We start from the raw sequence: 72089 nt of genomic DNA, 5'->3' as shown, positions 1-72089 counted from the left end.
GGTTTAAAAAAAGATTACTGCTACATGTTAATTTTTAATATCGTATATGTTTTTAGCATGAGGAGTTGATGTTGCAGACAGAAGTTCTAAACTCCTGCTCCCACAGCTCGGTGCGCTGCTAGCCCTCCTGGCAGTGGCAGATCTGCTGCCAATCGATGAGCTGTCAGCTCAGCTATCAGCTAGCCAAACTGAGCTAGCGGCTATCGGTGTGCTAACGCTCAACCTGCACAAATACCCCAGCCTCTCACCACCTCAACTAGACTATGTTTATCAAATATACACTCGGCAGCAGAAATGTCACATTAGTCCAATAAATAAGAAAATATGACGAACGCTAGCTCAGATTCTAATCCAAGGCCCTCCGTGGCCCGCTACATAGCTAACAAACCTAATAACGGATCAAAACAGATTACTGTAAAATATTTTTCACATAATTTTCCAAATTCGACTTCCTCTAACATTCCTACTTATGCATCACCGGATAATGATTTGCAACAAATGGGTTTAAAGAGCGTTTATGTAAATTGTTAACGTCCCATTGGATGAGTTAGCTCGCTGTGAGGGATATTGGATAACTCCATTATCGGACATGTTGCATAAACTGTCATCCAAGTGTGTGGCATCGACTGTCACAAATGAAACTACATAATAGGTTATGAAGACCCAAATACGGAGATTTAATGATATATAAGATATTAGAGCTAAAAAAAAAAGACGTTGAATAGCGGCTAATGCAAAAACTGCATCCAGCATAACAGAACCGAGTCAGCGTAAGATGGACTCACTTTTCCAAACAGCCCTACATCGTCGTGTCAGTGTGCGTGTGCGTGTGAACAGGACAAAGTAAGTGATTCAATGAGTGCAGGTAAGACGGGTTTAAATGGAAAGATCAAGGGGACGTGTCCGATAATGGACACCTAGCCCTTAGCTGCCTGGTCTCAGCAGACAAAGACAACAGTTAGCCTGCTGAGCTAACTCTGGAACAGCTAGCAGGCAAGCCCGCCTTTCACCGACCACCGAGAGGCCCCGGTAAGCACTGCCGTCGCTCACCCGTTCAAATCCCGGTAAAGCTCGTGTTGATGTCACTGAGGGCTCGGACCATCCCAGGGTAACGAGGCGAGGACGAGCTCCGAAGCGGCGGACAGGTCAGGCGACCGGCCAACGTGCTCCCCCCTCAGCGGAGCCGAGCGCAGCCATCACACGGTCACATCCCGCAGAGGACGGCAAACAGCGAGCGGGCCGCGGACTCAGTGCCCGGGGCTGGGAGGAGACACTGACGATCCCGGGAGTGCCATGGCAGGATGGGACCGTCCCCGAGTCTCCGTGCCAGCAGGATTCCTGCTCTCACAAGAAGGATGCAGACAGACAAACAGCACCGCGGGGCTAATGGCTGTTAGGGTCGAAGCAGCCAAACTGCGGAGCCGGGAGCCACTGGACCGGACTGGGCTCTGCTGGACTGGAGTGGAACTGGAGTCTTTTTGTTAAAATCAGATTAAACACCCACCAGATAAAACTTTGGAGCAAAGCCTTGAACAAATGTAGTTGTTTTGGAAAAATGCATACCAAATATGCTTTGCTTTGGCATATTAGCATTTATAAATTTTGTGTTTTTATATGATAACTTTATTATTAACAATAATATACAATATTTTTTTAATTATGTAATTAATTTTGTGGTGAGAGGTCATTTATGGTTGTGAAAAGATTGACAAAATATTTCTGCTGAAACAATTAAAAAACAAACAAACAAATGTTGAGTTGTTTCTTACAGAAGTGTAGAGCAATGCTTTATCGTCCGTACAAGTACAGTTTATTGTTTGTGCAATATAATGATATTGTTTGTACAATACAAGATCATGTTTGTACAATATAATGATATTGTTTGTACAGTATAATTATATATATATATAATGTGTTTTAACAATATACTATATTGTTTGTGCAATATACAGTAGGTATTATGTTTGTACAATATAATATCATGTTTGTACATTATAATTACATTGTTCATACAATATAGTGATCCAAAATTAATTTTACCCTGTGGCAGCTCTATGCTTCTGTAGTTTGTACTTCTGGCAAAGCAAAAGAGACACATTTTAGTTTCATTATTAAATCTGTGTAATAAATACATATTAAGGGTAATTATCCTTTTGAGTTTTGAGATACATGAACTTATATTTGAAAGGACGTGGAAAAATACAGAAGTTGTTTTCCTTTTGGTCAAAAGACCCAGGTTAACCTAACATGCACTATGGGATGAAGCTAGCACAGGGAGAACATGCAAACTCTGGATAAAAAAGTCTTTTCCCAGGACATTTCACCACTAAAAGAAAAGTCTGCACAATGTGAAATATATAAGTGAACAGGAGTTGTCATCTTTAATGAATATAGGACATTTGGCATGTTACAAGAAAGTGACAGTGAGGCCCCGTCCCCTCACAGTGGAGAGCAATGTGTAGTATATAATGGTAATAAAACTCATGACGATTAAATTGAGTGATGTGGAAATCAGCTAGTGTCCCATGTTAACAGGTAGCTGAAAGCAGATTGTGCTTTAAAGTCTGTCATTAGTTAAGAGAGGCACCAATTTGACCAAAACACCAGTGAACCTCTGACCCTAAGGTACACGTTTATCTCTCCAACAATGCAAAACATAATTCAAATACCTGGCTGACACCATCATTCATCAATAAGTATGCAAATGATTTCATTACAGTCACACACTCAGATTTCCTCCTGTTAAAATTTAGCTCTATTTTTACTGATGAGGCATAATTTAAAGGTAACAAGCCACGCTGGATTTTTTTTTTTTCATTTTTTTTTGTATCATTGTCCATAGAAAATTTGTGGGGGATTTATACACAATACACACCATGAAAAGTTTTCTTTAATTTTTTTTTTTATTAGCTAAAAATGATGTGGTAGTTCCCAGGGGTGTCCCGATCCAATATTGATATCGGATATCGGTCCGATACCAGCCAGAAGACGAATATCGGATTTTATCGGACTGCATCTAAATTCTCCGATATATATTATATTACATTTATTGAATTGTAGAATACTGTAGATATTATGTTGAAGATTAAAATGTACTGTATGTAACCAATTAGTTAATAATAAATGGGTCAGTTTTTCTCATACCTACTGTTGCTGACTAATGTTTTCTGTTTGTGTAACATGACTTGATCAAGCCTTTTCTAACATTCCACACTACAAAATAAGTAATAAAACTATGTATGATTTGAGCTGATATTGTATCAGATCGATATCGGTATCGACCAATAGTCAAGGCTGCAATATCGGTAATGTATCGGAAGCAAAAAAGTTGTATCGGGACATCCCTAGTAGTTACCATGATTTTTGAAAGAGAATATATTATTTTCTTTATCTTTATTTTTTTGTTTATTTTTACTCACAATAAACAACTTACAATGAGAATATATCAAATAACATACAATTAACAACATAACCATTTTTTTTATTTAGTTCAATTTTATGGACAAATTGCAATACTGTAGTTTGCAAATCAGGGAAAACATCATAAAGGGAACAAAGAACAAAGTCAAGGAAAACACAGTAGTCAAGAATAAAGCAAATACAGTGCGTGGCACTTGGAGGTACAAGAAACAATTCTTCATGCAAATGCAGAGTTTTTTTTCACCTTTTTTGTTTTTCAAAAACTTAAGACTATTCATATAATAACTAAACTCGATTAATTAAATATTAAATATGACATAGATATCAATTAATATATTATAATATTGACATTAGGAAATAAAAAAAATAATTGAACGTTATTCACAGTACACTCATTTTTCTCTATAACATTACAGAAGTTAGTCCATCAAACATGACATCATGAGCAACAGCAATAAAGAAAGGAAAAAATACAAATAAAGAGACATTGTATAAGATAGATCAGTCTAGGTTAAAGAGGTTATAAAGCAGTCAGAATTCTAATCTTTAAATAAATAATTTATTAAATTGGATGTGTGGATAGATTTCTTATTATCGGTCAATTTGATGGATTCTATGTGTGTGGGTTAGTTTTTTGGGGGCGAATTTAGATTTAAGGATGTGGAATTTACCAACCAAAATCATCAGATTAAATTGTTTTTTTATTTAATTTAATTTTTTTTTTTTTTTTTTAGAAAGAAACCAACAAACAAACACAACGTCATCAATCTTTGTTGATGACGTCACGGAGTTGGGGGCGGGCAGCGCGGGATAAACGTGAGGCCGCGAGATTTGAGAGCTTTGCTTTACCTAAACCTGTGCAGTTTCATTTCATCAACGGCTCCATAGATCATTGATTTTTTGCTCTAAATGTCGGAGCTCTGTCTGGTCCTTCGGTGCCAGATCAGATGCTAGTGAGCCTGAGCGGGTAGGTTTGAGTGTCGGAACGATGTGCTTCCTCAACTAACCATGCACAACGTTAGGAGCTAACGTTGTGCATGTGTATGCTAACAACTCAACACACACACACTCATTAACTGCATGTTGTACCTATATATCAAACTTTTGTCTCTGTAGTAAGATATTTCTAAACAAACTGAACGCATCCAGGGTAGTTATCTTCCTCTGTGGCTACTTTATTTGCTCGGAGGCCTCGCCAGTCCTCGGTCTCTCGTACAGCGGCTTAACCAACAGGCTCTCCCTTTCAGCGGCTGTGCCCTACTGCTTGGATGCATATCAGTATTTCCCGATTAAATAATACGTTTATTCCTAATGCACTGTAAATGTTGGCAGCTTTTAATGCCAAAATAGCAGCATTTTAGTTAAATTGATAAATTCCTAGGATTTTTCTTAAGTGTTTTCTCGTCCGATCAGTGTAGATCCGTGGTTCCCAAACAGGGGTACGTGTACCCATAGGGTTACACGAGCACATTGCAGGATGTACTCTGAAAGATTGAACAATTAATTTATAAATAATCGGAAAATGTTCCTGATTACTTTTCAAACATTTTTTGGGTCAAATTAATAGCACTATTGCTCAATAAATTACAATATTTTCTTATAATTTATTGAAACATGATTATTTCATGCATTTTGTCACACTATTTATAAGACAATAATTTGCTGCATTTTACCAAAGAGACAGTATTAATATTTAATCTGTTTATTGTAATCACAAAAGTTGTAGTTCACTCATTGTTTTGAATTTGATTAAGCCTTAAGGAACCAATGTTCAAGATACATTTAGGGGTTTAGGAGAGCCCACTGTTCCACAAATGAAATGGTATGAAATTATATAGAGGGTACTTGTTATGATATAAAGAGGGGGTGCAAATGATTTGACAAAAATGGAAAGGGGGTACACGGGACAAAAAAAAAATTGGGAACCACTGATGTAGATGTTGGGCAGATGTGTGTAGATGTTTCTCACCATTAAAACATCTCTCATCCCTATGATAAAGTTTTGTGAGTTGCCAACTTTTCTTTATCAGCAGTTGTGCACTCATGACTTGATAACCTGTACTTTAATATTCACATAAGATTCAACAAACTAGTTGTCATGTGTCTTCCTCCAACAAAATATATGGTTGTTAAAATTATTATTTTTTAATTATGAGACCAGTAATCTACATTCAAACTTTTAAATATTTTAGCTAGTGTTACAAAAAGGCTAAATGATAAAATACTGTTTGAAGTCGTTATCACTTACTTTCCTCTGCATTTAACAAGACATAGTTTTATACCTGTAATTTCTCCCGACTGTACAAAACTGATTCATTTATCTAAAATGGTTAAACTTGTAAATATTTCTAGCTTTTGTAAGGTCAAAAAGGTTTGAAGCTGCTTTGATGACGTGAGTCTTGTCAGAGTAGAGATTGATGAGCTGGCTTTCACTGTGCTTCATGTCTCTGTAGATGGAGTCCATGGAAGTAGACCTTCCAGTAGAGCTGCAGGTTGCAGGCGGTGAACAGCCTGGCGTCAACGCAGCGGAACAGTTTGTTATCTCAGACTCTGGCAGCAGCACTGAGATAGACGAGGATGAGGATGATGGTGACATCGAAGGCCGTGTGCTTTCAAGGCTTCTCCCAACCTGGGCGTTCAGTCAGAGGGTGGCCACGGTGACATCCTCAGCTTCCCAGGGGGCACCACTACGACGGAGACTCAGGTGCAAACAATAGATCCTTGCATGTTAATCAGGTTTATCTATACTAGTACAGTGCACGTCGGAAGTATGTATTCATATAAAGCTTAAGTAGAGTTGTCAATTATGGGCAAATGAGTGTGTTTGAAGGTTAGCTGTACGAAGAGGTGTACATACTCTGTACTCTGTAGTGTTATAAAGGGGTATAATTGCGGGTGCAAAGTAAAATAGTGTGTGCGATTTCCCTGGTGTAATTCTATGGGACATGCGTATGATAAATTGATGAATAAAGTTTGCACCAATGTTTGCTGGACTTAAACAAAAAGGTAATGAATGTCATCCCCTGTCCTTAGACCCTCCATCGGCAAGGAAAAACTCAAAAAACCCAGTGGGAAAATTAATTACACACAAACATGTCATGTACATCCAAGGTGCGCATTATGTTATAAACACATGGTGAAAATATCAGCGTTTATAATGTCGTGTTTGCAGAGAAATGTGCATGTTTACACGGACTTAGCAGGCATGTGTCCAAAGTACAGAGCCAGAGAATATCTGGATGCCCCTCCCCCATCTCATGTCCGATCTAACCAGCGTTCAAAATATAATTAAAATAAATGTTTTGCCATGTAATCACCAAATACAGTAAGTCCAAAAATAATGGATGCACACACTCGGGCTATGTGCAAGCTGGTAAAAAAGTTTCAGGATTTTTTAAATATTTGGAAATAAGAGTGAGCAGGGAGTAAGCAAGGAATCTCTGTCTGTGTCCCCCTCAAATATCTCTGCGAATCAGGCTCAGACTTTCAACATGGCTGCAGCATGGTTCAAAAGTATGCAATGTCGGATTTGTTTGAACTGCAATGATACCATTCATAAAGAATTTCATAAAATCGCAGGTAGTCGTGGTAACTCAGGATAAGTTGAAAGCTGCGTTGAATCTACACAAGTGACTGCACAAAGGGCCTTTAAAAAAATGACTAAAGTGGGTCTAATATCCTAAAAAAAAACCTCTTAAATATTGACCAGCAGGTGTCCTCAGTGAGAAACATTTGTAACTAAGATGAGTAATAATAATAATATAAATAAGCTTATAGCCTTTATTACAGTGCTAAATATTATGCTCTGCACATTTCATTTGGTCAACTAGCTACAAGTTTGTTTGTTTATATTGCCAGATTTCATCCCATTTGAGATGTTAGCTTTCTTCGTTGCAAATTTTTTGTACTAAAACTGTCATCTTAATATTTTTTCTCAAAATAGTGATTCACAATATAGATCTTGATGGGCAGAGGCTCTGTGTCGGGGTAGCAGAGCTGAGGCGGGGGCTCGAGGAATGGTGCTTCAGAGCCGCCCTGTGGCGTCCCAACCAGCAGAACACCAACACTCTGCTGGAGCGGCTTCACTTTTTGCTCACTTTGAGTGAACCATGTGTGTTTGTGTGTTTAATTCAGAATTAAATTTGCATTAGGAATTAAGTGTTTACAAGGTCAGTTTAATGAGGATTTAACTTTTATTCTGAATTAAAGAGGAACTAAATCTTTCCTCTTTTTTATAGCAAGACATATTTCCTATGGGCACTGCGCTAGTTGTATAAAATATTTATGAACTGGTTAGTATGTATTTTGTATAATTAATGAGGATTTTTCATCAGTTGCAGGAAAGATACACTGCCTATGGTTGACATGTACTGTGTGCATCATTTTGAGTTAGTTTGTTGCTGTGAGTTTTTCTCTGAGAGATAAAGAAGCTAATGCTCCCTCTGCAGACAGGGCCTCAGGGTGCACTACCCCAGCCAGACTGCAGCGTCCTTCAGAGGCTTCCCAGACTTTTTGCTTCGGGTTCCTGCTGCCAACGTGGATGCAACCGAGTCAGGCAGCGCCACAGACATCAGCGAGTCTGAGAACGAGGCAGTAGGGGACGAAGGAAACATGTCTGCTGCTGCTGCTGCTGATTCTGCTGCTTCTGCAGATCCCGTTCAGCCTGCTGTGGTTTCTGTCCAACAGGAGGAACCACAGCACATCAATCCCACCGGTGAGTCTGTCGTTTCACATTGCTATGGTCAGGTGTGTTGTTACCCGGTGTATTCTGAATTTGATTTCATCATCTTTTGTTTTTTAGACGCCCCGTCAGCCAGCGTCTCTGATACGATCAATACAGCCACTGAGAATGTCCAGGTGACTGTCACACAATCTGTCATGTCATTTTGGAAATGTATCATATCTTTCAATATTCTTTAATTTTTGGTCCTTGATCCCACTCGATGTAATTTGTACTCACTGTTTCGCTCTCTCAAGGGGCTTTTCCTCCTTTTTTGAAGTTCAATTTTTTTCTCCAGTGCTTTGTTTTAAGCACCGACTCCGTTGCATGTTTACCTTGATGATCTCATATTAGGTTTATCTTTTGTTAAACAAAGCTTTGATGCTACAATGGATGTAAATTTTCTGTTAGGCTGTTGTTACATCAAACGCTTTAATATTTCCACACTATATACTGCGCATGGAAGTTATATAGTAATTTAACAGGATAATAATTGTGTCTGTGTATGTAAAAATAAATTTTTATTTAAGAGGAGTGAAAAAAGTTTTCTTTTATCATGTTTAAATGTCTAAAACCATGGCTCTTTAGAGTTGGGTTGACTGGTGTGATCTCTGCTTCCAGTCGTCATTGTCCGCCTCTCAGAAATCTAACGGCGAGGAGACGGAGGGCGATATCTGCACCATCTGCTTCGAGGCGTGGACGACAGCAGGAGAGCACAGGCTGTCTGCGCTGCGATGCGGACATCTTTTTGGCTACACGTGTATCCAGCGCTGGCTGAAATCTCAACGGCCCAATGCCAAATGTCCACAGGTCAGCAGGGTCGCCTTTTAGGGCCTATACTACGTAGCTAGATAATTATATCCTGGATTTATCCTCATTAGCAGGCTTCAGAAGCCAGTAAAGAAGCTGTCCTACGAATCTCGATTACAACTCGCTAAGTTAAGAGAGTTGATTTCAGCCTGACTACGTGCGCACTGTTGTGAAAGATGAGGAGATTACGGCGTCAGACCAATCACAGAGAAACTGTGGCGCAATTTACGTCACAATTGAGGAATAATTTTTTAAAAATATGAAGAATTAAAATCCATAATTCAGATCATTTCCTGTTGGATGTCATCGGTAAATGAAAGGATTGCATTGATGTATGAATATTCTCTTTTTCACAATGATCTTCCTTTTATAGGACATGTCGTTTTCTAAGAGAACTGATTGGTCTAGAGGCAGGACTTAAGTACTCGCTCAGTTTCTATCCGGAACAAAACTTGGTCCCGACCAGGTTTGGTTTTCAGCCCAAGTTACCATGGTGATTTAGCCCTGTAAGATGTTAGCCAGCTTTGTAGTCAAGCACACACTGATTAAATCCCGGAAGTGAGCACGATAAGAGGAAATCTAGTTTCGTAATATAGGCCTTAAGGGAAAACGCTCACGTGTTGAAAGAAGTATTTACATGTTTTTCTCTCTCACTGTGTTTGTTTGTTAGTGCAACAAGAAAGCCAAGCACTCTGATATCGTCTTGCTGTATGCTCCGAAGTTAAGAGCCCTGGACAACACAGAGCAGGAGAGCTTGAAAAGGTGAGTGTTCTGTCTGCCAACATGTCAGCCTCTAATACAGAGGTGGACAATTTTTACCACAGCGGGGCCACAAAAATGTGGTTTTCTGATCTGAGGGCCACAATTATCAACATTCATGTGAGCATTTAGAATAATGACCAATCTGAGCATTAATGCAGGAAAGAACAGTGAGTTTTTGTTCATGTGTTTTTGATCATTCTATGTATTTATAGTGAGGTAGAAGTAAGACTCTTTCATAGGTTAAGAGAATTGCTGAATTTACTCACAAAATACAGTGAATACGATTGTTTTTTATTCAAACGTGTGTGTGTGTGTGTGTGTTTGTGTGTGCAGATTTTTGGAGCAGGAGCAGTGTTTGAGGAGGAAAGCAGAGCTGGAGATGGCTCAGTGCAAACTGAAGCTCCAAGTCATTACCAGCCAATATGGACAAGCACAGAAAGAGCTCCAGGTATCACTGACTGCTTTTCTTTTTTCTCAGCCAATTTATTCCCACTCATATCAATAATTATCTTTGTTTATCATTTTCTATGAAAAGTCCAGAGGGCAGCACAGATGTGCAGGCAGGCTTTTCACTGAAAAGCTGTCAATGGTTTATTTTTTATGTATGATTTATGTGTCTGTATTTTGGCAGAGTTTAATATTTTGACAGTCATGCACGGTGCACCCAATGGAATACTTCCAACCAGTCCATTTTTTTAACAACTTGTGGAGTTTCATATTCCTTCCAAAACCATTATTTTAATGGCGTCTTTTAATGTGACAGAAACTCAAGATGTTTTCTTTCCTCTGGGAGTCTTTGTGTAAACGGTAAATGTGCTGCATTGTTCTGATACTGTGAAGGAACTCATGCCATCGACCAGTCCTTCATGTTTGTGTTAGCTTAGCACATAGCAACGCAAGCTGACCATGGCCAAAGTGGGAAGGGGTAAGGGGACGCGCTATGTTATTTAATTGACTGATATGATATCTCACTTGTTAAATCAAAGATTGCCAAAATATTTGATATCTCCTGAATGTAAAAGTTTTGCTAATTTTTTATTATGCAATGATTTATCCTTTCATTAGTTAGTCTAATGTTGCCTGTGCCACTACTCACTACTTAACTCAAGCCAATTTTTCATTTGCAAAAAGAGCAGTGAGAATTATTACTTTCTCAGCTCCAAGAAGTTCCTCATTACCCCTGTTTCGCCAACTTTGCATACAGTTTATCAAATCGACAAACTTCAAATTGCTCAATTCGTACATGGTTCGTTCAATAAAATACTCCCACCATTTTTTAACAATTATTTTACAGCTAATAATGAAATGCATGCATACCCTACCCAAACAACTCTCAAACCTTGGCCCCTCCATCACGTACCACTGCTTCTCTGTTTAGCATTACATCCAGAGGTTCCAGAATATGGAATTCACTTCCTCCTCATCTGATCAAACTTTCCCTGTGCTCATCCATTTCAATGTTTTACTGTCTTGACGTTCGTTTCATTTATCTTGACTTTATCGTTTATTTTTTCTCTTTAGTTAAAGTTTAAATGTGAAATTGGGAGCACTCTTCTTCAAGCCCCTTGATGGTTTTTTGAGTTTTCTCTAGCATGCCTTTAAAGTGTGTTGGTTTTTGTTCATGTCTTTCCACTGTTGATATTATGTTTTGTAGTATTTTTTTAACCTTGCCCAATAAAAAAAAGAAAATCATCCTATCAGGCCTCTTAAAAAAAAATAACAAATATGCCATTATCTGCTGAGTGCTTATCATGCAATAGTCCTCGGGGAAAATCCCAATAGCATTGTATGGACATGCTGTGATTGTGTCACGGCTTTAACTTTTCCTATGGTTTTGTAGGAACTGAAAGCTTTGATGGCGCAGAGCGGTAAGAGCTCCACCCCCTGCTCGTCCACGTCCTCCTCTCTGCTCAGCGGTCTGTCTCAGCGGGCGGACGGTCTCAAGTCGGCCAACTACAACTTCTCCAAAGCAGTGCTGGTGTCTCAGGCTGGAGGATGTAGGGTCATGTCTTACTGTGAGCCGCTCAGCTGCCTGCTGGCCTCGCAGCCGTCGGCTCACGCCACACTTTTACCCGGTGAGAAAAACTCTCTAGATCTATTCAGTGGTTGGTTAATCAATTAACCAACTTAAATTTAAGTGTTCTAAAACCAAGAAGGTAATGAAGTGCTACACAGCAATAATGAAAAATAAACAGTTAAGGCACTGACGTATCCCTAAACCACTGAAGAATTGCAATGATGTTGTTTATTTTCTGTTTGTTTATTGGGGCCCGCGCACAACGGTGTGTAGGACCCTGTTGTAATTCACCTCGTTTTATTATTTTTCTTCTAGAGGAAATTATTGCATTTCTTAGGGCCTAAACACGTTCAAAAACTTGTAAAAATTTGTACACATATCTGGACTGGCGAAAATTTTGATATTTTGGGGGAATTGCAAATGTGAATGGCAAAATGACTCAATAGCGCCCCCTTGAAAATTGTATTGGCTCCCAGCTTGGATTGATGACATCATCACTGTAGAGAGCGATGATGTCAAAATTGTTCAGTGTACTGAAAAACTTACTTCAGTACACTGAGGATTTGCCTGATCTGGGTAAGTAACTGTTATGTCTTTCTACCACAACAGGGTTCTGACCAGGAATTTTTCACAGCATAGGGGATCCCCCCCTCGAAGCATATGGTAGTTATTAAGAGTTTGCCAAAAAAAATTAGTTATGGTTTAACCCATGATAGCCCTCATTCATAGTCATAGCGCCACCTATTGGTAAAAGGTAATCATAGACATTATATTTGCACAGAGCACTGCAGGAAAATTTGTGATATAATCCTTCAAAATGGTCAGCTATGTCTCAACACCTCGACGTGCACCACGTCTCGACATGCGTGTGGTTTCGAGGTTACTTTATTATATAACTATGTATGCATATATGTTTTGTTTATACTGTGTACATATTTAAAAACTTGAGACTGTAAGTTGTAATGTCATATATTTGTACTGTTACCAATATTTTTTTAATTACAAAAACAAATATATATAGTCTGAATACACATGTAGAAGATATCATTTCTAATAAATCATATATCCAATAAAGTGCCTGTTCCCAAATGAGGAAATGAAATAAAAAATGCTACAGTGCTGTCTTGTTTTTAAAGCCTTAATAAATAACCTAATCAGATTAAAAATTCATAAAGACAGAATTTATTGCCTCAAAAACATTTTCCAACATCCATAGGATTTTTTGTTGTTGAGCATGTTTTGTTAATACATTTTTTCTCCACCCTCTATGGAAAATATTAACTAATAGTGTTGTTTTGTTTGTTTAAGTGTGACCTGCTTATAGATAAAAGCACTTTATTAGAATATCATTAGCCCTAAAAAAGTAAACAAAGCAGCTTTAAAACCACTTTCTTTGTATGGAAGCACTTACCGGTAATTTCAGTACTTTTTTATTACTTCATTTTTGTAAATGTGTATCGTCAGCACTCTGCTGCGTATATATATATATATATATATAGATATGCTTTTTTTTGTTTTTTTATAAATAAAATAAGTTTTCATCTTTCCATCTTTCTTGTGGCTCTGACACTGAAAACAAGTCTGTGACCCACTTGTTGAAAGCCTTTGCTGTAAAATGAAGTTGCTGATGTGTTGGAGAGGCCTAGTTAACTCTGGTGTTTCCTGGTTTCAGGTTATGGGGTGAAGAAGGTGAGCATGATGAACATGAAGGCCAACGAGTACGTTCCCATCCACAGTAAACAGATCCGAGGTCTGTCGTTTAACAGACAGAACGACAGCCTGCTGCTGTCCGCTGCCCTCGACAACACCATCAAACTCACCAGGTACAAAGCACGTTACCAGTGACGCCTTGTTCAGACTTAGACTGACAATAACACCTGGTTTGTGTGTGTTACAGTCTGCTGACCAACACTGTGGTTCAGACTTATAACGCAGGAAAGCCAGTGTGGAGCTGCTGCTGGTGTTTAGATAACACCAACTACATCTACGCTGGTCTGAACAATGGATCCGTCTATGTTTATGACACGAGAGACACAAGCACTCACGTCAAGGAGCTTGAGCCGCTGCGTCCCAGGTCACACACACTCTAAACAGAAAGGATTTTAGGTACAGTTTAGAACAGTACAAGGAATTTAACCCATGCATTCGACATGGTATTTTGAAACAAAGTTAATGCTTTAAGTTCTTACATATGAAGACTTTTACATTGGGTAGATAGATACTTGATAGTTTAAAACTCAGACTAAGTATGAAAAGTTTCTTAAGAAAAGTACTTTGAAATCTGTTTTCTCTGCAACATTAAGGCTTGTGGGAACTTTTGCCATCGATGGTCACATGTATGTAAAAACTTTTCTTTAATAATTTCTAGCAATAATTAACAAACAAAATGTCATTTTCACTGTCATCAAAAGTATACTGCATTTTTAAATATATATTTATTAAAAAAAAAAACAGAACATTTATACATTTATGAAAAAATAAAAATAAAGGACATGCATAGATGGAAATTGTGAATAAAGTGTAGTGCCTTTTTGTCACATCTTTTGATGAACTACTTATTCTATTTTCAGAGTACATTTTATTCATTTTTTACAAGTTATCTCTAATGTTATTTTTTCATCATCTAAAGTTTGCTCTACTGTTCTCAACCAAATATTTATTTTGGGTGAGATTTGTTGTTTCCATCTATGTACATTGAGTAGCAGCAGAAGGAAAAAAAAACAGCTGGATGTCTTCTCAACTATGATCAAAGTGGGTTCCCCCCCCCAAAAAAAAATATTAGATTGTGTGTAACTTATGACCAAATTTGGTATTGTGTTAATTTTTCAGTAATGCCTGGGATATATTGAATATAACTACCACCCTTGTTCTCCTAGCACTATTGTGTATCATTCAGGAGAACTTCAAGGACATGGTATGTATTCATGTGGTGTTTCTCGGCTACAGGTGCCCGGTAGCGTCGCTCTGCTACATCCCCCGATCAACGTCCAGCTCCTTCCCGTGTGGCGGTCTGATCGCTGGCACTCTGGACAGCGGCACTTTTTGGGAGCAAGAGAACGAGGCCGCCTACAAGCCTCACATCCTGCCACTGGAGAACGGCTGCATCGACATCCAGGTGGAGACGGAGAGCCGCCACTGTCTGGTGACTTACAGACCCGGTGAGACTCATCTGCAAAAATCCTCCGTGTTTTAGGGAGTAATAACGCACACCTGCACCAGCACAACAGACAGTGTTTGAAATGTCACACTGGCGTACTAAATAATAATGAATATGTAGTGCATTCACATTAGATAGTATGAAAAGATTGAGTATGTGAGAAATACCCAGATGTATACAATATTGGGACATTTCCTAAGTATGCATGATAGGAACACTCGTCATACTCAACCGGCCCATGATGCATTGCGAGCAGAATGTAAAATCCTCCTGGGACCCGCTTCAAGCTAAAAGTCAAACATCTCCATTTCAAAATAAGAGCATCTCTTCTCTTCCATTAGTTTTTAACACTTTTGTAAATAGGGCTCTTGTTTTGAAGTTAACCAGAAGTTTTGTCAGTAGCACAATGGAGGGTCTACTTGGTCACTTTCTCACTTAAAATGCTTTCAGAACTTTCAAAGGTGGAGAATCAACGGTGATATTTAGCCTCAGTGTGCTTTAGGTCGAAATGCGTCTTGGGAAACTATGCTTTAGTGGGCACAAACTCATTTAGTTTGTAGTGCATAGTACTGAGTATGCCATTTTGAACACAGACTTTGTATTAAGTATGTTGATGGAGCTCCAGCGAAAGCAGGTCTAGTTCTACACTTATTTCCTAAGTGTTAATAAATATTCACATCTTATGCGGAAATAATTGGAAACAAAGAAATTGTTGGATCCAAACCCAGATAATTAAATTTTTATTTCTATAGAGCCAAATGTAACACATTCCTCTTCTAGCACAAATCATATAAAAATCTACAGCATGTTTATTCTTTTTTTTTTTTTTTTTTATTAAAACAGTAAAAAATATGTCTAATTGCAAATGCATAAAAAGAAATTCAAAGAGCCAAAGTTTCTACTGTATATAAAGAATATCTTTATTGACGTCTGTCTTCCAGGACGTTCCAAACCAATGCAACGCTGCGTATTGATGGCACTCAGTCGAACTCCGCTCAATGACTCACACGATCTGCCCGAGTGCTCCTGTTCACCGGTCCAGACGTTCAACGCCGGCTCCTCCTGCAAACTGCTGACCAAGAACGCCGTTTTCAGGTGTCCGGATGGAGAGCGGACGCTTGTGTGTGCAGGAGAAGAGGCCACCAACTGCACTTTGGTCAGTCCTTCCTACAGTTACAGCACATTAAACGGGCTCCATTCATATTTGTAAAAAACAGATCAGGCGGGATTCTTATGAAAGCTCATCAGAGGCGGGTAGACACATTTACAACCTTACAGCTGTTCTGAGAAGTAGTGAAAACAGTGACTCCTAAAACAAGTATTTTGATACAAAATAAGCAATAAAAAATATGTATATATTGATATAGGCGATATTGTAATTTTCTCTATCACTAAAATATAAAAATCGATATTATTTTTTAGGCTTTGTGTGCCTATGGCGCCGACTGCTGGCCATCGTGTGTACAAACAGGTAGTTGAGATATGAAATATGTGTAGTGTGATGTAGGGATGCACTGAAATGAAAGTTCTTGGTCGAAACCGAAATAAAAATATTATGCAAATTATTAGGCCCATTGCATTTATGGCTCTGAATACATACCAACCTCACTAAAACAATTGTATAATATTATATTAATGCTTCAAAAATAATATTGTACAGACTTATCACTGACTGGGCTTCTGAAAAAGAGTCAGAATAAATATGTTTTCTCATTAAAACACAAATCAGCTTCTTAGCTTTATTTATTGTCCAAGCATGTTATTGTTTTACAGAGCATGTGGGTGTGCTTCGATTGCAGTGTGGATCATTTCCTGTTCATGATGTGAATCCCATCCAAATAATGATCTTTATACAAGTACAGTTGTGATAAAGTCCAGAGGATCTCTGAGAAACATGCACTGACAGACTCTGAAACCAGATGCTAATAGCTGTGCTAACGGTCCGTGTTAACAGACAGCGACGCATAACTACAGTGTTGGCGAGACACAGGGACATAAATCACACTCGCGTGCTCCGTCAACTCTGCTCAGAAAACACTTTAGTGCTCAGATATATTGATGCGTCATCAAAACACCCTGTTTCGGTCGACTTTTTCCAGTGCGGAAAGGGTTTTGGCTGAAAACCTAAAATCCACTTTTGGGCCGGAATTTTGGTGCATCACGATTGTGATTTGTTCTATTTAATGGATATTGTGTATTTAATTAAAAAGCCAACTAAAATAACCTAAATAAATGTTATATTAACCAGAATATTTCTTTCCTCCGGGCACTTCAGCTTCCTCCCACAATCCAAAAACATGACTGTTTGGTGGATTGAAGTCTCTTGATTGCCCATAGGAGTGAATGTGAGTGGTTGTTTGTGTCTGTGTTGCCCTGCGATGGACTGGCACCCTGTCCAGGGTGTACCCCCACCTAGCGCCCAGTGTGAGCCAGAGATAGGCACTGGCAGACCTCCTCGACCCTGAAAACAGGAATAAGCGAGTTTGAAAATGGATGGATTTGCATTTCCTGCAGAAAATGCAAGTGAGGAATCAGGTGCGTTGCTTAGCGTTAGCCTAGCAATAGCATTAACTTAGCATTAGCCTAGCATTAGCACTAACTTAGTATTAGCACTAGCCTAGCATTAGCATCTGCCTAGCAATAGCATTAACCGAGCATTAGCTAAGCATTAACCTAGCAATAGCTGAACATTAGCAAAAAGGTTGAAATGTGTTGAATGTCGTAACTGAACATGTTAAATGTCGAATGGTGAAAATCATTTGAAGAATGTCTGTGGACGAAGGGCTTGAAAGTTGAAAAAGCTGAAATTTCCAATTGAAATAAATGGGAAAGAAAAACTGTAACAAGTCAAAAAGTTTAAAAGTTACAAATTATAAAAGCAATTTATTTGTCAAAATCAGACAAACGGTGTAGGAGGAGTTAACGCAGATGGAAGAAAAAACGGATAACAATAGTGAGGATGTTGTTTTTACACTGAGTATATACAGTATATATACTCAGTGCTAGCAAACCTTTCCCTCCCTGCTACATCTGTCCCAAGCAAGCTTTAAATATTCCTATTGAGTTGAAAAGGTTATACCCAGAGTTAGTATAGTGCTTTGAGATGATTATTGTTGTAATTTGTGCTATATATAATAATAACGTTGAATTGAAGTATGACCAGCATTATAGTCCAATAAAAGCATGGTTATACTGTAATTTATTTGTCTTTATCTGCTCTTTAAACTATTGTATCATTATGGTGGGCCCACCCCTTCTGGTAACGAGACTTCAGGTGTCATCAATGATGTTGAACATCAGTATGAACCGTTTTTTGTAATATTCTACCCTGGTCATGATGGTCGTCTTTCTCTGCAGGTTTGGGATGCAAGCAGCGGTTTTTTGCTGCAGAAGCTCCCGGCCGACCTCCCAGTGCTGGACATCAGTCCTTTCTCAGTGAACGGGGAGCACTTCCTAGCCTCGCTGACGGAGAAGATGCTAAAGCTGTACAGGTGGCAGTGAACGCTAACGCACCCAGCTCAGTGTGTGGAACATGCTGCTGGACTTTTACCTCAACGTTAACACACAACTGAACCATTAAGGTTTTACATTCTCACCAATTTAAAAACTTGAATTAACACTGGAAGACTTTCACAAGCGTTCAGTGGATCAGTGACTTTTCCATCTTCATCTTCCAAACTAACAGATGTAAACGGGTGCTGCCTTTCACCGACTTTAGTTCATGTTCCTGTGTGTGAGGATCCAAGGGTCAATCTGTGTTTTTACATCCATTCGACAAATAAACCAGTTTTATTAGTTTGGTGTTGTTACTTTACAATCGGTGAGTCATGTTGAAAATGAGTTCCTCAGCAGTGAACAGGTTTTTCTGAGTAGGGTTTACATGTTTACAATTCTTGTTAAAATTCCTATTTTTACACCTTGTGGAATGGACTCTAAACTCTAAGGTTTTAGTATAAAATGATTTAAATCATGAACTTGTAACTTGCAAACCATGATCCCCATCTCAGCCTTCAAAGAAACATAGCCAACAAATCTTCCTTCTTCCCTTTCTCCAAATATGAAGCTAATTGTAACTTTTAACTGCAACAACACAATGACTAAACAGCTGATGGATCACTACTAAAGGTCTTAAATCATAAAAACAGTTAAGAATATTTTGGCATTTAAAGGGAATGTCAGGATAGGAAGTCAGACTAAAAAAAAAAAAATAGAAGTTGATCGACACAACATTCTTTTATACTAAACCACTAACAAATCTAGATCCTTCCTTTTGACCTTTGAAAATTGAGTAGGTTTGTTTTGGAAGGAGAAGCACAAACTGTTTAAGATATTAAGTATTAAAGTTAAATATTGGCCAGAGATTGTCAAATATGTTCTATGTTTAACTAAAGCAGACACACCACCCCACTTGCTTAGATAAATGTAGAGATCTTTTCATTTTAAAAGTAAATAAAGCCTGACACACACACTGTTGGTTTCTACAGTAATAAGTGCTCTTCATGTTGGGAATGGACTCTTGTAATTATTTCTAACAAATATAATTCTTTGCTCAATTTTTTTTCTGAGTGTTTTATATACATATTTATCACCAGTGATAAATTATTTAATTTCCATCAGTGAAAAATCTACATATATTTTGTTACTGCATTCTGTGTCAAAGGTAATAAATTCTGCATGTTTTAATAATTTAGTACTGGCTGTGAAAACATGGCCTACTTTCAGGATTGATACCGATATTTTCTGTTTAAACAAAAAAGAAATGAATATTAGTGTCAAAATAAGGTTGTGGAGTCTTTAAACTCCAGCATAGAGGATTTTTATTGCAACTTCGACATGTGTAGATAATCAATGCGGGGCTGTAGTGTAGGCGGGACATTGTTACACAGCCCGACCGTGGCTCAGGTGGTAGAGGGTCGTCTTCTGATCGAGAGGTTGGGGGTTCGATCCCAGTACCTGACTATGTGTCGAAGTGTCCTTGGGCAAGACACTGAACCCTAAGTTGCTCCCAGTGGTCGACTAGCGCCTTGCATGGCAGTCCTGTCCCACTGGTGTGTGAATGTGAGAGTGATTGGGTGAATGAGCTGATATGTAAAGCGCTTTGAGACTGCTTCAGTGTGGGGATAAAGCGCTATATAAAATCAAGTCCATTCCTTATTGGTCAATCCTAAATCTACTTAATCTTACTTTCTTTAGTGGGATTTACTCTCAGTAATTACAAACAGGTACTTGTCAGTTTAAGGATACAGGATTTAAGATATGATTTTCTGTGTACACAGTGAGTCCTACAGATATGCTTTAGTGTTTGTTTTATCTTTGTTCCAAATATGACTAAAATAATATCCTTATAGCAATATGATGTTGGTTTAATAATAATTACTTTAGGAAATGTCATGCTGCAGACTGGTTTGGACACTCTGTTTGTCACGTCAGGTCGAGAGAGACTCTAGAGCAGTAGTTCATAAATGACATGTCTTCAGCTCCTCTCACAGACCACTGTAATTAAACTGACACTCAAACCACTAAACTTCAATCCCAGAAACTGAGATTTCAGTTCTATCCAGACCAGCCCACGACATTATCAGCGACACCACGTTGAAGCTGTTATTAAGTCAGGGATGCTCAACATGTGGTTCTTTATGTCTTCATTTCAATTATTATTCCCCAAGAAAACCCTAAAAGGGGGAACATTTAACCCCTTTTTCACATTTCTTTTGACCAATTTTTGCTCCTCTTCAAAAAGTTTTGACAATTCTTTCAAACTTTACCTACCTTTTGCCAATAAATATCCCTTTTTTCCCCCCAATTTTTTGTTCATTTTTGTAAGTTCTGTTCGACACTTTCATCCAATTTTTGTCCTTTATTTAATTTTTTGGCCACTTTTCATCCAAATAAGCTAACTTTTGCCCAATAAATACTACTTGTTTCCTTTTTACCCTACATTTTGCCTCTTTTTGTTCCACATTTTGGCTCTTTTCACTATTTTTTACCACATTTTGCTCATTTAAGCTATCATTTGCCATTAAATACCACCTGGTTCCTCTTTATTTGCCCATTTTTGGGCCACTCTTGACTGCTTTTGGCTCATTTTAGTCACTTTCCACTCTTTCCTACATTTTTTTTTTGCCACTTTTGGACCATTTTTGGTCACTTGTTAATATGTCTGCCTCAACTCGCTTGTCGGACAGACAGGCCCACTTCGGGTCAACGGCCCACCGGGACGATACCCGGTATGCCATATCGCCAGTCCACCCATGTCTCCAGCTGTCAGTGGGCATTAAGTAGGAGTGCACCCTGGACGAGGCACCAGTTCATCACAGTGCAGCACACACAACCACTGACACTCCTACGGGCAATTTAAAGACTCACTGCAGTCACAACAGTCATGTTTTTGGATTGTGAATGCACTAAAGTATTTGTCAAAACCGGTTGTCATTGTTTTGTTGATGGTGTGGGTGACTGCAGCTGCTGAATGTAACTAATGAATGTAATCTAATCTGTCATCTGATTAACTTTTCAAGGCAATTGCGGCAACACTGCACAGTTACAAAAGTCACTTTTTAAAAAATGTTTTTATGTTACAGCCAGCCAGCCAATCATGCTGGATCCTGGTTGATAAGCATGTAATCAGAGTTTTAAACACCACATTTTGAAAGTCCTGTACTGGGTGTACCCGCCTTACGCCCAATGCTGACTGAAGATGGGCACTAGCAGACCCTGAGTGCAACTCTGATTGCAGGAAGAAGTCGGTACAGAAAATTAAAGAGATGGACGATATCTTGTGCAACAAGATTTCACAAAATTAAAACATCACAACAACATATATTGTCGATGGTACAAGTGGTATCGCGATATTTTGCTACATCTGTCCCAAGTGAGCTTGGGCAGTGAAGACTGTTCTAGTTCGATGTAAAAACTTGTTTTACAAAGTTCATGCACAGACATGAACATTTTTTTTAAGAAAGTGTCTATTTGTATGGTTGCCGTACGGACAACCCCCGGTGCTATTGGTACGGTTACCGAAGTACATGTATATAGCGTCTTAGGGTTAGTTTATAAACCTATACCATAACAATTTTTAGGGTAAGGTTTAGTCTTAGTCACATGACCTAAACTGGCCAATGACTGACCTATCACGTGACCTAAACTGACCAAATATGTCGGTATATTGATACGGTAACCGTACGGATAGCCACTGCCTTTTTTTAAAAGAATGTCATGATGATGATGATTTGGTTTTAATTGGTTTTTGCATCTTAAATAGGAAAAAAATGTCTTATTTATTGTTATAGTTATTGTTCATTCACTTGAGTTGAAAAGGTTATACCCAGATAAGTATGTAAGTATGCCCAAATTTAGTCAAATAAAAGCATACTTCAAAGAGCATTTCTTCTGGTATTTTTTTCCTTTCCAAAAATATCGTCCCGTACTGTTATTAAGCCCAGTATCGTAAGCCCAGTATCGTATATGACATCTCATGAATGAGACCATGTTACAGAGGGGGAGTCCTCCACGCCCCTCTGCGCTTGCCTTAGGACAGTTTCCCTCCCATTGCTATTATGATAGCTGTGTTCATCACCATGGCAACTGTTGTGATGGTGGTGAATATTATTTTATGGAGACGGTGTCTGTCCCTCGACCCATATTTCACAATGATTTTAACATAAAATCAAATAAAAGAGCTATCAATTATAAAAATCTGAAAAAAATTAAAATCTCAAATCTAGAAACACCAAAACATAAAACCATTAGATGTGCTCTATTAAATATTAGATCATTGAGATCCAAATCTCTACTAGTAAATGACCTTATCTCAGAAAATAACTTTGATTTATTCTGTTTAACTGAAACATGGCTGTATCAAGATGAATATGTTAGTTTAAATGAAGCCACTCCTCCCAGTCATTTAAATACTCATATGCCACGAGACATAGGCCGTAGAGGTGGTGTAGCAGCTATTTATCATTCCTCTCTCCTAATCTATCCTAAACCAAAGGCCAGTTACACTTCCTTTGAAAGCCTGGTTCTAAATTTATCTCATACCGAATCAAAAACCTGCCAGCCAGTCTTATTTGTGATAATTTACCGTCCTCCAGGCCCTTATTCTGAATTTCTATCAGAATTCTCTGAGTTTATATCAAACTTAGTCCTCAGTTCTGATAAAATACTGATAGTAGGAGATTTTAATATCCATGTTGACAAAGATAGTGATAGCATGAGCTCAGCCTTTATGTCCCTAATAGACTCAGTTGGCTTTTTTCAAACTATTAATGAAGCTACTCATCGTTTAAATCATACTCTTGATCTTGTTCCAACATATGGCCTTGATATTAATGAACTAAAAGTCTACCCTGAAAATCCTCTGCTATCAGATCACTTTTTAATATCTTTTAACATTATCCTAGAGGATCTCGCATTGTGCAATAAAATAGTTACGAGTAGAAATCTGTCCAATAGTGCTGTGGCTAAATTTAAAGAGGCCATTCCTGCTGCCTTAAACTCAGTGCACCATCCAATAAATAACTATGATATTAATTATAACCCCTCTCAACTGGATCTGCTTGTCGATAGCTCTGCTAGTCTACTAAAATCCACCTTGGACTCAATTGCCCCATTGAGGGAAAAAACTATTAAACGTCAGAGGAAAGCTCCGTGGTTTAGCTCTGAAACTCACACACTCAAACAAACAACCCGTAAATTAGAGAGAATGTGGCGCTCCAATAAAACAGAGGAGTCACGAATACTCTGGCAAGAAAGCCATAGTAAATACATGACAGCCTTACGACATAGTCGATCTACATACTATTCCTCACTAATTGAAGAAAATAAAAATAATCCGAGGTACCTTTTCAGCACTGTAGCCAGGCTAACACAAAGTCAGAGCTCTATTGAGCCCATGATTCCTCTAGCCCTCAGCTGTGAGGACTTTATGACATTTTTTAACGATAAAATTCATAAGATTAGAGATAAAATTAGCCACTCCCTGCCTTCACCTGGGCCTGCTGTACCATTAAATGTAAATAGGCCTAACCTAAACTGTTTCACACATATAGGACTTCAGGAACTTAACTCTATTATTTCATCCTCCAAACCATCGACCTGCCTTTCAGATCCGATCCCAACTAAGCTATTTAAAGAAGTTGTTCCCCTGGTCTGCCCATCTTTGTTGGAGACAATAAATATATCCCTATCAATAGGCTACGTGCCACAGTCCTTTAAAGTAGCTGTAATCAAACCCCTTCTCAAAAAACCTACTCTTGATTCCAGCACTTTAGCAAACTACAGGCCTATATCTAATCTTCCTTTTATTTCAAAGATTCTTGAGAAAGTTGTGGCGGCTCAGCTCTGTGAATTTCTTCAAAACAACAGCCTGTTCGAGGACTTCCAGTCAGGTTTTAGAGCTCAACACAGCACAGAGACTGCTTTAGTTAAAGTAACTAATGATCTACTCTGGGCTTCAGATGAAGGACGACTCTCAGTGCTGGTTTTATTAGATCTTAGTGCAGCTTTTGACACTATAGATCACTATATTCTACTAGAGAGATTAGAGAAACTACTTGGAATCACAGAGACTGCCCTAAACTGGTTTAAGTCCTACCTATCTGATAGGTACCAGTTTGTACACGTGAATAATAAGTCTTCTGTGTACACTAAAGTAAGCTACGGGGTTCCTCAGGGCTCTGTGCTAGGTCCAATCCTCTTCTGTATCTATATGCTCCCCCTTGGTAATGTTATGAGAAAATACTCTGTTAACTTTCACTGCTATGCTGATGATACCCAACTGTATGTATCAATGAAGCCAGGTGAGACAAATCAGCTATCTAAACTTGAGGCCTGTCTAAAAGACATTAGGGCCTGGATGGACCAAAATTTTCTTCTTCTCAACTCAGACAAGACTGAGGTCATTGTACTGGGCCCACGACACCTTAGAGAAACCTATGCTAGCCTAACTGCCCTAGATGGCATTACTCTGGCACAAAGCACAACTGTTAGAAACCTTGGGGTTCTATTTGATCAGGATTTATCCTTCAACTCTCACATGAAACAAACTTCAAGAACTGCCTTCTTTCATCTCCGTAACATTGCTAAAATCAGATCTATCCTGTCTCAGGGCGACACCGAAAAGCTAGTCCATGCTTTTGTTACCTCTAGACTGGATTATTGTAATTCTCTTTTTGCAGGCTGCCCGAGCAAGTCGCTTAAGACACTTCAGCAGGTTCAAAATGCTGCAGCACGTGTACTGACTAAAACTAGGAGAAGAGATCACATTACTCCTGTATTAGCCTCTCTGCATTGGCTTCCCATAAAATATAGAATAGAATTCAAGAATTCAAGTCCTGGTCCCTGGGGTTGCTCCTGGGGCCCGGGGTGCTTGACCGGCTGGCCGGGCCGGTCCTGGCGGGGGTCTTCTGGGGCGGGTGGCGCGTGCCGCGCCCTTGCATACCTTCTGGTGCGGCCCCTGCTTGGGCAATCCCCCGTGAGGCAGGGTGTCGGGGCCAGATTAGGGGGCCACATCCCGGCGGGGCGGTCTGGCTTGGCCTCTGGAGGGGGCCCTGGCTTTAAAGAACTGAAGCTCGTGGCGCGGGCGGCATCAGCATCTGGGGCGCCCGGGGGGGCTAGGTTGGGGTGCCTGGGGACCGGCGGGGGGACCCCCAGCGGCCCCCTGGTGCCTTATGCGGCTTGGGGGGTGGTCGTTCGCCCTGGGCGGGCTGCTCCTGGTGCTGCATCCGTTCCGGGTCCTCCTGGCCTGGGGTCGGGTCCCTGCTGGCTCTGGGCTCACCGGCGGGTGCCCGCCGGCTGCCCGTTCGGCGTGGCTCTGGTCGTCTGCTGGGCGTGGGCTTTGGCTCCTCCGCTGGGGTCTCTGGCGGGGGGCTCTCTGGGCCCTCCCCTCGGGGGGCTGGGCGCGGGGGTGTGGGTGGTGGTGGGGTGGTGGGGGGCTGGGGGGCCTGGGGGTTGGGGGTTGGAGTCGGTGGTGTGGTGCGCTGGGTCCTTGGCTCCTTGGGGGCTTTTTGGGTGTGTATGGGGGGGGCAATGGCAGCCTCTCGGCTTGGGACCTTGGGGGCGTTCGGGGGGCTGCTTGGCCGTGGGGTGGTCGCCGGGGGCCCCTAGATCTCTCGCTCTTTCTGCTGGCCCGACTGCTTCTTCGGGCCCGGGGGCGGCTCATGGGTTTTGCAGTAGCGGCTCTTGGAATCACATTTGTCATGGACGCACTGGCCTCGGGCTGTGGGATAACACTCATACTGGGCTCAACCATAGACACGTTGTTCCCAAATACCTGTTTTATGTAACTTCCACTCACTTCCTCCTCTGCTCACAGCCACCACCATTATTCCTAAGCCGCACACTGGTCACCAGACTGGCTTGATAACACAACAATAAGCACAATATACACAACCACAATTTCACATCACATCACTTGAAACTTATTGACTATTCCCCACCCATTCGTTTTCCTATCTTGTATCCCTCCTCCCTGTTAATTCCCCCCCCACCCCCCTCACCCTGGTGTAACACTGCCCTCTCTTTTTTACATCCTCCCTTTAATAAAGTATTTACCCTTCCCTAGGGAGAGCTGGTGATGGTCACAATTATGCAATGAAATAAATTCATTTATTTAATTGCAATAATAAAATATGCATTGCTGTTAAAAGATTGCACTTCTTGTAGTGTTAATCTTCAACAGCATGTGCAGACAAGGTAAAAAAAAAAAAAAAAAAAAAAAGAATAGAATTCAAGATTCTTCTTCTCACTTATAAAGCCCTAAATGGACAGGCACCAGCCTATCTCAAGGAGCTTGTAGTGCCATACAATCCCCCCAGAACACTATGCTCTCAAAATGCTGGACTACTCGTTGTTCCATTTGTCTCTAAAAGTAGTATAGGAGGAAGAGCTTTCAGTTATCAGGCCCCACTTCTCTGGAACCATCTACCAACCACGATTCGGGGGGCAGACACCCTCTCTACCTTTAAGGTTAGGCTCAAAACATTCCTCTTTGGTAAAGCTTTTAGTTAGGAACCAGCTCATAGTTCATAATTAAGATGCAATAGGCATAGACTGCCGGGGGGTGGGGGGGGGGTCTGGCATGCTCGGTTGGAGAGAGGTTGGAGAGGGCGTTAAGAGAGAGGTCATTTAGGCTAGAGAGGGACCGGAGAGGGTCCCATTCCTCTCTCAAACACTCCCTCTATGTCTGCTTCTTCCCTTGTGTGTTTGCTCCTGTACTCCTTCTGGCTTTTGTCTTGCAGGTCCGTGGGATCCTCAGTGTGGAGTTACAGAGTCTCAGTCTCAGCGGCTCTGTCTCCACCCTCTCCTCTGCACACACCCAACACAGCATAACGTGGATGGCTGTTCATCATAGGAATGGGATCCACACAAGGTTCCTGCTGCTTAACAGAAGGTTTTCCTTGCCGCCATGATGAATTCATGTTGGGTGTGGGATACATATGTATGTGTATATACGTATATATGCATATGTGTGTATCCATAAAATGAAGAGTCCGTCCTTAAGACTGCTCTACTGTAAAGTGCCTTGAGATACCATTGGTTATGATTTGGCGCTATACAAATAAAGATTGATTGATTGATATATCGTCCTGTCCCGTAAACTTTTAATTGTGTCCCTCCCATCCCTACAGAAAATAAATATTTGGGAGGGAATCTCATCAGCCACAATACTAGATGCAAGTATAATTTATAAATACAAAAATGTTGAACCTTTTTTTCCTTCTATTTTCTGCAAAAAATACACGTTTTGAGTACTGAAATGCTGATAAAAGGCTATGCAAGACAACAAAGGATGGGAAACCCTGCCTTTGAAATCTGAATACAACTTTATGGGTACTCGTGAGACGTTCACTAGTAATCAGAAACTCCACCTACAGTTACCATATTTCCGACGGTCAGTGAAGGTGGCGGCAGGCTGACTGGCTCGGTGAAGATGGCGGACTGTATACGTGTTCCTGTACTCCTGCTATTGCTCGGCATCTTTCTGTGCCCGATTTTAACAGAAAACGTCCCCCTCGCTAAGCAAGCTGCCAATGTGGACAACTTACAGAATCCACCCGGAGGAGCGGGGCCGCCGGCGGGGAAGCCAGCAGCCGTGGACAGGAACCCGGGCGCCGGGGCCTCGCTGCCTCGGCGGCGCTCTACCGTCTGGAAGCTGGCTGAGGAGTCTGTGTGTCGGGATGACTTGACCCGACTCTGCCCCAGACACACCTGGAACAACAACCTGGCCGTGCTGGAATGTCTGCAGGATAAGAAAGAGGTAAGGAGAGATGGCGGGCTGTGGCTGGGTGTGCCAGTCTGCTAATGTTAGCTGCTGTCAGTGCTAACCAGCTGCTAGCATCCACAGCCTGAAAACGTCACGCGGATTTCTGGGACGAAAATCAAACCATTTCAGAGCTGTAGCTTTATTTTAATTACGCCAACTGCTACTTGAAGACATCGCTAAACATGTGTACAATGTTTTATTTACTTCGAGATATCTATTTTAAAGCGAATGTGTACTAAAGATGGAGAAAAAGATACTTTACTCATCCCAAAGGGATACCGTGATTACAGCTGCACCATGTGACAGTCAATGAGAAAGGAGGATTGTCGAGAAAACAGTCACAATAATCTATACAGATAATGCATAATAATGTAAATACAGTGTTAGTGTAAATCTGTGTGGGAAGTAGAACTGTAGAATAGTGTGTGCGCGCGTTCGATACGTTTTTATCAGCTTTTAAAATGGCATTATTCCTATTTATTATTATTTAAAGCATATGTAAAAATTGCTATTTAAATGGGTTTTTCTAGCAATAGTCAAGATTTTCTAATAAGAAAGTCAACTAAAGATGAGAAAAGTGAATAGAAATAAAGATATTTAAAGATGTAAGTGAATACAACACACGCCTACAACACAAGGACTAGTAAAGTATTAAACTAAAACTGTCAGAGGGCACAAAAAAAGTATAAAACCTGATCAGATTTAGAAATAGAAATCAAGTTATTTTCAATGTTAAGATCAAAAATATAATTATATAGCACAGTCTTTTTCATTTAAATTTTGTGTCGGATATTGGTCCAATGTCAGCCAGAAAACAAATATTGGACTTCATCGGACTGCATCTAAAATCTCAGATATATATTATATTATGTTTATTCAATTGTAGAATACTGCAGATATTACGTTGAAGGTTAAAATGTAGGCTGTTGCTATTGGTCCGAACCCGGACCTCAGACAATCCTTACTATAGTTCCGGCGCTTCCTGCATGCGCAGTTTGCCGAATGTGTTAGTTCCTTTGTCATGTACTGAGTTCACATTGTACTGAGATTGTATATGCATATGTGTACTACCGAAAAATGAATTTTTGCTAAACGTTTTTGTTTATTTTTGTTTTCAAAGTGAACAGACACGTGTTTTATTTGTTAATTGGATTATGTTAGGGTTAGGTGATAATCTCAGTATGGAGGTAAACTCAGACCATGACCCCTTCACTGCTGGACTCGTGGCCTTCTAGCTATAGTTTCGTCAGTTTTATTTTAGCCCTAACCCTAACTCTATCCCTAAACCTAACCCAGGAAATACCCTAAAATATTTCTTTTTTTTCGTATATGTATTTTTAAAAGTGGAATTTGCCGTGTTAAATATGTTAAAATGAAAGAAGAAAAAAAAGTCAGAAGTGGGATTCGAACCCACGTCAGTGGAAATAAATGTTCTTAAGTCTAGCACCTTAGAACTGCGCATGCGCACAGGAAGTGCCGGAACAATAGTCAGATTTGTCTGAGGTCCAAGTCTGGAACTATAGACACTTTGTAAAATGTATGTAACCAATTGGTGAATAATAAATGCGTCAAGTTTTCTCATACTTACTGTTGCTGACTATTGTTCTGTTTGAGAAACATCACTTGATCGAGCCTTTTCTAACATTCCACACTACAAAATAAGTAATAAAAGTATGTATGATTAGTGCTGAAATCGTATCAGATCAACATCGGTATCGGCCAATACTAAAGGCTACAATATCGGTATTGTATCGAAATGGAAAAGTTGTATCGGGACACCCCTATTTAAAATAAATTAAATGAAATTAGTAAATGTTTTCTATTCACGCACAGACTGTAATGATTGATAAATAATGGGAAATAATTCCCAGGCAGGATATAAGTTGTTTTGTAAACAAAGGACTGGGCTACAAAACTGGGGATGGCATTTAACATTTATCTTGTTGGTTTATCTTTATTTTAGTTCAACCATGGCAATCAAAGTTCCTTTTTACTGTCTGGTATCTGCCCTTAAATGACTTGTGCTGTACAATGCTTACTAACACAATGGATAACAAGTCTGTTTCTATCATATTTGGTAAAAAAAAACAAAACAAAAACAACTGTTTTTATTACACTACTTTTAAACAAACTATATGTGAACAGTTTACAGTGCAAAATTAAGCTTTAAATAAGAATTATAATAAAAATTAAAAAAATGTACCCAGTGTACTAAAGGCTAAGTGAATGAATACACTACTACAGAGTGCAGAGCACGTATTATATATGCAAGTATTGCAGATTATCAGGTTTATTTAATCATGGATACCAAAATCATGATGATGATTAACATTTGATTAATTGTGCAGCCCTATTTTCAGGTAATGCTTATTTTCTCCTGTAGGAAAACTACAACACTTTGTTTACTTTTGGACCGTGTCTATCACGTCTCACAGTGAAATCAGTGTTAAACGGCAACGTGGTGGGAGTGAGGCAGACCGAACAATGCCATCAACTGTGATCATGTGCTTCACACAATCAGGAAACACGATTCTTGTAAACATTAAGCTGTCCGTTCTCGTCTGAATACTGCTTTGAGAAGGTTACGTAATTAATGGAGATTGTCTGCGTTGTCCTCATGATTAATTCATTCAACACCTGATTTTTTTTGACAAGCTATATGAGGTTTAAGATGTCAGCCTAGGGTGCCTGATGACAATCTCCTGTCCAACCCTTTGTTTGGTATCTAGATCTATTTTTATGATGATATGAAATGTTAGTTGTTCTCCGTCATTCCAGTCAGTAAATGCAACCTGACCTGTTTTAGAATTTTTGACATGAACTGATGTCCTGAGGTCATTGTCATGATAAAAGGAGAAGTCAAACTGATTTACAACAGCAATAAATCATCCACAATAAATAAATAAGGATATATGTTAATAACTAGGGGTGTTGAAAAAAAAAATCGATTCGGCAATATATTGCAATGTTACGTCGCACGATTCTTGGATCGATTCTAAATGCATCCATATCATTTTTTATTTTTAACCTTTATGTAACCAGGAAAAATATTTTCCTCAGTTAAGTTGCACTAAAGTCAAAGTTGGTTTAAAAGCCACAGGCAGATTGTATGTTATTGTTTTTATGTTAAGTTGTTGGCACATGGCATGTTAAAGCCAATGTTTTGAGTGTAAAATATGCCAATAAAATATATTTCATACATAATGTTCTCATGAAGGTATATACATTTACAGATTAGTTGGTTCTTAAGTCATATTAAAAACAAATCACAATAATTGCCTTATACTTTAATATCGGGATAAATCGTTTCGTATCGGGATACGAATTGTATCGCCAGATGCCAGGCAATACACACCCCTATTTATAACTAGATATGTCACGTATTCATTGTCTTTACTTTGTATACTCTGGTGACTCATCATCAGTCATCCATTGTTCTTGAATAAAGAGAGAGGAAGATAGTTATGTGTGTAATATCACTTTGTTTTCTGTTGACAAAGGCTTTGTTAGTCTTGTCAGGGGAAAAACCCACTTAATATAATAAACCCACTAAACATCATAGACTGCAAAAAGCACAAATAAGTGACCCTTTCTAAATAAATGAAAATGTGTAACTTTCACAAGGTAATAATATTAATTTTGACTTTACTGGTTATTAAACTTCCCCACGTTGTACCCAAGATGCTTTATAGGGTTAATGGTAGGGCTGGGAAAAATAAACAATGCATCATCATTCAGACATAGTAATTGATAATCAATGCAAACATTTCCAATAATCGTTTATATAAATGGTAAGTTACACAATATACTGTTACACAACATTTTAATGATTTACTGATATTTTAAAAGCACTATCGTACTGCAGCTGCTGATTTAAATTTTAGTTTATTACATATATAATCTATCATTTAGAACAGACCTTTTTATTTATTGTATTTGTTAGAACTACAATCAGGAATATACTGCTACTTTGGCAGTTCAGTTTACACACGTCCTCTGATGTTTGATAAAAGGTAAATTTGTCTCCTGTGTCTAAATTAAATTTCTATGTTTTTAAAAATAGCAATTTATCACTGGTCACGGTGAGAAACATAAAAATGCTGTGAAAAAGTGCATAATCGAATCAGTATCTGTATTTAAATCAAATCGTGAGGTGTCCAAAGTTTCCTATATGTGTGCCACTGGCATGTTACATTTTTTATTTGTACTCTGCTGAGATGCTATGGGAAGAGTTTATAATTGTAATATATGTTATAGAATATGTAGTTATCATATTTGGTTGCACTTTTGCTTAAACCTGGGTTAAAGCTTGAAATTGTTAAATAACAGAGCCTCATTTACTTTTTATTTTGGGATTTTTCTATGCATTTTAACTCTTGAGGACAATCACAGCAATACAGTTTCACTTTTGACAATATATCTGATGTCTGCAGTAATTTTTAAGTGCATTTAAAAAAGAAAAAAATTGAAAATCAAATCTAAACTCGAATTTATCTTTCAAAGATATCGTAGATTTTTTTTTTTTTTAAGGCAAAATTGCTCAGCCCTAATACACCATCAGCTAAACCTATCTTTGTACCAGTGCTTTTTAGATTTTAATGCAGTCATAAAATTCTGAACCGCTTGTTCATCCCAACACATTGAATAAATAAATATGTGAATGTTTCATAACAAGCTTTCCCACATTTACCCTTTTTGAAAAAATGAAATCTAGGTGTATACTGCCACAAAACAGGCTCAGATGCCCAAACCAAAAATACTTAAACCTATAATTTAATCGATTAGGAAGCCTAACAAGGTAACCAATAGGTAGGAAGTACATTGGATGGTAGATATTGGTTTTTAATGTATTTTACAGCTGATTTAGAACCCGTTATCAAAAGAGATGCTATCACAGAATGAAGGTTAACTTTTATTAAGTTATTTATTTCAGGCTCATTAATTGTGATTAATTGTAAGTGAACTTTGTAATTGAGAACGCAAGTGTAATTGACTATCTGAGAATAAAAAATATTGTAATTTAATTGTAATTGGAAACAATGCTGGTCACTGTAATCGTAATTGAATTGCAATTGAACATGGGTAATTGAAAACATAATTGTAACTGAAAAATGTAATTGACCCCGGACGGACATTTATCGACTGTTAAGTTCGTCGGCAACTACTTCTATTATCGATTTTTGTCGACTAAACTTTGTGTGGTTTAACGACAATGATTAATCAATGCTTATCAATTCCACAGTATCAATCACAGTTTCAGAACTGAACATGTCTTTTTGATGAAAGGGGAAACATTTTTAAGCTAAATTCCAAGTCCAGTTGCTTCAACATTTAAGAAACCTGAATAAACCAATTTGGATGACCAAGAACGTTCACAGACAAAAACAAGTTGGATTTAAGTCAACTTTGAAGGTTAAATCGACTGCAATTAACAGGCTGTAGCCATAATACAGTATCAGGTCAGCCAGCCCTCACTTTAATCAGCGTTTAGGAAAAACCACAAGAAATGAAGTTACAGTGATGTGTTGCTTTCATCAATCTCCTTCACAAAGGCGCAAAATATTTAAAAAATAGACGTTCAGTCACTTCACACCACAACAAAAAACCTGACATTTAGAGAATATTTTGATGTTATTTAGGTTCTTTATGGCACTGCTTTTTATAACTTAAATTCTGTCTGCTCCTGATCAATCGAAGCGTCCTGACTAAAACAGAAACATTTTACCCAAGTAAGTGTAATTTGAGTTTTTGTGAACTGAAATATTGGATAGAGCTCGACTTAGCAGATTGAGTATAAGATGCTACCGTATTTACGTGAGTTGATGCTACATGCAGCTTATTACAGTGTATTAATTTCCCCCTGAGATAATAATTCTTTTGTTTTTTAACTTGTTTTTAATTAATTGAATTTAATTTGTTTCACTAATTTTCTTTATTTTTTTTTTCTTTTGTTGGCCTTCATTTCTTAGCCTTGTGTTTTCCCGACGGTGACGTTTACATAAGCTGTTTGCGTTTGAGATCCTAATAGGTGATCAGCTGCTTCTTAAATGATCAACCAGGAGCTGTAAGTGTGGCCATGTGGCAGCTGATTGCACTCCATTGTTTAAGCTCCTTAGCTGCTGAAAGGTCGTATTGCAGCTCAGACGGTTGTTGGTTTGTGTCTTCATTCAAGATGTTACAACACGACAAATTCTTTGTTTTGTTTTTTCCCTGCCTCGCTGCTTCTGTAAGGCGACTCTTACTCCCACATTGTTCACTCGGCTGATGCATTTACAAACATTTACAGACGGGGAAGAAAACCACATAGTATGGTCACAAACAAAGAAACCATTTATGACTTACAATAATGGATCAAGCTGATTATTTAGAATGTTTAGAGATATTGTGTATTGCAAAACACTGGAGGTAGTGTTTTATATGAAGTAGGGATGTCCCGATACAACTTTTTCATTTCCAATACAATATTAATATTGCAGCCTTGAGTATTGGCCAATATCGAACCGATACGATATCAGCACATATCATACATACTTTTATTACTTATTTTGTATTGTGGAATTTTAGAAAAGGCTTGATCAAGTGACGTTACTCAAACAGAGAACAATAGTCAGCAACAAAAGGGATGAGAAAAACTGTCCCATTTATTAACTAATTGGTTACATACATTTTAACCTCAACATAATATCTACAGTATTCTACAAATGAATAAAATAAATATAATGTATATCGGAGATTTTAGATGCAGTCCAATAAAATCCGATATATGTTTTCTGGCTGATATCGAACCAATAACCGATATCAATATTGGATCGGGACACCCCAAATATGAAGAGTAAAACTATTACTATAGTCTGTTTGTATTGATAAAACGTGTCATTCAAAAAGTTTAAAGCTTTATCTTCATCATTCATCAGGATTCTCACCAGGAATTTTTCACAGTGTAGGGGATCGCGTGGCGTGTGAGTGTTGTAGGGGCATCCGGTGGCAACCCCGTCCCTCCGAAAATTTTTTAAATTTATAACTGAGGGCCAAATTTTGTGAAGTAAAGCTAGATGTTTTTTTTTTTAATCTTTGTTACTGCTATACTTTAAAGCCAAAAGTTTTTTGTTGAATTGGTAAAGGGTCATGATGAATGGAGTTAAAGTTACTCATGCTTGATATAGCTCCTACACAAATACATACATACAAGAAATAACATTTTATTCAGAAGACTGATTCAAAGACGAGCTTTTCAAATTTAAATGAGGTATTATGTGGGACCCGCACTCCGCAGTAACATCGGGACTGTTATGGACAATAATTATGAGTTACAAAGCAGAGGATGCACAAAGGCAACATCTGGGGCAGCCAAGTAGCCTAGGTCCTCAGGTGAAGACGGGAGCATCCGTCAAAATCGTGTTGTATTAAAATGGCGGTGTGGCTGACGTACGTGTTTCTCGGTTTTGCAGAGTTTAAACAACCAAGACACGCTTGGAAATCCCTTTTGTGTCCGTGTGCATCAATTATTACGACGGTGCCGATAAAAAAGGAAAAAACAACAGAAAAGCCCCCTTCGCTGTTTCAACCAGCGTAGGGGGCGACATCACACCCTAGCGGGTCAAAATCACACCATAGGGGGTCCCTATTCTCAGCAGTGCTGGCCAGAACCCAGCTCATTATGTGAGAAAACTGACTTAACCAAACTAAATTATTCATTCATTCAAATTAGGCCTTGTTGGAGGTTCCTGGACTATTTTAAAATGCCGATCAGAGCAGCACTTGGATCAACCATCTTATTACAGTGCCATGCATTCATTTCATTCTCTTCCCTGTAAAGTTTACTTATCGGAAGCTTTCAGTTGAGTTGTGTTTTTAGTTTGTGTTGAGGATCCCTGTAAAGATGAAAGAACGCTTTTTGGTTGATTTAATCGGTCCTGGTGTGTCAATGTGCCATAGTTGGCTTTGGATTGTGTACTTTAGCAGGTTGATAAACTAGGAAAGTGTGACATCTAACATAAAGTTAAGGAGTATGCGTATAAATCAAATTTTTATTTTATGATGTGATCTGTTGTCGGTGTTTGTATCGGCTGTTTTCACTGACAGGCCATATAAAAAAACCTAATCAGAGCATTTCTACTTGAGTAATCAGTGCAGTCCTTTGCAGTGTTTGGACGCTGAATTGTGACACCACTTGCAGCCAAGCAGAAGACACTAGACAGCCTCTGTATCTAAAAGCCAACAGAAGCCATATTATGCTGCTGTGTGTGGTTAGAAAAAGACCCACTATGCAACCGTCACTGATACAGTTCTGCTGTTCAGAGGCAAAACAATGGAACCTTTCTTTAGATGGTCTTCTAGAGCTTTTCATGTAGACCTATGTAAACACATGCGCACAATGAATTAGCTGCCTATCTTGCCAAAAGGTGCATTTAAAAACAATGTACGCATAGGACAGTGTTTTGTACTTTAGCTTCCTCACTTTAAAGAGATAATGGTTCTGGCATTAAAGGGAATTCCTTTATATTGTAAACTTCAAACTGGAAAATTTAGTTATTTCATCATCAGAGTTTTTCATTAAATCCAGACAATGATTTTAACAATCAACCATTTTTTCAAGTTCTTTCAGTAAGTGCAAAGAAAAAAATCACGAGCCCTAAAATTTCTACGGTGACGGAATCGCGGACGGACTTGACCAATTAAAATGGAATCCACTGTTAAACGAGGAAATTGTCAGAATGTGGATGAAACGCCGTCACCGTGAGCAAATTTTTTTCTTTGAGGAAATGTTACAAAGGACCCTTCATTAGGTGCATCACCCGCGACCCTCCCCTCATATTCTTGATCAAAACTTAATCAATAAACCTGCTCAGATTCAGTAAAGCATTGATCCCTGAGGGGAAATTGGGTGACATTTATGCTGCTATCAGCAGAATAATCCATGCCAGTATAACTTATATATACTTTTTAATTGTAACTTACTCATTATTTGAAATTTCCTTTTTATTTTTGACATACATTTTTTCATAATTATGGTTTTCTTTTTTATTAGTTTTTATTTTGTTTCCTAACAAGAGATAAAGAATACAATTTTCTGAAAAAATGTATTAATATATTTTTTTAAAAACTGAATTTCCCCTCGGGAATTAATAAAGAATAATCAATCAATTAAAAACAATTAATGTGGAAAACACGGAATTTGTAAAAAAAAAAAAAAAAAAAAAAAAAAAAACAGAATTTTGACCCTAAAAATGTAATTGCTCATATTACACAATAAATGTGTCATGTATCAGTTTGGCGTTTGTATCATATTTATATCCACATACGAAAGTGGCCTGGGTCAGATTTGAAAAAATTGTAATTGTAATGTACTGTTCACATAGACATGAAAAAATGGAATTGACCTGCAGTGTCAACATAGCCTTTGATGTAGCTTGTCGACGGGGGTGTGTGCTAAACTCAGCAAACTAGTTTAGAGTTTTCAGTTTGGACAAAGAAATTCATTGTTTGAAAATGTTTTCCAAAGCCAACTATAGTAGGTGTGGACCTGTAACCTGTTATATTAATATGCAGGTTAATTTCACACAGCTGTCACGCGGACTTTAATTCAGCGGTTCCCAAACAGGGAACAGGCTTTTTGGACAAATTAACAGCACTGTTGCTCAACAAAATACTGTATTTTCTTATAATTTTTTGAAACAGGATTATTTTATGCTTTTTGCCACACAATATGTATATGACAATATGAGACAATAATTAGCTACATTTTACAAAGCAGACTGTATTTACTCACTATTGAAGTAATCACATAAAAGTTGTAGTTTAACTAAAATCCACTCATTGTTTTGAATTTGTTTGATTAAGCCTTAGGGAACCAATATTTGAGACACATTTAGGGGTTTAGGGGAGCCCGCTATTCCACAAATGAAAAATCAAATGAAATTATTGAATGGGTACTTATGATATGAATGGGGTAGACATGATTTGACAAAAATGCAAAGTTGGTATACAGAACAAAAAAGATTGGGAACCACTGCTCTAACGTAAAATAATCCTATATAATCAATACAAAATCCATACTAGCATATTGGTAACAACTTTGAAAACAGTGATTGTATCATGGTTTTGAGTCACGGATCGGATAATTTTTTTAATAACTTTGCTCTCCATTTATTTTGTAGTACACTTAGTGCAACATTTTTTTTGCTCATTAAATTCAAACAACATTTACTTGAGGTGTCAATCCAATTCTTAAATACAATTTTGAATTGTATAAAAACAAATGAAAGGCATTATAAGGCAAAAAAAATGACACCTTTTTTTTTTTTTAAACATGGAGAGTGAATTAAATACTAGCGTATGTCCACATCATTAAAAAACAATGAAAGAAGGAAAAGAAAGCAAATCTGAGTTTATAATTTCAAATTCTTACAATAGTCAAGGATGGCCATCCGGACGAGAGCCGATATTTTTTTAATAAGAGGCTTAAAATACATGGATGGACGGAGGCATAAACATGACGACATTCACATGGACTTATTACGTGCGCACACTCACATAGCTGTGTTTGTCTGTGTGTGTCTGTCTCTCTTCAACTTTCACGCAATCACACACAGATACACGACCAGGAGCACGATCCACACATACACGGGTACTATGGGGGGTGGATCACTTCTAAATTCATGCGCACCAGTCTAACGCACGCATACCTGCCTGCCTAACTTTCACTAAACTTACCCAGTTTAAGTAGTTAGGTGTAGTGGCAGGTGTGGCATGAGTGAAGCTATAGCGATCAGGTGCGCTTCACTATGTAGCACCATCTGCGTGACATGTAAACACTTAGAAAAAAATTGTTAGGTGTGCAGACGTGTGCAGGTCGGTAAGTGTGTGTGAGTGTTGAGTGTTGTATCATGTCCAATCACAGCAACATCTGACTCAGAGCATAACACTACAGTTACTTCAACTCTATGGACGGGTGTCGTGACACAGACTGTAACCAGACTAAATGGTGGTCCGTTATACATAACCCATAATATATAACCCTAACCCTCAACACACACACCTGCACACGTGTAATAATTTTTTCTGTGTTTACATGTCACGTAGACGGTGATCGATAGTGAAGGTCACCTGATCGCTATAGCTTCACTCACGCCACACCTTCGTCTACGTGTGACTGATATATTTATGTCAAATTAACCTGATCGTTGGCAATATTTACATTTAAAATACAGACTCTGCACTCTGTAATAGTGTATTTAATCAGTTTGTTTATTTTAAATTCTTTTTTAAATTATAATTACATTTTAAAGCTTAATTTTGCACTGTTAACAGTACACATAATTTAGTAAGTTTAAAAGTAGTGGCCTGCACAGCCTTCCTGGTTTTGGGGACTATTAGTTTTACACTATTACTGTGTTTGTGGAGCTTTACTTTAAAATGTAGTCGAACATATAAAGATATTACAAGGCTTCTCTTTCTTTCATGCATCTCTGGTGCTGGGTGAAGGCGTTTTAGTGTTGGAAGCATGTCCACCCACCTCGTACCCCCTAAGTTTCTCCTTTTGCTGCTGCCCCTGTTCTTTTGGAGGCAGATGCAACATCTGCTTCTGGATCTCAGACCATGTATGTGTCTCTCTGGCCAGCCCACTGTTAGTCCTGGTAGTGGTTGTGGTTTTGCATACGTGGTGCACATTTCTCTGTTGTTAGGGAGGAGGCCCAGGAAAGTCGTTACTCATGCTTTTTGAGCCTCAGTCTTTCAAAACTTAGTGTGTATTGTCCTTAAAAGTAAACACATTGTCAGATTGAATCTTTAACTTTTTCTGTTTTTCAAATTGGAGCAAAAATGATTCTTTCACCCTTGACTAGGGCGGGGCAAAAAATTGATCGATTTATCACATTTTTAGATAAAAACAATTTTTATTTTGTAAATTTGAGTTAAAAAAAAAAGTTTTTTTTTTTTTTTTTAAATTTTTGAATTAAAGTTTTTTCTGACTTTTTTTGCGTTCCGTCCTTGTGGGTTACCGTAGCGCGATATGAGCCAGCCCCCTTTTTGTTTAACCTTTGAGTAGGCTATATGTGTGCCACAGGCATGTTTAATTTTTTTATTCACGCTATGCTGAGATGCTAAGGGAAGAGTTAATTTTTTTTTTATTGTAATGTTATGTTATAAAATATGTAGTTATCTGATTTCTTAATCAGAAAATTTAAGCTACTGTGAAGTTGCTGTTTCACCTTTGCTTAAACCTGGGTTGAAGCTTGAAATTGTTGAATGACAGAGCCTCATTTCCTTTTTATTTTGGGATTGTTCTATGCTTTTTAACTCTTGAGGACAATCACAGCAATAAAGTTGCACTTTTGACAATACGTCTGATGTTTGCAGTAATTTTTAAGTGCATTGAAAAAATAAAAAAAATTCAAAAATCAAATCGAAATTGGAATTTTTCCTAAAAAAATGAGATATTTTAAGCAAAATTGCCCATCCCAACTCCTGACATTAATAACTTTGTTTCCAGAGCAATACTAATTGCAAACATATTGTCATCTTCTACCAAGACATGTGCTCAATAAAAGGTCAAGCAGCAATATTTATCCGTACATGACGTACTCATTTTAAGTGGTCTTCCTTGTTCAGCTGGAAGCCATGTGTGGAGCTGTAGTAATATCTAATATGGCTGTTTCAAAGTCCTATTTCTCATTTCCTAGTAAGTGCAAAGTCAAAATGTGTTCACCCCGACTGTAATATTACTGGTCTTCCTAGCAATACCGTCATCATGTCTAGTAGGGATTGACCGATATGAATTTTTTTTTTTAGGATCGATACCGATACCATTTTGTTTTTTCCCATCAGCCTTTGCCAATGACCGATACGGACTGCCGATTTTCTTAAGCCGATATTTGGAGCCGATACTACTTTTGGTCCCTCAAATTACATCATAAAAATTACACAATGATGATAACAAATGGTGCGAGTTTTTAAAAAAGCAACATTTATTGAAATGAACAAAGGTGAGGTAAAACGACAAGTAAAAAATATTTAACAAATATAAAAACAGGTGATGTAGAACAAGAACAAGTAAATATTTCTGCTCTCTGTAAATATTGATGATCAGCGAATGCAGAAGTCCGCATCGGCCAATGCCGATACTAGGCTTTGGTGTCATAAAATAGCAACGTATCGGTTTCAATACCGGTTTATAAAAAGAATGCAATGCACTTATATAGGTGATAAGGATTAATTATCAAATATAATTTATTTAATGCCTAAACATGATTCTATCTGAATACTCTGATCTGAACCCATGTTATGCAAATCTCACAAAAACAGACAGAGCAAACGGTGGAAACAATCTCGTGCGGGCATTTAGGAATCAATCGAAATTAATCGAAATTCCTGAACCAGTTGTTGGTGCCAAACCCTATCCCAGACCAACCGGTAGTTGATATTCTGAAAACTTGATCAACAGGTTTATGACTTCAGTGTAACCTTTGTTTATCTGATTTTGTTTCAGGACTCTGAGATTGCTGCTGATTGCAACCATGTAAGTTCTTTTAGCCTGAATGACATTTGTGGATTAATGTCATCCATACACCTTCAGCCTTCACCTCATTATTTACTCTCTCTCTTCCTGGCAGCTACTGTGGAACTACAAGCGGAACCTAACCACTGATCCCAAATTTGAGTCTGTAGCAGTGGATGTGTGCAAGACCACCATCTCTGAGGTTAGTCTGCAGTGTAGTTGGGCTCAATTACATTTTTCTGTTACAATTACATTTTTAATTACCAGTGACCAGCCTTTTTTCCAATTAGAAATGAATTACGATAATTTTTTATCCTCAAAGTCAATTATAATTGCATTCCTAATGACTAAATCTTAATTACAATTAATCATAATTACTGAGCCTGAAATGAATAACCTAATAAAAATGAACCTTCCTCTTGTGTTAGCTTTCTGTTAGCATCTCCTATGATAATCAGCTATAAAATACACTTAAAACAAATATCTATCATGTAATTTCTCTCCTATCTATTGGTTACCTTGTTAGGCTTCCTAATAAAAAAAAAATATAGTTTTTAATATTTTTGGTGTGGACATCTGAGCTTTTTCTGTCAGTATACCTCTCAATTTATTTATTTTTTTAATGGTAATAGTATGTGGGAAAGCTTGATATGATAATACAGTTCCCCAGTTTTGCATCAGTTATATTTGACATTTTTTTATAGAATTTTCTTGGCAACACCAATTACAAAGTCAATTATCTAAACTCAATTACCATTTAAATACGATTACTCCAGCAACAGATTTAAAAATTACAATTACTATTATAATTGACCCCAACCCTGGTCTGCAGTGTAATTGTTCATCTTTGACAAATTAAAAAAATGGGTATAGTACAGAACTCACTCACACGTGCTGTCTCTTAGGGGAGAAAAAGCCAAAAGTTGAACATATTGTGCAGTTGTTTGTTATATTTGTTGATGAAAAATGCCTCACAGGCATCAGCAAATTTAACTAAGAATTGTCTTTCTGATAAGACTTTATTGAGGTAAAAATATCGAGATTTATATCGTATATCGCCATTTTGAGCCTTTTAACTGTCAGGATGAGAAGTGCAATTAGCTTAGCATGTAGCTTCGCTGGCTGTGCAGGGTCTCATCGGCTTGAGAAAACTAAGAAATTGTTGTTACATATTTTATAAGTACTTTCTGTTGAAAGGCTGCTTCCTTTTTCAGATTAAAGAGTGTGCAGCAGAAGAGCTGGGGAAAGGCTTCCTGGTTTCTTGTCTTGTGGATCATCGCAGCAACATCACAGACTACCAGTGCAACCAGTACATTACCAAAATGACCAGCATCATCTTCAGCGACTACCGGCTGATCTGTGGCTTTATGGACAAATGTCTCGACGATGTCAATATTCTGCACTGTGGCAGCATCAGCACCGGAGAGAAAGTGAGTAAGAGTGCTCATATACAGAGGTGTAGCAAGTACTGATATACTCAATGAGAAGTATTGTTACTTCATTGAAATTGTACTAAACTACAAGTAAGTCAATCATAAAATACTCAAGTGCATGTAAAAATTCGGTCAATTAGGTAGTAATTTTCACCCCCCCATGTTTATTTATGGTAATAAACATTGCCACGGTTCCCTTGCATACAGTAAACATCCCATGTATAAACTTGAATGAATGAATTAATGCTATACAAAATGGAGTTCCTGGCTTTGGATATGAATGAAAACCTTCCACTAATGTAAGTGACTGTAATAAGTGTGAGAACATCTAACCTGTGTCATGTTCGTTCTGTCATTACCCTTTGACTTATGAAAATGTTACACATGCTGCACTTTATTATTTATTTATTTAGCTTTTGTCCTGTCAGCTGTTGTAAGTTATTTTAGAATAATATTTTTACATTTATATATTCACAAAGCTGCTGCATTTGGACAGTTTTTTTTGTTTTTGCTCTACACAGAAACTTAAAACTTGAGACACTTTATTGGTGGTTTAAGATGTTTTGCTAGTTTGTCCAGTATATTATTATTATATCGTCTACCTCCAAACCCTGTGATTTTCTTTATTTGTAAAACCAAAACACTGCTGTGCACTTTAAAGAGCTCCAAACAGGTCTGCATTGGAACCTGTTGGACACGTTTATTTAGTTTTTAAAATGTGAAACATGAAAGACTAAAGGAACTGATATAACTTAGTATTTTGGACAGCAATGTTCTAAACTTTTAATTTATATTTGAGATAACTACCTCATGTGCAGTTAAAACAACACGTTTGTATTGTTTCATAGGTATTGTTCAATGTTTTACAATGAAATACATTTGGAACATTCAAGGTGTTTCTCAATTATGAAAAAAAATCGGGATCGGCCAAAATCGGTATTTCTTTTAAAAAAAACTTGGTGATCAGCCAGAAAATTACAATGGTGCACCCCTAATTTTTTTGGATAGGTGATATCGCTGTCACTTTTTGCCCCGCCCCTTCTATGAGGGAGAAGTTTCCTCCTCTCACAGCCCTCTGTGAGCATTGATTGACAGCTCCATGTGGAACTGTGCATTGCTGTAGGGGCGGGGCTGCTGTGACTGGGCGTGTCTTAACTACTCAATTAATTTCCCCTTAGTGGCAGGTCAGCAAAAACCTGGGGGTGTACTTACACTTTAAAATACCTTTTTTTAATCAAGATGTGAAACAATGAATGAGGCAGTAAACACATGATTCTCTTTTTTTCTCTATCTGTGACTTTTTACAACCAACAACAGTCTTTATGTTCAGCTCAGTTCATGTAAATCCTTTTCGCTTTGTCTGTTTTCTCCATCTTCAGTAGTTTCTAAGTCATTGTCTTTGTTGTAATTGATGAAATATTCTCTTCCTTGGTTCTTCCCTCCTTAGATGTTTAGAAAACTGAGAGGTTAAGGAATAAATTAAAAATTAACGCTAACAATCTTATTAGAGCAACAAAGAGCTAGCAGTCCATTACAATTGACATAAATCAAAAGGCTGAGAGGCTTGGAGTAGCTGAAAGAAGTTAATATAGAGATCAAAAACTAATGTCTGCTCCTGGAGTTTTTATTCGGCTGGCTCTCAGTAGGATATGTACAGTATAAATGTCACAGGATAAAGGGCACTGTAGTGAAGGAGCTGCTGAACATGAAACATTGTGTGGACAGAAATGTCTTTCAAGCAGCACGGAGCACAGAAAAGCTGTCAGTTACTGAGTTTGGATTAAGACTGCTTTTCTGTAAAGAATAAAACCCTGACAGCTGTTCCCTTTTTCTTGTCTTAGCTCCTAGGTCTTAGCTCCTAGCCCTAATCCTACATCCTAGCTTCTAGTCCTAGCTCCTAACCCTAACCCTAGCTCCTAGCTGTAGCTCCTAGTCCTAACTCCTAGTCCTAACTCCTAGTCCTAACTCCTAGTCCTAACTCCTAGTCCTAACTCCTAGTCCTAACTCCTAGTCCTAACTCCTAGTCCTAGCTCCTAGTCCTAGCTCCTAGTCCTAGCTCCTAGTCCTAGCTCCTAGTCCTAGCTCCTAGTCCTAGCTCCTAGTCCTAGCTCCTAGCTCCTAGCTCTAGCTCTAGCTCCTAACTCCTAGCTCCTAGCCCTTTCTTTTGCTCCACTGCATCATCAGGTGGACAGCAAATATGAAACGGGGCTTGTCACACCAGAGTGATGTACAATACAGTGTCATTTTTGTGATGTTTGAATGTCACAAAGGTTCATATTTTCCTGTTATGGTTGTGATTTTGAAGGTTTGACAGCTCAGTAGGAGACTTAAACAATGGCTTGTTTACTCTGTAATTTTTGGAATTTCAAACCTAGTAGGAATGCAGACATCAGCAGGACACGTGGCACATTTTTGTTTTAACAACCAGAAACCCAACGTGTCTAGAAGCTGTTGATGAGTAAACGTCAAACAGTGAATACGCCTTATTGTGGGTATACAAGCCACACTGAACTACACTAGTAGTGTGTTAACAGTGACATATACTGTAAGTCACACCCTCAATCAAAAAAGTTGTGACTTACATGCTGAAAAATATGGTACCCTGAACAGGATTGAGTCATTAGTGGCATTTTTAAGAGTGTTCTGACCCGGTGTCAGTGTTTTGCTTTAAAAAGACTCTCCCTGTAACATCAGGCATTTTCTTACCACTACAACTGTTTCTGCAGGACGTCCACTCACAAGGTGAAGTCATCGCTTGCCTGGAAAAAGCTTTAGTGCGGGAGGCTGAAGAGCAGCCAGGAGCCCCCGCCATCAAGGACGAGTGCAAGAAGGCCATCATGAGGGTGGCAGAGCTGTCCTCCGACGACTTCCACCTCGACCGATATCTGTATTTCTCCTGCAGAGACGACCGAGAGCGCTTCTGCGAAAATGTGAGTAACTTCCAGTTCAGGGGCCTCGTTTATTAAAACCTTGCGTGGGCAACTTGTACCGAAAACGTTAATGTTCATAATACGGGATATTTGGACCACACCGAGCCACTATTCAGTAAATCAACATTACTTACATTAGCAGAATTTGTTGCTTTTCAAACAAGTAAAATTGCATTTAAAGCACAACAAAAACTTCTTCCATAAATTATTCAGAAGCTTTTTATTGAAAAAGATGAGACTTACAACTTAGGAGACAAAATAAACTTTCGGTCACTACACACAGACAACCAAAAAAAAGAGCTTTTGTGTGTCAGTAAGTGGTACCAGGTTGTGGAACATTTTGTGTTGAACTAAAAAAAAAAAAAAAAAAAAAAAATCGCAATTTTAACTAGGGGTGTCCCGATCCTCGATATATATTATAATTATTGAATTGTAGAATACTGTAGATATTACGTTGAAGGGTAAAATTTATGTAACCGTTGGTTAATAAATTAATAAATAACAAATAGGTCAGTTTTTCTCATACCTACTGTTGCTGACTATTGTTCTCTGTTTCAGTAACATCACTCGATCAAGCCTTTTCTAAAATTCCGCACTACAAAATAAGTAATAAAAGTATGTATGATTAGTGCTGATATCATATCGGTATCGGCCAATACTCAAGGCTGCAATATCGGTATTGTATCTGAAGTAAATAGCTGTGTATATACTTGTGTATGTGTGGACAGATGAATGTATAGTGGATTGCATTAATTGTATAATAGATATATATCAATTGTGTGTGTATTTATATACTGTTAATGTATAAATTATTTATAATGTAGATTGTAAGAAGATTACATGTATAGTACTAGATATTACAAGGTGTAGGATCATAAGTGTATACTTCCTCCTACTCTCTGTCTAACATGTACAGGCTTCATGAGCAGGATTTTGTAACCATTAGTTTCTTAAATTATTATTTTTATTATTATTTTTTTTTAGGGATGTAACGATTAATTGTAAGGCAGTTAAAAATCGATTCATAGGTATCAAGGTTCACATCGATGCTGTGAAAATTAAATCGCAGTCCTTTTTCTAATCAGCAAAGGGCGCTATCCAGAAGTGTTGGCGGCGAGCGAAATCTGCTACTACTTTCTTTCTGGCCGCCTTCTACTCTTAAACATATTCATAAATGAGTCCTTACCCCTTTAGCACTGAAAAAATATCTGTAATATTACGCGAATATCTGTAAAAGTCACATTTTTCTATTAGCTCTGTCTGCTAGCATAGCATCTCTTCTTCACTGCAAGATATCTGCATGCCAACCGACCACTGGTTTACCAGCGCCCTCTGCTGGTTCAAACAAATATCTGACCTAAATACAGAAAAATGACTGTTTTTTTTAAAGTCCAATTGTTAAGGCCCAAAATACATTTTCAGTTGCACCTTTAAAAAGAAAAAGAACTATTATGCAGTTTTGTATTGTTTAATATCGAACCAGAATTTAAATAATAAGCTTCTTCATTTGTATTATTCCTTTATTTATTTAATTCAAGATTTATTTTTAGTTAAATTGCATTGTTTTGAAAAGTTTATCAAAAAATAGTGTAGTGTTTTCCCAAAAAAAAATAAAGGAATATTTTTGAGTCATTTATATACAGTCCCATTTTGTAAAATAAATCGTCAGAGAATCGTATCGTGAATCGAATCGTATCAGGAGTTGAGTGAATCGTTACATTCCTAATTCTTTTCATTGTGGTTGATACTCTGCTGTTGTGTTCATGTTTGAAATAAAATTAAATCAATTAATCCTTAAGCCTAAACTTTAACTCAGGGGTGCCCAAATTCTTTTCATTGTAAGGCCAAAAATGAATCGTGGTGGAGGGCCGCGGGCCAAAACTAATCATTCATGTTGCCGCGCATGAAATTAATTATGCCAATAATATCACTGTGCTAAATAAACACTTACAGTTGGTTTGAAATTAAAGAACAATTTTTTTTGTGTGTTTTATGGCATAAAATTATGAAACATCTAAATGTCTTCAAAGACATTAGTTGTCATTTAGATGACATGCAATATAAATTCAACATACCCCGCCTATACGATCAAAACACTACATTTTCCGCTGCATTGAAACAATATTTTAAAACTCAAGAAAAATAATGTTATTGAACATCAGCTTTCAATTTATTTATTTTTTGTAGAAATCACTGTACTATATTACAATAATTTTGGTTGAAATACTAACTATAGAGAGCAGAACATGCTCCAACGTGACTGAAAAAGATTAGGAAAAGCCTAAAGTGTAAACAGGTTCCTAACAAGCGCAAATGAATTAGAATCCATCAACACTAGACACATTAAAACAGGCTACAATTGCTACTGACTCAAATAGCTCATGGGCTGATATTTTGTGTGTGCGCGCCACTCTATGGGAGGCAGTGCAACAAAAAATACACCCGGACTGCTGAAAAACGGAGAAAATATTTTTTAAAAAAAACATTTCAAATATAAGCAACCAATCACTCCAAATTGGACGTCCCTCCTCTAACTGCTCTACTGACCATATCCTTAAGCAATAGTAGAAAGAAAGAAATTGTCAAATAGATGAGGATGTCTAGGCAACGGTTATAAAAAAGGCTCTTCAAATTTTTAGCTGTAACAATGAAAAGGAGGCACAATTAAAAATTTTACTTAAACTTTAATTTCATACCTCTTTTGAGGAGCAGGCTTTATATCTATTATCTGGAAGTCTGAATTTGACAGATCACGATGTATGTGTTTAAATTCATAAATCTGCGACATACTGGTTTTTTGTAATCTGAAAATAATTGGTTATTGCTTTTTTAGTACCAAAGGTATACTGTAGTTTCACATGATGTAAACAGAGTAACTCCCCATAAAGAGTTTGCTGCTTTATTATCTGTTAATTTAGGAAATGGATTATGTGGGGAAAAAATGAAATTGTGTGTTCATTTGTGTGTTTTCTGGTTTGTGTCTTTCCAGATGTTGGCTGGAGAAGGACGAGTTTACAAATGTCTCTTTAATCATAAGTTTGAAGATGCCATGTCTGAGCGGGTAATGGTTTTTATTTGTTAGGTAATAAAGATTTTGATCACATGATGAAGGCGTGCTTGTTAAACTCCCAGTACTGTAACAGATTAGATGATGTCACATGATGAAACACATGACTTGGTGCTAATGGTGGCTGTTCATCCCTAGTGTCGCGAGGCACTCACCACCAGACAGAAGCTGATCGCCCAGGACTACAAAGTCAGCTATTCACTCACCAAAGCCTGTAAGTCAGACCTGAGGAAATACCACTGCACAGTGGAAAGCATGCCCCGAGCCCGGGAAGCTCGACTGTCGTACCTGCTGCTGTGTCTGGAGTCTGCCGTACATCGAGGTGAGCAGCTCACACGTTATTATCTATACGCCTTAAAATTAAACCTTTTCATTCAGAGTTTTTAGTAAAATTACAATAATGTAATAAACGTATTCCTTTACACATGCATGCACACATACTTAACAGCAGGGTTGGGGTCAACTGCATTTTTCAGTTACAATTATGTTTTCAATTACCCATGTTCAATTACAACTCAATTACGATTGCAGTGACCAGCATTTTTTTCAATTACAATTAAATTAAAAATGTTTTTTTTCCTTCAAAGTTTATTATAATTATGTTCTCAATTACTAAATTTAAATGACATTTAATCACAATTTCTGAGCCTGAAATAAATAACGTACTAAAAGTTAACCTTCCTTTTGTGTTAGCTTTCTGTTTAGAGAAGTTAGTTTCTCTTTGTGTTTGTAAATCACACTGTTTCTTGCTTCTCATGTTTATCTTATGCTTCTCCTGCTTTCTCTCAGGTCGAGTAGTCAGCGGGGAGTGTCAAGGTGAGATGATGGACTACAGGCACATGCTGATGGAGGATTTCTCCCTCAGTCCAGAGATCGTGTTGCACTGTCGAAGTGAGATCGAGGGTCACTGCTCCGGTCTACACCGCAAAGGACGCACGCTGCACTGCCTCATGAAAGTCGGCCGAGGAGACATGGGAGCCATCGAGCCAAAGTGCCAGAAAGCGGTGGGTTATAAATGACTGTGTTATTAAACACATGCTCGTCAGTGACACAGAATGGTTATTGGCTGTGTTTTCATTAACCTTGGAAATGGGAAAAATCTAAATGTGCAATAAAAACAGGTTATGGAAACACCTGAATTTCAAAAAACACTCATATCTCTAAAAAGTTTTTACGCTTTAAGGGTCACATGCTATTTTTCACCCATCTTCATTTGTTCTAAAAACTCTAAAAACATAATATTTGAGGTTCATTTTCCCAAACTCGCCTGTTTTCCTCTGAAAAGTCACTTTCTGAGCAACTCTACACAAACAAACTGATTTGTGGCCTACTTATGCATATTAATGAGTGGGCGTGTCTATAGATAGGACACTGCCTTCCTCCTCCCCACACGGTGACGTAGGGCCAGAGGACCGCCCTCCTCCCACCCACTCTGTAGCCGAGCTCATGCTGCTTTATAAACATGAGACGGAGCGTGGGGGCGGGGCGTTCACTGGTACATACATAGACTGTAGAATATACATACATAGCACTGTGCGAAGGACTCTGAAATGCTCACCTTCGTGGGCGCGTCTGTTTACATGTCAATCACGGCAGAGAGCTTCCTGGAGGCGCGGCTTCTCCAGCTCAGTGCCGCGTCAAATTTGTCATCAAAGTGGGAATGTGTTGTCAAATTGTAGCGAGGTGTTTGGGCTCACCCTGCAGCAAGAAAGGAGCAAATCACCCTCTAACTAACGATTGAGGGAATCAATGAAAAAAACACTTTGGAGATGTGTATGAAGCCCTAATAGCACTTCATCATGTTTAAAGCACAGAAAAGTTGATTTAGCATAAAATGGGCCCTTTAATGAGGAGGAATTTCAGACATTTTGATATTGAAATGTGTTGTAAAAGTGCTATGGATGGCACATGGCACGCTACGTGTAAACAAAAAGGGGAGACCCGGACATTTCTGAGCAATTAACTTTAAAATTATTACTGCCACATTAGACGTGAAAGTTACGAGGCTCTTGCCCAAAACAATCTTCAATGGTAACACGTTTAAAGCACAATTCTACTTTATCAACATTTAGAAATATCACTTTTATTTTGTGAAAATCTGTAATGGAAACCCAGCTATTGTCTGTCACTTTTACCATAGATCCATTCCTGTCAAAGTGAAATGACTAAATGATGGGGAGACCATGTGACCATCAATGGAAAGTGTGAAATCCTGAGCAGAGTGGAGGAGGGATTTTAGGAGCAAAGATCATCATTTCTGTTTTATTGCTGTTTAGTTTGAGAAATATTTAGGTCATCCATGATTTTATTTCAGAGAGGCAGTTTGTTAGGGTGGAGACAGTGCCAGGGGTGATTGTTTTTGTAGAAAGGTAGAGTTTTGTGTCATTGGCGTAGCAGTGACATTTTAATCCATGTCCACGAATTAAATCCCCAAGGGGAAGGATCAAATTTCATAACTTCAAAACTGTCCCCACCCCCCCACATAAGCAAGCTTGTGATCAGACCTTTATTAGTTAAGTTGTCTTTCAGTTAAACCTCATCTTGCTGCTGCTTATCCTCTACATTGTTTGTTGTGTGTCCTCAGCTCCAGACACTCATCCAGGAAGCTGATCCAGGAGCTGACTATCGTATTGACCGGGCGCTGAATGAAGCCTGCGAGTCGGTCATCCAGACGGCATGCAAACACATCCGCAACGGAGATCCTATGTAAGTACAACACACACGTGTGGAGGGCATCACTACTAGGATTCACTCCTAGTAGGAACCACGCTGAAAAATAACACCCTTAAGAATACTTTAACTGGAAACGGGCTGTGATTGGATGATTTCCATAAAAGCCAATTGGTCAGAATTTTCACCAAAGACTTGATTAATTTAAGTAGCAAATTACAACCGGCGCTTCATTTGCACGACTAAACCTCTGTTTCCAGTGAATGATTTTATCCGGGTTCCTGTGGATTCTTAAAATGCAAAGTGTCATCAAAATGTCTTAATTCAATGTTTCAAAAGTTTTAATTTTAACACGCAAGTGGATTTTATGATTAAAACTAGTCTCACATTTCAAAATAAATGGTAACAAGTATAAGTTAACGTAACGTCTTGCAATCACGACAGCGGAACAAAACTCTTGCAGTGGGACTTTGAGCAGATGTGTGTAATGCTTGTAGCAATTTTGAACAACATGGGAAAATGTAAATTTAATGAAAATTGCCTGTCCAACAATGGTTTTTATTTTCTGTATTTTTGTTGTTGTTTTATAAATTTCTGGCTATTTTTGTAGACATTTTGTGTGTTTTTATAGTGATTTCATTATTTTAGTCTGTTTTTTTGTGTAATTTTCTGTCATTTTGTGTATTTTTGTGTGTTTACTTTAAGGGCCACCAGTTGTTGTGCTTGTTGTCAAGTTGGTCTTAAATTTAATTTCAAATGGCAATAAAAAGTCCTAAAAAATCTTACATATAATTTGACTGAAGCTGTAGGAACCCTGTTTATGTTGTCTACAAAATGGTGATACATCTTTCTCTTTATTGTTAGTGGTTCTTGTTAAATGCTGTTCAAAGTAAGGGCTGACTGACTTTGCCCAGAGCCATTTGCTTCACCATGCCATGTGATTAGAGCAGCTTTCCTTAATAATGAATATGTTCATCTGTGGTGAAAGCTAGTTGAACTTAAGGGAAATCAATGGAAAGTTGTCGGGTATCCAATCAGAGGCGTAAAAACGTTAAAATAGTCTTTTTAATCCTTTAGGATCCTTTCCTGTCTGATGGAGCATCTGTACACTGAGAAGATGGTGGAGGACTGTGAGCACAGACTGCTGGAGCTGCAGTATTTCATCGCCCGAGACTGGAAGTAAGAAAGTAGAGCGAGTGTAAAATGATGCACGATTATGGCCAAAATGATAATTACGATTTTATCAATTTTTTAATCACGATTATTCATCCTGTTAGGTATAACATCTGCATTTTTATTTAACTACTTTTTAACAAATGATATGTGAACAGTTTAGAGTGCAAAAGAAAAGCTTTGAACAAGTAAAGCGAAGGATTTGTAACTATTTGTAAATGTCTTAAAACGTTGTCTTCATTATTGTCTTGTACAAATGTTGCAAAGTAAAGTAAAAAACATTTTAAAAAAGGAAAAGAAAAAGAAGATCCGCAGCAGAGCTCGCATTTTAAATGAAAAAATCACTGGCGATCAGGTTAATTTAATCGTTGCGGCCAAAATCGTAATCACGATTAAAATTTGATTAATTGTGCAGCCTTAGTGCAAAACATCACTCAGTTTTTCACTGTATTTGAAGGTAATTTTATCCTGTGTCAGAATCGTATCCTCTGCATAAGAAATCAATAATAAAACTGTGATTTTCAAATGTAAATTTTCACTGGTGGTCAAATTTCTTTATTTTTGCACAAATCTTCACATGTGTGCACAAGTTCTTACCCCATACCTCTGAATAAAATGATTAAAAAAAATAACCACAAATCTTGCTGGCAAACCTCATCCCTTTAAATAGAAGTCATTTAAGGTGTGATATATTGATTTTTTTTTATTTTTTAATGTAAATAGAATAGTTTAAGCTCTGATCCAGAGCAAGGGTGGAACAGAGAGGCAGTGGAGATAAATCAGAGTGAGCAGGAAGGGAGATCAGCAGCATAAAGTCGGCAGATAAGAAGAGGTTTTCCACTTTTGAACAAGACTTTCAAATCAATCAGCGTCAGACGCTGAGGAAAATGATTTCCTCCTCGTGTCACTGTGTTCACAAAGTGATCCAGTCAACACTGATGATTGAGGGCTGGGTTTGGTTTGAAGCATGATGAAGTGTACTTTAAGAGGAACAGATATTTGTGTATGTTTATCTTCAAATAAGGAAATTTAAAAAGCAAAACTCAATAATTTCCATATTTCCATACTTTGTAGTGTTGTCACAGTTAGGGCTGCAACTAACGACTGTTTTAACAGTCGACTCGTCATCGATTATTAAAAACGATTAATCGACTAATCGGATGACAAATCGTCATCAGAAGCTGTTGAAGTGTTATGAAATGGTTTTGTCTGTGTTTGTAAAAACATCCCGTCACACAGACGTCTTTGCTAATCACGTGATTTTTTCTTTTTGCTGTGGCACAGGTTGGATCCCATCCTGTACAGGAAATGTCAGGGCGACGCATCCCGACTCTGCCACACTCATGGCTGGAACGAAACCAGTGAGATGATGCCGCCCGGCGCCGTTTTCTCCTGTTTGTATCGCCACGCGTATCGCTCTGTGGAGCAAGGCCGCAGGGTGAGTCTCATCACATCATTTGACGGAATTAGTCGTCATTTTTTTGTTTATTCACATTATTTTTTCATTTCATTTTTAAAATTCCTTTTTATCACAGAATATACAATTAACTTTATCATTATTCATATTTTATTTTAATGGTCACATAATTTAAGTTAAGAAAAGTAAAAGAAAATATAACTTAAAAAAATGATTTAATCAGAGTATAGAATCAGAATTTCTGCACCCTTGGCTTTCTGTGACCAAAACATATTTTCATAGCCTTCCAGTGAGTTATCTGATGCAGATCCACCCACTGTGCCTGTGAGTATGTCACTCTGCCAAACGGATGATGGCGATCACTTTAAACCGAGCCATCAGGAATGTTAATGGTCTGTAGGAGATGTGATTTTGGTTAATTGCCATCTTGTTTCTGTGCATGTGGGAGCTGGTTTTAATTAGAGATCCTGCTCATTGATAACAAAGCCCCACTCTCTGGTTCAAGTGATAATGATCTGCTGATTAACATTGAAATGAGATGCCTAATTGCTCTTCTCACCAATCATAAGTGCTATTTTTGAAAAGTATGAAAAGTGATTTTGTTCTGAACACACATCTTATAGTTCTTCTCATATTGTTGACATTTAAACTCTTTAAATGAAACGTCCCAAATTTTATTAATAAATGTTGAATGTGCAGCACTTTACAAAGCACATTAAAAGAAACTCAACTAAACAAATGTAATTACCATCACAATTAAATCGTTCTTTACAAATAAATGTGACGAAGTCTGAGATCAAAGCAAGTAGGAAGAACTCCAGGGAATAACAGGTCTAGTGAAGAAATGTCCTAAAAATATACAGTGAGATTTATATAGATTTAAGACGAGCCTCGTTGACTATACAACAGAATTTATTCACTAATGAGGGAGAAAACCCAAAAATGTATGGAGGTAGATTTGTTAGTACTTTCTTACTTAAACAAAACAGTTTACTTCAATCAAAAATAACTATTTTTAATCGAAATTTTAAAAAAATTGTTCAAATGCACAGAAATATTTGAGACCCAAATTATAAATAATAATTTTTCTTTGATTGAAAATGGTTTTTTGATTGAAGTAAATTTCTTGGTATTTGGGATACAATTTGAGTAGTAAATTTGTGCCTTTAATATTCAATCAAAAAATAAAACATTTCTATCAAAAAGTATATTTTCAATCAAAGGAACACAAAAAAAGTGAAAAAAAACTTTTAAAGCTGTTTTTTTTTTTTTTTTTTTTTTTTTGATTGATTGAATCATTTTGACACAAACATTCCAACAGTTTATCACCATTTGGAGGAAAAATATTTCGATATGAATTTTAGTCTATATCGCCCAGAACTGTAACCAAAAATGTTGGTAGCCTCCAATTTTCCGTTCAAATGATCACAAATTTAATTTCAGGGTTTACCCATTTCTGTTTTATTAATTGGCTTTCCCTAATCTGATGGGAATCATCATCATGCTAAAATGCACAATATGAATTAAGGTAAATCTTGTAAATACTGGTAATTTTGTATTTTTCTATGCTTCAGAACTTGAAATATCTCACTCAAATCTCGCCAGTACAAGCACAAAGGAGCGCTCCCGCCAGATTTCATCATTTTGTTTATCTTTTCTAAACGCTTCTACTTAACAACACTGTTAAAGAAAAAATATGGATAAAATGTGTTATGTTAAAATAAAAATACTGTAGTGCCTCTGTTTGCATGATGCACAAAAGTAGTTTTCCTGTGCTCCCAAAGAAAACACAGGGTGACCCAAGAAAGCCCAGAACCGAAAGAAAAACCATCCAACATTGTCTATTTTAATAATATTTGCAAAAAACAAAACAAGATTTTATTTATGAACATGGGTGTGATGAAAATATGCAGCTACATGAATAATTTGTGATTTTTTTTTTTTTTTTTTTAATTAATTCTTACAGCTTAATTTCTCATCAACCGTTGAACATTTCATCTTTTATTTTAATTTTATTTAATTTCTCCTGGAGTTTCTAATGTTGACGTGCCCCTCCCTCAGCTCTCACGTGACTGTAAGGTGGAGGTGCAGAGGATTCTCCACCAGAGGGCACTAGACGTCAAACTGGAACCTGAGCTGCAAAGACGCTGCATGACCGACCTGGGAAAGTGGTGCAGTGAGAAAACGGAGGCGGGCCAGGAGCTGGAGTGTCTGCAGGATCACCTGGAAGACCTGGTGTCGGACTGCAGGGACGTGGTGGGGAACTTGACGGAGCTGGAGTCAGAGGTGAACGGTGGAGAACGGGAAAGATTGTACAGCGTGAGAGTTGGCGTCACTAATGGCGTTGTCTGTTCTGCCCTCAGGACATTCAGATTGAGGCGCTGCTGATGCGAGCGTGTGAGCCTGTCATTCAAAGCTACTGCCATGTGAGTCGACATGAACACCAACATGTCTAATTATAATTATTTATTTTGTGAGGATGTTTTTATCACACTCACATCTGGGCGTTGTACAGTCCAGGGGTGCTCACGTCTGGTCCTCGAGGGCTTCTATCCTGCATATTTTAGGCAGCTTTGGGGTCAATTACATTTCAATTATGTCTTCAATCATCCATGTTCAATTACAACTCAATTGCAATTACTTTGACATGCATTTCTCTCAATCACAATTAAAATTAAAATTATTTTCCCCCTGAAAGTCAATTACAATTACGTTCTCTATTACTAAAGTTCAATTACTATTACTCACAATCACTGAGCATTTCATAAAAAACCCCATCAAACATTTTCATAAATTCATTCATTCATTAGCCTTTATTTAGTCAGGAGAACCACATTGAGATTAATTAACTATTTTACTAGTGTGTCCTGGCAGCAGTGTATAGAACAAGTTTACAGTGTCAAAATATTACTAAAATGTTCTAGAAACAAATAAATAGCACAGAAGACAAGTATATGAAAAACAAAAAAGTACAGTCAGAGTATGAAGGATAAAACTATAAAAGCCATCAAATAGTTAAAAATAAGTTAGCTAAACAAGTTTTTGTTTCCAGGTGCTGTAAAAGGGCCCTAAATGTAATCTTTAGAGAACTAAGGAAAACTTTATATGAAACATATTTTAATAATTGTTTACTATTACTATAGAACTGTAACATGGTTGCACTTAGTTACTTGTTGTTTAATACATTCATGCTTTAAAATTTATATTTTGTATGGAACAGATTGAGTTATTGCTTGTGTTCATTGAAAAATACATGACAAGAGGCCCTTGAAAAAATAATAGCATATTAAATCCCAATATTGAGGAAAAAAAAATCACAATTAGATTATACTCCAAAATCTTTCAGCCCTAATTTGAAGTCATAATATTAAAGGTGTATTGGTTGAATCTGTCTGAACTATGCTTTCTCAACCTGTTGATATTTTTTACAGCTGAGTCATGTTCTAGTAAATGCTCTGAAAAAAAGGGACCTTTTTTCTTAGCATCTTTGGACCTTTTGATCCAGCACACTGCCTCAAAAAAAGGGAAGTGCGTGTTTTTTGATTGTGCTATCGTGTTCTAGTAAACAAAGGATATTGTAGTTTAGTCGCCGCTCACTGCTTCCGCTGGATGGAAATGCTGTGTTTAAGTTTTCACAAATGGATCCATCACTTGTGTTCTTCGTGTTTGTCCTTCAGGAGGTGGCAGACAATCAGATCGACACGGGTGACCTGATGGAGTGTCTGGTTCAGAACAAACACCAGAAGGAGATGAATGAAAAGTGTGCAGTGGGAGTGACGCACTTCCAGCTGGTGAGACTCGGTGAACTTTAACCTCTGCCTGCTGCTCCCACCTGCTCTTATCACAGACGGATCTTCTCCCCTGTCTCTGTGTCTACCACAGATTCAGATTAAAGATTTCCGCTTCTCCTACAAGTTCAAAACGGCGTGCAAGGAAGACGTCCTCAAGTTGTGTCCCAACATCAAAAAGAAGTAAGACTCAAACAGCTCTTTTAAGCTTTCTCTTCTTTAGGACTTTTTTTTCCTCTAAATTAGGAGATGGTCCTGCAAATACATGACTATTAATAATAATACTAATAATCATAATAATGATAATAACTTTAATTCGTAAAGCACTTTACATTTACTAACTTCAAAGTGCTACAGAGACGAGGGCAGAGAAAAAAGAAAAATTAATCAGATAAAAGCAATAATAAAACCATCAGCCAATAAAATCATCAACATTATTTAGCATAAAGCTTTTGTAAAAATACGTTTTTAGGACTTGTTTAAAAAACATCAATAAATGATAAAATGCAGGGAACAGTTGTGCCAAGCAATGCATTATATCATTGTTTTGTTTTAGTTTTTTGTAATGTACAATGTAAATATAATATTACATTACAGCACACAGTCCCAAGTTTTTAAATATGTATACAGTATGAATAAAACAACATATATGAATACAGTACATAGTTGTATAACAAAAAGTAAAAAAAAAAAAACATTGTTCCTTTTCTTTAGTAGTTTACGGATACATCGGTGCAGTTACATCCTCAAACTAGTTACGGTGTTGATATAAACCTTCTCTATGGTCTTCAAAACTTCCAATTTTACAGCATACTGTATGTCATTTTTTTCTCATTACATATATATTTAGAAAAACATTTCCAGTTATCAATAGTGGGAATGTTGTCACACATTTCTTTGTAGCAGCCAATAGAATATTACACAAATATTTATTCACGTTCTCCCTCATCTAAAGTGGTCTCTTCCCTAAATATAAAGTCAAGAAGTCATGTGGTACGGGCACACCAACAACTTTCTCGATGCTGTTCCTGAGATGGATCCAGAAGATTATATCAGTTTGGTGTTGTGTATACATGTAATTCTTTGTGTGTGTGTGTTGCTTAGGGTGGATGTGGTGATCTGCCTCAGCACTACTGTGAGAAACGACACACTGCAGGATGCCAAAGAACAGCGAGTGTCAGTAAAGTGTCGGAAGCAGCTCCGAGTGGAGGAAGTGGAGATGGTACGCTCCCCAGGACACTGATGCATGCTAACCTCACTGAGGCTATGGGAAAGAAGGAGCAAGGGAATGCCAAGAAATTCTGCAGAAAGAAAGAGAGAACGAGCGAAGCATGAGCAAAAAGCATTCCGTCAGAACAAGTAGAAGTTTTGTTCACTGAAAGATGCAAATTTGTGCCAAGATTCAGTGCGAGCCTAGAATTTATGTGCCAGAAAAAAGAACAAAGTTAAGACAAGTCTATTTATGTCACATTTTAACAACAAAGAATTATAATTGCTTTACATCAAACAAAATAAGACACACAGAGTGTAAAAGTAATATGACCAACACCAAACTCCAGAACCAAGACAACGCAATTAGATAGCTGGCTAAAATATAAGAACCAATATCATAAATCCAAAACCCAATTGATAAATCCAAAATGATTCAGTAAAATGCAGCGGCAAAAAGAGAAACTCTTCAGCTTTGATTTGATTTCCAAAACTTCACATCATCTGTAACCACTAAGGGTCCTGCATCAATCTAAACAAAAATTAGCCATGCAGCACACGTAGAAGCTTAGGAAAACGTTACTTGTCATGGATATGTGATTTTCTGAGAAAAGTGGCTGGGGCTTAAGAGGTTAAAATGCAGGTGTCAGGCAACAGCGATCATGTTTAGAGCACCATCCGTGCGAAAGTGTGCTACATTGATTTTACAAAATCCAGCAAAATGTCAATTATCATAAGTCGGAAAAGGAGAATGAAGCTGCCATTGTTGGTCTTTATAACGCACAGTAACTCCAGTTTGGGTGTTTCTCTGTGGGTTCTTGGGTTTTGACATTAAACATGTTTCCTTTGTTTGCCACATCTCATATCTGCAGTCTGAAGATATTCGTCTTGAACCAGAACTTTACGACTCCTGCAAGCAGGACATCAACAAGCTGTGTCAGAATGTGGCCTTTGGAAACGCACAGGTTAGAGAGTGATACGCTTTACCTTCCACAGACTCGCTGTGCTATAAACACACACACACACACACACACACACACATATATATATATATATAAATATATATATATTTATATATATATATATATTTATACACATGTAAATATGACTGTTCTCATCTCATCTCTCTGCAGGTTATTGAGTGTCTGAAGGGGAATAAGCGTGATCTGACTCAGCGCTGCCACCAGAAGATCTTCAAACTGCAGGAGGTGGAGAGTGTTGATCCTGAACTGGACTACCAGCTGATGAGAGTCTGTAAACACATGATCAGGGTAAGCAGACATCATCATACTATATAACAGGGGTCACCAACCTTTCTGAAACTGTGACCTATTTCATAGGTACTGTGTGGTCCGAAGGGCTACCAGTTAGACTTAACTTCAGGGTCCCAATGGTCTCTGTCTTTGTGTTGTATGAGGCAAAAAACCTAAAACACCTAAAAACATTTGTTACAATGTTCCAGTGAAAATAAGCATTCAAAGATGTTTGATTTAATACTAAAACTTTACCTCATCCAGCAGTATTTAATTCGACTAAATACAAACCACATCTATCATGTATTTATCTTTGTGAGTTTGAATCCTGGAAAGTTAATCAGATTTTAGATGGAGCTCATTGGTGACTAGAGCTCCTGAGGGCCCCTCACGTGGTCCACGCCGGCTACCTGGTGCCCACGAGCACCATGTTGGTGACCCCTGCCATTAGGAATGTAACGATTAATTGTAAGACAGTTAAAAAGCAATTCATAGGTATCACGGTTCACATCGATTATCTGAAAATTGAATAGCAGTACTTTTTTTAAACAGCAGAGGGCTGTATATTTATCCTCTTGTCCAGAAGCGTAGGCAGCTGGCATAATATGCTACTACTTTTTTTCTGGTCGCCTTCTACTCCTAAACTTATTCATAAATGATTCCTTAACCCTTTAGCACCAAAAGAATATCTGTAACATTACGTGAATATCTGTAAAAGTAACATTTTTCTATTAGCTCTGTCTGCTAGCGCATAGCATCTCTTCTTCACTGCAAGAATATCTGCATGCCAACCGACCACTGGGTTACCAGCGCCCTCTGCTGGTCCAAACAAATATCTGATGTAAATACAATGCAATGAGAGTTTTTTGTCCAATTGTTAACACACAAAATACATTTTCAGTTGCACTTTTAAAAAGAAAAAGAACTATTTTGCAGTTTTGCATTGTTTACTATAGAACCAGAATTTAAATTAATAGGGTTCTTCTTCATTTGTATTATTCCTTTATTTCATTCAAGATTTATTTTTAGTTAAAATGCATTGTTTTGAATAGTTTATCAAGGGATTTTTTTGACAATGAAAAATAAAAGAAAAATAGTACAGTATTTTCTAGTTTTTCCCCCCAAAAAAATAAAGGAATATTTTTCAGTCATCATTTGTCTACAGTCCCAGTTTGTAAAATAAATCGTGAGAGAATCGTTTCTTGAACCCAGTGAATCGTTACATCCCTACCTGCTATATAAAATGGGTCATCCTTTTTTGGCTTGATAAGTTGACCTTTTAAGCATTTCGGTTGCAATTTTGTAAATCTTTTTTCTCTGGTAAATAAAGATGGCAAAAAGGACCTTTTATGTAATGGCCCTGTTTTCTCTCCAGCGGTTCTGTTCGGAGTCGGAGGGTAAGAACGTCCTTCAGTGTCTGAAGCAGAACAAGAACAGCGAGTTGATGGACCCCAAATGCAAGCAGTTGATCACCAAGAGACAGATAACACAGAACTCAGGTACACACACTCATCTGATGCACACCCACAGCCTGAAGAAAGTGTGAGAAGCAGGGTTAGAGTGAATTACGTTTTTCAGTTACAATTACGTCTTCACTTATCCATGTTCAATTACAACTCGATTACGGGGATCAGCATTTTTTCTCATTTCAATTAAAAGTTATTTTCCCCCTGAAAGTCTATTACAATTACGTTCTTATTTACTAAAGTTAAATTACAATTATTCACAGTTACTGAGCCTGAAATAAATAACCTAATAAAAGTTAACCTTCCTCCTACGTTAGGTTTCTGTTAGCATCTCTTATGATAACTGGATATAAAGCTGTAAAATACACTAAAAACAAATATCTATCATCTAATTTCTTTCCTATTTATTGGTTACTTTGTTAGGCTTCATAATCAATGAAAATATAGGTTTTTTTATTTTTGGTGTGGGTGTCTGAGCCTTTTTTGTAACAAGGTTCCCCAGTTTTGCGTTTAATTATAATTGAACATTTTTATAGAGATTTCATGGCAATTACAATTACAAAATCATTACAATTTAATTATGATTGCGACAGCAACAGATTTTTGAAATAACAATTTCAATTATACTGTATTTACGCCATAATTGTAATTATAAATTACGCAATTATAATTGACCCCAACTCTGGTGAGAACCAGCTTTTTTTTTTTGTAGTTGTGAAACGTTTGGGTTTCTTTCAGATTTCAGGTTGAACCCAGTCCTGAAAAAAGCCTGCAAAGCCGACATCCCCAAGTTCTGTCAGAACATCCTGAGCCAGGCTAAAGCCGACAACGAGCTGGAGGGTCTGGTCATCTCCTGCCTCAAACTCAAATACGCAGACCAGGTCAGAGCCATCGCCATCTCTACCATACACTACACACTCCAGTTACTTTTGATTGGTTGATTGGAAATGTATCATAAATATGCAAATATATTATATCTTAGAATATTGAATATTGTCAGTCTTAAGGTGCTTTGACACCGAACGCGACTGAAGTGGCTGAAGCAATGCGATTACATTAAAATCAATGTCAATGACGCAACCTCAAGTTATCTCCCCTAAAGCATGTAATTTGAGTGACGAGGTCGCGCTCAACTTCTGCGCTCAGAGCGTAGGCTGCAGCTCCTCCCTGTTCCCTCTCGCTTCAGTGCAGACGGCTGCTGCGGAGGGCTGTACAACTTCCTCAATTTCTCGGGGCAAAATGAAAGCGGTGAACTTCTTGAAAACCACAGTGACCAAAAAGCACCGCTATGTGCAAACAACACATCAGGGGCGATGGAAGCTAATGCAGCGATGCGTTCGGTGTGAACGCACCTTAAAACAGTTAAGCATGTAAAAACACTTTGATAATGAACACGTGTTTTTGTGCTTTCTACCAGCGTTTGTCTCCAGACTGTGAGGATCAGATTCGCGTCATCCTGCAGGAGTCGGCCTTGGACTACAGGCTGGACCCTCAGCTGCAGATTCACTGCACACAAGAGGTTTGTATTATTCCTCTGCAACACACAAGCAGTTATTTTATGGAAATGTGGACGGAAAAAAAAAATAGTACAAAATCAGCTTATGATCACCTGAAGAACATATCAAGGGTCAAAGGACTAATGTCACAGCAAGACCTAGAAAAACTCTTATAAAGCACTAAATAGTATCTCAGACCTTCTACTCCGATATCAACCACCCAGAGGTCTCAGATCGTTTAAGACGAACCTACTTTATGTTCCAAGAACTAAAACAAAACACGGAGAAGCAGCGTTGAGATTTGGTGCTCATCTATGCAACAAACTCCCAGAAAACTGCAGGTCCACCCAACTCAACTCTCAGCACTTTTAAATGAAGGTTGAAAATGTTTTTATTCAACACCGCTTTTAATTAAACAGTCGCACTTTTTAATCTGATATTATCCTGTTTTATTGACTGATATTGTTTTACATGTTTTGATTTTTCCTCGATGTGATTTTTATGGTGTGCTAGTCCTACAGTGATGTTTGTTTTTGAATTGTCTTGTACATGAAAAGCTGCTGCATAAATAATAAGGACTCTTTCTTTCTGTTCAGATCTCCAAGTTGTGTCCGGAGGAGGCGGCAGCTCAGGAGCAGACGGGACAGGTGGAGGAGTGTCTGAAAGTCAACCTCCTGAAGATCAGTCAAGAAGCCTGCAAGAAGGTACAGAAGCTCAAAACAGGGCAAGAAAACTACAGCTGGACAAAACCTTTGATCATCTCCGTGAAGAAACTGCAAATGCGCTTCATTGGATATGAGAAGTGGATAATGTGTCTCACTCTGCTTTTCTTATTTTCCTCCCCTCGGTCCTGCAGGAAGTGTTAAACATGCTGAAAGAGAGCAAGGCAGACATTTTTGTTGACCCTGTTCTCCACACGGCCTGCGCTCTTGACATCAAACATCACTGTGCCGCCATCCTACCGGGCAAAGGGCGGCGTAAGTACACACACACACACACACACACACACACACACACACACACACACACACACACACACACACACACACACACACACACACACACACACACACACACACACACACACACACACACACACACACACACACACACACACACACACACACAAGATCAACTCAATTAGAGGCATTCAATCCATGAATTGAACATTGTCTGTCATTGGTTCTCAGACTTTTTTGGCTCAAGTACCCCCTTTCTCTAATTTCTGAATACATGTACCCATTTTGTCTGACTACAACATTTTGGTTAGAAAACTATTTAAAAACAATGATGGAATGAATGAGTGATAACACACATTTCAAAGAATTTTGTTTTGTAAATAAGTGGCAAGAAACAGTATTTAGTGCAGTGATTCTCAACCTTTTTTGGGTCGTGACCCCTTTTTGATACCAAAAATTATTTAAAAAGTGTTTTTTTTTTTTTTGTTATTGAGTTGTATATGAACATGGATAATTGACCCCAACCCTGGTTGCAGTTAAACAGTTGCATGTCAGATGTACCTGAAGGTTTTTTTTGCTCTAGTTTGTTCTAGCTTTGACAGGAACAGTATTATTTATCTGTCCAGAAAACAAATGATGCTAAAAGTCATGTTGTTCAAACATTTGACCCGGTGACGCCTCCGTTTCTTCAGAGATGTCCTGCCTGATGGAGGCGCTGCAGGACAAACGTGTTCGTCTCCAGCCTGAGTGTAAGAAGAGGCTTCAGGATCGCATCGACATGTGGAGCTACGCTGCCAAGGTACACACAGTGGAAACACACACACACACACAAGCGTTTTTTACACACGTGTGTGAAGGGAAAGCTGTAGGCGTTTTCATTGTTGAACATGTAGAATGTCTGAGTCGGAGGCAGTGATTTTATCTGACGCTCAGATTTAGCTGATCCAAGCATAGTTTATATTATCACACAACTTTGTTGCCAGGTTGGGTTCCAAAGCATTTCACTTTGTCAGTCAGACATGTCACCCCTGCAGCACAGCAGTTTGTGAGGTGCACGTGGTTTATGAGCCCAACCTGTTTCAGATACTTAAGCCTCAGACTAGTTGTTTTCATGTTATTAAGATTGATCATCTTTATCATCAATAAGGTGTGACGCGATTAGACTTGATGCCCTATAATCAACCAAAATCAATTACAATTTCTCTTTGTTATAAGTGTGCAAATAATAAACACAACAAAAACAAGACACACGAAGCCATCAATTTATAAACAAAAAATTAGGTTAAAGGTAAAAAAAAAAGTACATTATATATTTTTAGGACTTTTTTTATTAATATCATTTTTTTTTGTAGAATTATGATTAATATGCTGTTACTTCATGAAAACATAAGAAAAGAAAAGGCCAACATAGCTTCACTCTATTACCCTTTGACCCTGCTCAGCCACAGCCAGCCTCGCTACATGCTAAGCTAACAAAAATATATTTGACTGCCCACTTGTATTGAGTTTCAGAAATGTCATTTATTGCCTTTTCAATCATCTGCAAGTCAAATATTTCTCAATCAATGACAGTTTACATTAAATCGTTTTTAAGGAGACAATAGTCAGTTTTTCTGTTTTTTTAATTTAATTAATTTATTTATTTGACAGGGACAATGCAATTCAATATAGATCAAAAACTTTGCAGCTGATGTGATGCACATAGAGTATGTAGCTAATGCTAATGCTAGTCCCTGTTCTGACTTTTTTACACGACAGTGAAATCCAGTAAAAACAATAAAACTTACACACCCACAATACAAAGATTATAAAAACATTCACATATACACACACAGCGATTTACAAATGGGTACAATTTGGTTTTTCTTTCAGCCCAGACTTAAGCCTAGAGGGGAACGTTTAAAATCTGATATGGTTTTGAGTTTTGTTGCTAGTGGATTCTACAGCTTGGCACTTTTGTAGACGAAGGCAGACCAAATGAAGTCCTGCAGTGTGGGTGTAACGAACAGGACGTTCATTACGTGCACTTGCACTTTACACACACAGCACTTTTATATTCACTAGCACTTTTATGCACAAGGCACTTGAAACACGCTAATTTGCACATATAAAAGTATTGCACACGTTGGTCAGTTTTAAATTGTTTATTGAAAGGATTTGTTGTTGCCCGTGGGTCCGGTCGGGATGCGTCGCCTCCGGTAATGGCAGCCGGTCCTGTGGAGGCAACGGGATGTTTAGGATTGGGATTGTGCAATATTATGTGCCATGTTAAGAATTAGTTGATGCTTTAGGTGTTGCGTGCATGCGGTGAATGTTTGGGTGTGTGAATGTGTATCTGTGTGGGTACAAGCTACTTACGTTTCCTCTTGTGTCCAGGATGGCGGTGTCTGGCCAAAAGATTCCCCAGGGAAACAGACGCCGCTGAAAAGCGTTCCGGGCTGGACCAAGGGGCGAAAAAGCGTGGGGGTGGCTGAATAGGTTTTAAACCGGTTTTAGGATGTAGTTTGATTCAGTTAGGTGATGTTGGTTGGGAGTTTATTGTAGTGGGGTTTTTCTTTGTTTATATTATGGCTATGGGTTTTATTGGAGAATTTGAATGTGGTTTTAGAAGCTAATGTTATTTTCTACACCTGCTTAGCTTTTATGGTTTTATCCAGTTTAGTGGGAGGGTATTTAAGGCGCCTGATGCCCTCACTCTAGGTTCTGCTGCTGGAGGAGACCTGTCAGTCCTCTGATGCACCTTTGTTTTGCACTGTGCATGTTATTGTATTTTTGCACAAAAGAAAAAAAATAAATACCAAAAAAAAAGGAAGTGCACCACTAAGACGGCCTCCCTGGTTTTTTCTCTTTACTCACCGCCTCCTGCTCGTGCCGCTTTGTCACAGTGGGATCTGACACTTATGGTTGATGGAAGCTCTGGTGATAGCGATACATGTACAGGAGATCGTATTATATGGGGAAGTGTTTTGACCTTTTGTGGGGAAAACAAACGGATTAAGGAAAACATCTAAACATCCAGTTGCGTTTCCTCCCACCAGGTGGCACCAGCCGAGGGTTTCTCTGATCTGGCCAATCAGGTGTTCACATCACCGTCCAAGAACTACATCCTCACGGTCATCGGTGCCGCCGTGGCGCTGCTGTTCCTGATGGGGCTGCTGTGCGGACGGTTCACCAAGCGCGTCACCCAGGAGCTGAAGGACAGGTAGACTCCGCCCACCGCAGAAAGAGGTCAACCTCCCCTTCATCTCCCCCTCCACCTGCCTCCATCGGTGCACCTCGTCTGCTTTTATCACCTCCTTCGCCATCACCGAGGGCCCAGCACACACGGGAACATCTCGACCTGTCATCCCGAGGGTAAAAACAGTGTGACGCCCAACTCCACCCAACACTCAGCGCCCCCTTCTGGTCTCCTCCTCATGCAGTTTCACCACCGATGGAGACGTTTTGCTCCGTGTTTGGGGTGAGGGCGAGGAGGGCGAGTGGAGCGCGCTGAAGACTTGTGGGTGTGTGGGCGGGTCGGTGGAGTAAAATAAGTGTAAATGTGTAGAAAGTGGGGATGTGCTCATATATAGAGCTCTTTATTGACTCCAGTATTTTATTGATGATGTGCGTGTGCTGTGAAAGTGTTTGAGTGTGGGCGAGTGCGTGCGTGTGTGTTTCTATCATTCTCTTTTGTCATCCTGCTTGAAGATTTTTTTGGGGGCTTTTTTTTCTGTTCTTCTTCTTCTGCTGATGTGTTAGATTTGAACGCCACAGGACTGCCAGGTGGGCGGAGCCACAGACGTCATCTCCAAACCCCAACATACGTGCTTGTGTACATTTTCTGAACAGCAGACCTGGCAACCCAATCCACTCCCCTTTTCCCCCAACCTGTGCCATAAACGCACCGACTCCAGGCTGTTGTCGGCGGGACGTTTGTTGTTTGTCACGGTGTGGGTGATTTTTGTTTGAATCTAATGTTGTTGTTTTTCTCACAGCTGTGGCGTTTGTGCTGGTGGGTACGGAAAAGTTGAAAACAATGCAAAAGAAAAAAGGACAAAGTTATCAGATTATTAAAAAGGCTTGAACTTTATGTCGAGAGACGATACTGGAATGATTGCACATTTTTCTTATTTTTTTTCCTATATCCATAGATCTATGTAATGTTTTGTCGTAGCCTTATTTATTTGTTTACTAATTGTTGCATTTGGTTCTTCCTTTTTTTTAATTTGAATGTTCTCGGGTTGCCTTTTCCAGACGGTTCCGTTGAAGGTTTGTGGTGTTTGGATGCAGAGCTTGTGAATGATTGGGGTTCAGAGGAAGTGTGACATCAACATGCTCATATTTAACAGTCGGGGGCGCTGACCACTTGTGTTCACAATGAGTATCTGTCCCTCGCATTGTAACCGCTTCCAGTTTCTCGGACGCCGTTCTGTCTCTGAATTCATCGCTGTAACCAAATCAGAGCTGATTCTGGGTGATGTTATGTAGACTGCACCAAGGGGTTTTTGTCATACGTTGGCTGTAATATCAGGGAAATGACCAGATTCGAGGATTATGGATTATTTTAAACACAAGTATTCCAAATGAAGCTTCAGAAAATGACAAATTGAGATGTGAGGCCATGATTTGCTTTAACTACACTGTTAAAAGTGTACTTTTTATTGTTTGATACTGTAAAAACAAAGTCTCATAATCTAATAGCAACGTAAAGCTTTGCAGCACAGCTTCTAAAAAAATATCCTCATGTTTGACCAAAATATGAAGGCAGTGTTTATGAAAACTAAATGTTTGAATGTGTTCCCAGCGATGGTTTGGTATGTTTGTTACTAGGGGCCTCACTGCGGACGAACAAAAACAATCACCTGGTAGTCGGCTTCACTTTGTGTTCACACTGGAATTAGTGAAGAAGTGAAAACCAGCAGAGGTTTGTCTGGCTGCTGGTTCGCTCTTCAACACTCTGTCCCAGACCAAAGCGAGGGTCGCGTGTTTAACATATTTTATTATTTTTCTGGTCAGGGTCACTTGAGTGTCTCTCTTTCTGCTTCATCCCGCAGCATCTACAAGGAAGTGAGTGACGGCATCCTGTAAAATACGCACAGTGCAGTCCTTTTATTTCTGTGGACGCATTGCTTCATGAACGCTGCCCCCCCCCTCCCCCCTCCCTGCTTGTAAATGAGACCTTCAGATGAATTCAGTTGCCTTTGCTTTGCTTTTCTACATTGGTGTTGATTTTTTTTTTTTTTTTTTTAATTGAAACGTGCCTAATCTCCATCCCACCTTGGGATCCCACTGTACAGAACATCCCGGAATCTACTGCAGCCAACACCTAAAAGCGTGCGGCCATATGGGTGTGTGTGTCCCCCCTCCCCGTCCTTCCTGTCCACAGTGGTGATGATGAGGTGAATGTTAGATTAGGTCCACGATGATGAAGATTCTTTGCAAATGCTTTTTTAAGGCTGTCCCTGGAGCTCCTCATTGTCAGTTTTATGTTTGTTTGAGATGATTTTGTTTCATTTTTGGTTGTGTACAGATGGAAAATCGGACAATTTGTTATGAATAAAGTCTGCAAGCTTTCTATTCTGTCGTCCCATTTGTTGACTGTACACGTTAACCTTTGGGTCACGTACACAGAAAGCTTGTCTCAGTCATTTCACACGTCATGCGCCTCCTACACATTTTACAACAGGTCATTGATCTCAAATATTGTGACCGGAAAGCCCCATTTTTACCTCCACCACGAGCTAATGTTTTCACTGGTGTTGATTTGTTTGTTTGTTGGCAGATTTATGTCAAAAAATATTTAACGGATTTTGTCAAAATCTTATGCAATTTTTCACCCATTTCCACTTGTTCTAAGAACCGCAAATGCATAGTATTTGAAGTTTATTTTCCCAAACTCTGAAAAGTCACTTTCAGACCTTTCCTATAAACTAGGAATGTCCCGATGCAACTTCTTCACTTCTGATACGATGCCAATATTGCAGCCTTGAGTGTTGGTCGATACCGATGTCAATCCGATACAATATCAGCACGAAATCATACTTTTATTACTTATTTTGTAGTGTAGAATGTTAGAAAGGCTTGATCAAGTGATGTTATTCAAACAGAACAATAGCCAGCAACAGTAGGTATGAGAAAAACTGACCCATTTATTATTAACTAATTGGTTACATACATTTTTACATACAACATAATATTTACAGTATTCGGCAACTGAATAAAATAAATAAAAAAATAAATTATAAGACCCTGAAGTATCGTTTTCCGGCTGATATTGGACCGATATCAATATCAGATCAGGACACCACTTTTGGAAACAGCACATGCATGAGTGGGCGTGTCTGTAGATACAAACTCTATGCCAGTGATTCTCAACTAATGGGTCGGGGACAGCTGGTCAAAAATAAATAAGTACTTAATGTCTCGCATGTTGAAAGCTGTGAAATTGATGTTGCACAGGAAAATATGTAATTATGCTTTAAAAAAAAATTATATGTGGGTTTTCAACAGCTATTTTTAAAAAACTACATTTGATTGGTTGAATTCTAAAAAAAAAAAAAAAAAAAAATGTGGGTCCCAATTTGATTGCTGTGGCAAAATGTGGGTCCGAGGGTGATACCAGTTGAGAACCCCTGCTCTATGCCACATCTTTATTACCATAGCGATTTTCTTTTGCTATCCACACGCTCTAGTTATTTTCAGCCAAAAAACTTCACATTACAGTAAAACACATGGCTGTTTATGCGGCTATTGTAATTGTGAATCTGACAAACGGTGCTTCAGAGTGTGTTTATCGCAGCAGCAACAATTCCTTCTCAACTCTTCTGACCACAGAAATGGTCTATTTAAGACGATAGTCCATTGTTTTGTCCTGCACTGCGTCACATTGGGTCACAAACACGTGAGATTATCCAATAAATGCGATGCAAGTCGGTGTAACGGCTGCTAAAAGTGGAACTGATTGTGACGCTTTGGATTATCTATTTATATATTTGAACGTAAAGTTATTAACTGTGATATCAACCTGCCTTTGCTATGTTTGTTTTACCTGGTGGTTTGAGAGGGAGGAGTTCACATTCTTATGTAGGGTAGGAGGAGCCAGAATTGTCAGGAGGAGGAGTCCAACTCCTGTTTGGAGCTGGTTTTTTACAAAATGTGGAATAACAAGGGAGGGAGGAAACAGAACATTTTCAACTTTGGTCCTTTGAATGAGGCTAAAGGAATGTATTTCACTGTAGCAAAACCATTAGAAAGTGATATTTCTAAAACTGTCTCTTTAACTAAAAATAGATCTTACACAATCGAAGATTCCATGAAAATTTTTTGGATCAGGATCAATTTATTGATTCTGGATCAGTTTTAAAAAATCCCTATCTCTCATCGATGGTGAAATTTCAAAAATGCATTTCAGTTTGTAGTTGATCTTCATGAAAGTTTGACACAGTTCTGTCTGGTTGCTTCCTCAATTACTATTGTGTGATTGAGGATTTTGCATTTAACTGAGTTTTTTTTTTTTTTTTTTTTTTTTTAAAGTGCTCTCGTTAAAATTCCAAAACATTTTGGACAATGTGAAGCTTCCAACTTTGTGAGAACAACGTCAA

At 38.2% G+C, this 72089-nt stretch overlaps 3 protein-coding genes across 5 annotated transcripts in view; 2 read left to right on the top strand and 1 right to left on the bottom strand.

Moving 5' to 3' along the window:
• LOC114465190 (zinc finger protein 609-like) overlaps positions 1-1436 on the bottom strand; it is a 26556-nt gene extending 25120 nt beyond the window's left edge. The window contains exon 1 of the mRNA XM_028450029.1: positions 1051-1436. The gene's annotated coding sequence lies outside the window, so the exon portion shown is untranslated. The remainder of the gene's footprint in view (positions 1-1050) is intronic.
• A 2768-nt stretch (positions 1437-4204) lies between these two features.
• Positions 4205-18681, top strand: rfwd3 (ring finger and WD repeat domain 3). Its single transcript, XM_028451382.1, has 13 exons — positions 4205-4387; positions 5874-6124; positions 7869-8134; positions 8222-8277; positions 8762-8950; positions 9621-9712; positions 10046-10160; positions 11553-11787; positions 13402-13552; positions 13627-13803; positions 14676-14887; positions 15828-16042; positions 18244-18681. The coding sequence occupies exons 2-13, from the start codon at positions 5874-5876 to the stop codon at positions 18385-18387; spliced, it is 2103 nt and encodes a 700-aa protein (XP_028307183.1). The 5' UTR covers positions 4205-4387; the 3' UTR covers positions 18388-18681.
• A 9078-nt stretch (positions 18682-27759) lies between these two features.
• Positions 27760-70065, top strand: glg1a (golgi glycoprotein 1a). Of its 3 annotated transcripts, none has more exons than XM_028449404.1 (26): positions 27760-28144; positions 41637-41666; positions 41761-41847; positions 42860-43075; positions 45805-46008; positions 48998-49069; positions 49214-49397; positions 49865-50079; positions 51660-51781; positions 52823-52924; positions 54203-54356; positions 54618-54659; positions 56397-56621; positions 56699-56761; positions 58013-58126; positions 58218-58306; positions 59228-59345; positions 60205-60297; positions 60466-60603; positions 61961-62084; positions 62790-62932; positions 63469-63570; positions 64144-64251; positions 64404-64524; positions 65199-65305; positions 67545-70065. In XM_028449404.1, the coding sequence occupies exons 1-26, from the start codon at positions 27818-27820 to the stop codon at positions 67710-67712; spliced, it is 3468 nt and encodes a 1155-aa protein (XP_028305205.1). In that variant the 5' UTR covers positions 27760-27817; the 3' UTR covers positions 67713-70065. The 3 variants fall into 3 exon arrangements, with proteins under 3 accessions (XP_028305205.1, XP_028305207.1, XP_028305206.1); XM_028449406.1 differs by lacking the exon at positions 67545-70065 and adding an exon at positions 66883-67330 and having other exon boundaries at positions 27818-28144; XM_028449405.1 differs by lacking the exon at positions 54618-54659 and having other exon boundaries at positions 27818-28144; positions 67545-67712.
• Positions 70066-72089: the final 2024 nt, after the last annotated feature.

This window comes from Gouania willdenowi, chromosome 6, assembly GCF_900634775.1.
Source record: "Gouania willdenowi chromosome 6, fGouWil2.1, whole genome shotgun sequence".
Lineage (NCBI taxonomy): Eukaryota > Metazoa > Chordata > Actinopteri > Blenniiformes > Gobiesocidae > Gouania > Gouania willdenowi.
The sequence above is the reverse complement of the archived record's forward strand: the minus strand, read 5'-3'. Positions and strand labels throughout refer to the sequence as shown.

What these genes read in the sequence shown, in the direction of transcription:
- rfwd3 (XM_028451382.1), top strand. Translation starts at nt 5,874, where the DNA reads ATGGAGTCCATGGAAGTAGACCTTCCAGTAGAGCTGCAGGTTGCAGGC. An exon ending in AACACCATCAAACTCACCAG is followed by an intron (nt 13,553 to 13,626) that starts GTACAAAGCACG and finishes TGTGTGTTACAG; the next exon opens with TCTGCTGACCAACACTGTGG. An exon ending in TCTGGTGACTTACAGACCCG is followed by an intron (nt 14,888 to 15,827) that starts GTGAGACTCATC and finishes TCTGTCTTCCAG; the next exon opens with GACGTTCCAAACCAATGCAA.
- glg1a (XM_028449404.1), top strand. Translation starts at nt 27,818, where the DNA reads ATGGCGGACTGTATACGTGTTCCTGTACTCCTGCTATTGCTCGGCATC. An exon ending in GTCTGCAGGATAAGAAAGAG is followed by an intron (nt 28,145 to 41,636) that starts GTAAGGAGAGAT and finishes ATTTTGTTTCAG; the next exon opens with GACTCTGAGATTGCTGCTGA. An exon ending in TGGCCTTTGGAAACGCACAG is followed by an intron (nt 60,298 to 60,465) that starts GTTAGAGAGTGA and finishes ATCTCTCTGCAG; the next exon opens with GTTATTGAGTGTCTGAAGGG.